This window comes from Heptranchias perlo, chromosome 34 (assembly GCF_035084215.1).
Source record: "Heptranchias perlo isolate sHepPer1 chromosome 34, sHepPer1.hap1, whole genome shotgun sequence".
Lineage (NCBI taxonomy): Eukaryota > Metazoa > Chordata > Chondrichthyes > Hexanchiformes > Hexanchidae > Heptranchias > Heptranchias perlo.
Genome location: NC_090358.1, coordinates 31,163,204 through 31,235,292, shown reverse-complemented (window position 1 = coordinate 31,235,292; position 72,089 = coordinate 31,163,204). Strand labels below are relative to the sequence as shown.

The 72,089-nt window shown below is 46.7% G+C and overlaps 1 protein-coding gene across 1 annotated transcript; it reads right to left on the bottom strand.

The window, feature by feature from the left end:
* Nucleotides 1–16,839: 16,839 nt before the first annotated feature.
* Nucleotides 16,840–48,537, bottom strand: slc39a1 (solute carrier family 39 member 1). The gene is made up of 3 exons (XM_067971186.1): nt 48,401–48,537; nt 26,867–26,997; nt 16,840–19,489 (listed from the first exon to the last, which is right to left on the bottom strand). Exons 1-3 carry the CDS (start codon nt 48,513–48,515, stop codon nt 18,806–18,808), a joined length of 930 nt encoding a protein of 309 aa, XP_067827287.1. The 5' UTR covers nt 48,516–48,537; the 3' UTR covers nt 16,840–18,805.
* Nucleotides 48,538–72,089: the final 23,552 nt, after the last annotated feature.

The following is a 72,089-nucleotide window of genomic DNA, read 5'->3' as shown; positions in this document are numbered from 1 at the left end:
CCACAATCTCAGTCTTCTACTCTCAGGTCCACGACCGCTCTGCAGGAAAAGTTAGGAAAAGCAAGGCAAAGCAGCACCTCCTTCCCCCACTTCACCAAACTCCCACACTTACCGAACTCTCAGCACACTGTGTAATATCCACACACCGGATACAAAGAAAGTGGTAAGATTTGCAAAATGGGAATACAAGAAAAAACTTGCAAGTGATAACAAAGACAACACTAAAGGTTTTTACAAGTATACCAAGAGAACGAGGGCGGCTAAGAGTATTGTGGGCCCCTTAAAGACAGACGCAGGTGATATTGTAATTGAAAATCAGGAAATGGCAGACTTGCTAAATACTTAGTTTGAGGATGAGGATAAAGTACCAGCGATTTGAGGAAAACTAAAAAAGAATTAAAGGGAGGAACTTACTAGATTTAACACAAGTAAAAATTTGGTAATGAAGAAAATAATGAGACTAAAGATAGACAAATCTCCAGGTCCTGATGGTTTCCACCCCCCAGGTATTAAAAGGAGTAGGTGAGGAAATTGTAGATCTCTTCCAAAACTCTCGATTCAGCATGGATTTGTAAAAAGTAAGTCATGTCTAACGAACTTAGTTGAATTTTTGAGGAGGCAACAAATGTGGTAAATAAGGGAATGTCTATGGATATATGGGCTTCCAGAAGGCTTAGGTTGCACATAAGAGACTGTTAACAAAAATTAGCACATGGAATTGGAGGTATCCTATTGACATGGGTAGGGAATTGCTTCGGAGGTTAGGAGACAGAGGGTAGGGATAATGGGTATGTACTCAAATTAGCAGTGTCTCCCAGGGGCCTCAGCTTTTCACTATATTTATAAATGACTTAGACGAAAGAATAAATTTGCTGGTGACACTAAGTTAGGTGGCACAGTAAATAGTGCAGGTGGGAACAGATAGTTGCAAAGAGACATTGATAGATTAAGTGAGTGGGCAAAATTGTGGCAGATGGAGTTCAATGTGGGGAAATGTGAGGTCATCCACTTTAGGCCCGAGAAAGATTGATCAGAGTATTTTCTAAATAGCGAGAAGCTGGAACTGTGGAGGAGCAGAGATTTAGGGGTCTAAGTATAGAAATCACAGAGCCAGTGGACAGGTTCAAAAAATAATTAGAACGGCTAATGGAATGTTATCCTTTATCACAAGGGAGTTGGAGTTCAAAGGGTGGAAGTTATGTTACAGTTATGTAAAGCTCTGTTAAATCCCATTTAGAGCGTTCGAAAGTACGGCGTTCAATTCTGGGCATTGCACCTCAGGAAGGATATATTGTATTGAAAGGAGTGCAGCGCAGATTCAACAACTTCCATGCCTTTAACGTAGTGAAATGTCCCACCGTGCTGTACAGGAGTGATTATCAGACAAATTTTGACACTGAGCCACATGAGGAGATATTAGGACAGGTGACCAAAAACTTGGTCAAAGAGGTAGGTTTTAAGGAGGGTCTTAAAAGAGGAGAGAGAGGCGGAGAGGTTTAGGGAGGGAATTCCAGAGCTTCGGGCTTAGGCAGCTGAACGCACGGCCGCCAACGGTAGAGTGATTAAAATCGGGCATGCGCAAGAGGCAAGAATTGGAGGAGTGCAGAGATCTTGGAGAGTTACAGAGATAGGGATGGGCGAAGCCATGGAGGGATTTGAAATCAAGGATGAGAATTTTAAAATTGAAGCGTTCCCGGACCAGAAGCCAATGTAAGTCAGCGAGCACAGGGGTGATGGGAGAACCGGACTTGGTGCAAGTTAGGGCAGCAGAGTTTTGGATGAGCTCATGTTTATGTAGGGTGGAAGAGGGAAGCCGGCCAGGAGAGCATTGAAATAGTCCAGTCTAGAGGTAACAAAGGCGTGGATGAGGGTTTCAGCAGCAGATGAGCTGAGGCAGAGACGGAGACGGGCGATGGTACGGAGGTGGAAATAGGCTCATCCAGTACCGGATGTCGGACAAGCAATGTGACAAATGAGAGACAGTGGAGGGGTCGAGGGAGGTGGTGGCGAGGTCGAGCTGGGTGTCATCAGCGTACATGTGGAATCTGATGTGTTTTTGGATGATGTCGCCGAGGGGTAGCATGTAGATGAGAAATAGGAGGGGGCCCAAGGATAGATCCTTGGGGGACTCCAGAGGCAATGGTGTGGAAGTGGGAAGAGAAGCCTTTGCAGGTTATTCTCTGGCTATGACTGGATAAAAAAGAATGGAACCAGGCGAGCGCAGTCCCACCCAGCTGGATGACGGAGGAGAGATGTTGGAGGATGGTGTGGTCAACCATGTCAAATGCTGCAGACAGGTCAAGAAGAATGAGGAGGGAAAGTTTACCATCATCACAGTCACATAGGATGTCATTTGTGACTTAAATAAGGGCCGTTTCAGTACTGTGGCAGGAGCGGAAACCTGATCGAAGGGATTCAAACATGGAGTTGCGGGAAAGATGGCACAGAATTGGGAGGGTGAAGGGTTCTCAAAATTCCCACATTTTTCATATCATCAACGAGGATATGACTTTTGGACCTTTATGGCAGAGGACCCAACTGCTGGGTTAAATATGGATCCCTGCAGACAGGAGATTCGGCCCATGAGGGCCTGGGACTGGACATGCCTGGGCTTGTTGGCTGCAGTGTGGATTGTTCCTGAAAACCAGACAATGAGAGAAGACAGAATACGCATTCTTCCCTTTAAAACAATCAACCCAGAGAAAGACTTCAGCTTACACGAAACTAAAGCCCATCAAAACCTAACTACTAAAAGCAGGAAGGTAGCAATCAATGCAATTATGCAAACCCATCAATAAAATGGCTTTCAGTTCAAGCCTAGTTACGGGGACAGGAAGCCAACAATCACCGGAAGAAGCCCACCATAATCAGACAAAGAACTAACCTTGTTTTGGAATCAGATAAGAAATTCGAAAAACAGTATAACTGGGTCACCAGTTATGAAGCACAGGAAGTTGGTTTTGGAGCAAGTTCTAAGCAGTTCAGTTTTAAACAGCAGTTTTGGAGCAGCAACAAGGCAGCCGCAGCCCTACACGAAGATCGCCCACCCACAACTGCGCCTTACCGCACCAACAGACTCCATCCAACTGAAGAACCTTCGCAGATTCCTCAGACCAGGACCACGTGGGGACGGCAGGGCCCAGAGGACACAAAGAGCGTACCCCAAAACTGCAACCGGCTTACCTGGCTGGATTTCGAACTGTCAAGGAGCCCTGGTTTGGTGAGCATGATCCCTGACCTCTCCTAGTTCAATTTAGTTAGGTTTTGGGGGTGGGACAAGGGTAAGGGGATTAGTAGGGTGATTTTCCCTCGTTATGCCGTGTGTTCCCCATTCTTAACTAAGTGTACTTTGTATGTCTGTATAATCCCAGTGTTATACTAATGTTATAAGTTCATTTGTGACTTCAATAAACCCAGTTTCTTTTCTTGTTAGGAAGGGAGTTCCAGGATTTTGACCCAGCGACGATGAAGGAACGCCGATATATTTCCAAGTCAGAATGGTGTGTGACTTGGAGGGGAACGTGCAGGTGGTGTTGTTCCCATGTACCTGCTGCTCTTGTCCTTCTAGGTGGTAGAGGTCACGGGCTTGGGAGGTGCTGTCGAAGAAGGCTTGGCGAGTTGCTGCAGTGCATCCTGTGGATGGCACACACTGCAGCCAGTGTGCCGGTGGTGAAGGGAGTGAATGTTTAGGGTGGTGGATGGGGTGCCAATCAAGCGGGCTGCTTTGTCCTGGATGGTGTGGAGCTTCGAGTGTTGTTGCAGCTGCACTCATCCAGGCAAGTGGAGAGTATTCCATCACACTCCTGACTTGTGTCTTGTAGATGGTGGAAAGGCTTTGGGAGTCAGGAGGTGAGTCACTCGCCACAGAATGCAAAGCCTCTTACCTGCTCTTGTAGCCACAGTATTTATGTGGTTGGCCCAGTTAAGTTTCTGGTCAATGGTGATCCCCAGAATGTTGATGGTGGGGGATTCGGCGATGGTAATGCTGTTGAATGTCAAGGGGAGGTGGTTAGACTCTCTCTTGTTAGAGATGGTCATTGCCTGGCACTTACCTGGCATGAATGTTACTTGCCACTTATCAGCCCAAGCCTGGATGTTGTCCAGGTCTTGCTGCATGCGGGCACAGACTGCTTCATTATCTGAGGGGTTGTGAATGGAACTGAACACTGTGCAATCATCAGTGAACATCCCCACCTTATAATGGAGGGAAGGTTATTGATGAAGCAGCTGAAGGTGGTTGGGCCTAGGACACTGCCCTGAGGAACTACTGCAGCGATATCCTGGGGCTGAGATGATTGGCCTCCATCAACCACTACCATCTTCCTTTGTGCTCGATATGACTCCAGCCACTGGAGAGTTTTCCCCGATTCCCATTGACTTCAATTTTACTGGGGTTCCTTGCTGCCACACTCGGTCAAATGCTGCCTTGATGTCAAGGGCAGTCACTCCCACCTCACCTCTGGAATTAAGTTCTCCTGGAGGAACCCAAACTGAGCATCAGTGAGCAGGTTATTGGTGAGTAAGTGCTGCTTGATAGCACTGTCAATGACACCTTCCATCACTTTGCTGGTGATTGAGAGTAGACTGATGGGGCGGTAATTGGCCGGATTGGATTTGCCATGTTTTTTTGTGGACAGGACATACCTGGGCAATTTTCCACAATGTTGGGTAGATGCCAGTGTTGTAGCTGTACTGGAACAGCTTGGCTAGAGGCGCAGCTAGTTCTGGAACACAAGTCTTCAGCACTACAGCCGGGATGTTGTCCGGGCCCATAGCCTCGATAAACACGTTAGATTAACACATAGTTAATGTAGGCATAAACCTTTAGTACAAATTAAATCCATCTCCTGCTCCAGGCATTAAACAAAATTTCCCGTTAGTGGGGGAGCATAAGACCCAGCAGGAATATTTACAGTGTCAGGTCACTGAGGCCAAGAACAACGAGCTGAGGTTGCGGGAAAAGAATGTCCGCCTGGATAGTCAAGTAAGAGAGCAGGAGGAAAAAGTAAAAGGCTTACAGTCAGCCTATAAGATAGTGAGCGCACAGGGGTTTGAGGATGCAGACCATGGCCCATGCCAGAAGCAGATAGAGAGTCTGAACCTTGCTCTAAGGACGGCAAAAGGCATGGTGTGCCTCATAAGCCCGAGTGCAGCCCAAGTCGACTTCACAGGGAACCTGGGGAGAACGGTTCAGACACCACAGGTAGTGCCAAGGGACGACCCGGTTGAGGAGCAGGAGGGCCCACGACCACCACCCGTAGCGCCAAGCTTTAGCAAAATCTGGCAGGAGAGGGGGGTGGAATTAGGGGCAGAAGCTGAGGAGGAAAACCCCCAGCAAGAGAGGCTGAGACCGGGGCTGATGTGCCTGGCCCGGCAGCAAAGGTTCGGCCCGCCCGCTGATAACAGGGATGAGGGACCCCTCCAAAACCAGTTCGTAGTTCCCCACGGCACCCAACAGCTTAGGGCCATGGTAAGCCATTTAACTAAACTTGGGGCAAATGGGGATCCCTCGGTCCACTTCAGGGAAGTGGAACAAGCAGCAAGCATCAACGAGTGCAATGATGCTGAACAGGCCAAAATGCTGCTATTCTCCCTGGAGAGGAAGCTCTTCCAGTCCCTCACTGACCAATGTAAGATGGGACAGTGTGATTATGGGGAGCTCAAGGAGGAAGTTCTTGAGGCCATGGGGATGAATGAGGGAAGTCCTTTCTCCCGGGTGGAAAAAACAGTGCAGCTCGTAGGAGAAACCCCGCAGGCTTTTGCAGACAGATTGTGGCCGGTGTATAGGAGCGCATGCAGTGGGACGCCTAACCGAGCTAACCTGGACCAGGATCAGCGGGCCCACTGGCTCCGTTGCCTGGTGGCAAACAGCTTGCCACAGGTCAGGGCCGCGGCAGGAATGTGGTTTGACCCAAAGAATCCCCTGACGACCGAACTCACAGTGGTCAGACAATTGACCATAGCTTACCGTAATGGTAAAGGAACCAATGCACACCCACCTAAAGGGAAAGTGCATGAAATGAAACCCGGCCAGGGTAGGAAGGAGTGGCATCAGGAAGGGAATAACCCTTCCAGCACAAAGCTCAACTGTTATGGGTGTGGGAAGGATGGACACTGGAGGAAGGAGTGTAAGAATCCTTGGAAAGATAACAAGGGAAAGAATTCCTTAACCCCAGCCCAAAAGGCAGAGACAGGAATCCCTCCCGCCACGGTCGAGTCATTTTTGGACGCCATGAGAACCCTATTGACTGGCCCAGGGAAGGTAGCAGCCACCACCGGCGCTCTGACCCCATCAGCCCCATCAAACCCACAACCCTGACTAGAGCCCGCGCAGCCTGTTTACCTGTGTTCCCTTACCTACGACTTATGGAAGAGACCCCTCGTTGAGATGGAGGTAGAAGAGGTAAAGGGGACCTATCTGTTGGACACGGGAGCATCATGTACTGTGATCCATTCAGCTCACCCCACCACCTCACCTCTATCTAACGGGGTCCCATACAGTCTGTCGGGATTCACAGGTAAAGAACAGGCTCATTTTCCATCCCGCTGAACATTCGTTTAGGAACACTCCGCTCTAAGTGGACCTGTGTCCTAATGAAGTGGGAAGTGGAGGGTGGAAAAGGGATCCTGGGAGCCGACTTTATTGTAGGCCACGGGATCCTAGTGGATTTGAGGAATCACTGCCTGTGGGGGGTAAATACAGGAAAGGAAGGCGGAGTAGTCGTCATCCCAGGGAAACTGGGGAAGGGGACCCTGTGCACCATGAAGCCTAAAGAGGGTTACAACCTCGAACTCATGGTCAGCAATACCCCAAGGGAGTTCCAGGCATTTGTGCGAGCCCACCTCGCCACATTTGCCACACACAAACACGACTGTGGGAGGGTCAACGGGTTCGAGGTCAGTGTAGACGGGGACCCTATGGCCCGACCACAAAAGCAATATAACTTCCCCAGGGAAGCGGAGCCAGACATGGAAGCAGCCATGTCCTCTTTAGTGCAACAGGGGGTCCTGAGACCGATAGCCACCCACGTGAACTCTCCACTGTGGCCAGTTAGAAAACCGGACAACACCTGGAGGGCCACAGTGGACTATCGGGTGCTCAACAGTAACATCCCAGCCTGTGCACCCACGGTAGCAGCAGTTGCCGACCTGATAGGAAGTATCCCAGCATCCACGACCACTTTCACGGTGCTGGATATCTCCAACGGGTTTTGGTCCATCCCTTTAAGGAGAGAGGATCAGTACAAGTTTGCCTTTACCTTTAAAGGGCAACAGGACACCTGGAACTGTCTGCCTCAGGGCTTCCACAATAGCCCCAGGATTTTCCACCAATGCATGGCAAACAGTTTAAAGGGCTTCAGCCAGCCCAGGCAGCTGGTACAATACGTGGATGACCTGCTCCTATTCACCGATTCGAGAGAGGAGCATGGCCCACTTCTGGCCGAACTGCTGGAACTGCTCGGGCAGGAAGGTTTTAAAGTGAACCCAAAGAAAGCACAGATTGGCCAGCAGGAGGTGAAATTCCTGGGCCTGACAATACGTGCTGGGGAAAGGGCCATAGATAAAGCTAGAAGGGAAGCAGTACAGGAGTTACCAGTCCCCAACACTGTCATGGTAGTGAGATCGTTTCTAGGGCTGACCGGGTACTGCAGAGACTTCATTGAGGACTATGCGGCCACAGCAGCCCCTCTGCTCCGACTCCTGCATAAGGGAGTGGAGTGGGTTTGGGATGAGGGTTGCCAGGCAGCATTTGTCAGGCTCAAGAAAGATCTGCAGACCGCACCAGCTCTCGGGGCCATAAATGGAGGGAAAGAGTTCTTCCTGGAGGTAGCAGCCAGCGGGGACAGCCTGAGTGCTGTGCTGCTCCAAGAGCGGCATGGCAAGCTGAGACCGGTGGTCTACTCCTCCAGGATACTCACAGATGTGGAGAAGAGTTACTCCAATTGTGAAAGGCACCTCTTGGCCACATATTGGGCTGTGAAAAGATCGCTGATCTTCACAGGCACCTCTCCCATCACCCTCCTCACCCATCACACGCCCATCCAGATGCTCCTGGACGGGAGAATCAAGGATGGGACAGTGAGCAGTGCCCGCATTGCTCGCTGGACCCTGCTTCTCTCACAGATGGACCTGAAAGTAAAAGGGCTCTGCGAGCCAAAGCTCGCAGCTAACCTGGTATATCCTGGAACAGCCCACCAGTGTTCCATAGAAGGGGTTTGGGAAGTAAACATAGGTTTACGGGCCAGGATACACCCCACAGGCCGTGAAATCTATGTGGATGGCTCCAGCACAGTATCTGCTGGTGAGCGACTCACGGGGTGTGGAGTTTATGACCCAGCGGCAGACCTTGCCCTGGCAATTAAGCTCCCCAGCACCATGAGCGCCCAGCAGGCTGAACTGTCCGCGATAGTGTACGTGGTCACACACCCCAAGATCTTCCCCACCCCGTACACGATTTGCTCGGACAGTATGTTCACATGCAATTCGTGTATGGAGTACCTGGCCATCTGGTCCCGCCGCGGATACACCTCCGCTGATGGGAGACCCCTCACAGTGAAACCCTTGCTGGAGAAAATCTTAGCAGCGGTGGGGGAGGAAGGGGAGGTTTTCATCCATAAGGTGAAAGCCCATTCCTCCGCAGAACCCCGGAGCGAGGGCAACCGGCAGGCCGACGTGCTAGCTAAGGAGGGTGGCCGCACAGGCACTTTCTGGGACCCATTTGGGTCCCGTCCTATAGCAGCAGTCACTGGTAGGAATGGGACACAGGGGAGTGCAGGGGTAGCTTTAACCCCGGACCTTAAGACGGTCCAAACCCAAGACCCCGTCCTCAAGGCAGTCCTCAGTGCAGTGGCAGAAGGGAAAAGGGTAGAGGGCCCTTACAGCACAGCAGCCCTCTCTGTAAAGGAGGGCATGCTGTTTAAGGGAGAGCAATGGGTAGTACCGCAGCAGCACAGGAGGGAATTCCTCCAACTGGCCCATGAGGGTCCAGGAGCAGGGCATCCCGGGCCTGAGACCACCTGGCAGCGGGTGGAACAGGCAGGATGGTGGCCAGGACTCAGGGAAGATGTCCGCGAGTTCTGTGCCAGCTGTCTGGTGTGTGCTGCTAACAACCCCGACCCCCACAAAAGGAAAGTACCTATGGGACACATCAGGAGGGTAGAGGGACCATGGCAGTCGATCCAGGTCGACTACATCGGGCCCCTACCCACCGCCCAGGGAGGCTATAAGTACTGCCTCATCCTGGTGGATGTGTTCACAAAGTGGGTAGAAGCCTTCCCCTGTCGAACAGCCACGGCTATGAGTACAGCCAGGATCCTGGTCAGGGAGGTGTTCTCACGATGGGGGCTACCACAGTACGTGGAGTCCGACCAAGGGAGTCACTTTACCGGGCAGGTCATGCAGAATACCCTTATGGTACTTGGCATAGAGGGGAAATGGCACGTTGCACACAACCCACAGTCCTCAGGGATTGTAGAGAGGATGAACAGAACCTTGAAAGAAAGGCTGAGGAAAGAGACGGGAGACTCACCTAGAAAGTGGGTAGAAGTCTTACCGTTGGTCCTAATGGGGATCCGAGCCAGCCAGTCAAAAGGCACGGGGTATTCCCCACACGAGCTCATGGCTGGTAGGGTGATGCGGACCCCCACCCATGTGCTAGCCCCGGTGCTCACGGAGGGTCAGCTCAGAGAGGTGAACCGGGACAGCTTCGTCAGGAATCTGTTTGAACACCTTAAACGGGTTCACTGGCAGGCTGCTAGCAACATGGGAAAACAGCATTGGAGTAACCGACTGCTGTTAGAACCCCGTACGCACCACGAGTGGGAGATAGGGGATCAGGTTATGGTTAGGAATTTTGCTCGGGTAGGCAGTCTAGAACCATTATACATGGGGCCCTACAGCATTGTAGATAAGGCAAGCCCCATGGTATACGCCATAAAGCTGCCCAGGCGCACCAAATGGTTCCACATTAACCAATGTAAGTTGTTTAAATCCGAGAGAAGGGAACAGCCAGTTGGGGCAAGGTCTGAGGATAAAAGTCCTCAGCCTGCAGCAGGAGCAAACTCACAGACTGCACAAGCAGGTGCAGTGGCTTGTTTTAAGGGAAGGGCCATCCCACTCACCGTTTGGGACACTCCCCCGCTCATCTGGGACTCAGACGAGGTGGGACCTGAGGGCAGAGAGTTACCTGCCCCTGACATAGGTTTAGAAGAGGTACAGCCTGAGGATAGAAATCCCCAGCCAGCGGCAGTGGAGATTCCACAGACCGCACAAGAGGGGACAATGGCTCGGGTTAAAGACCCACCAGCCAGAAAACCCCCACCAGCCAGAGTCCCTAGAAGGCCCCCACGAACGCCACGGCCAAAGAAACCGTGCTCCCCAGTTTAAAAGGGCAGCCCCTCAAGTCAGGGATCGATCTGAGGACAGAGGTCCCCAGCCAGCAGCCGCAGGCTGCGAGGGACCAAAGGTACAGGACAGGGCGGCCACACCGAAGGGAGTCGTGTGCTGTAACCCGAACAGGGATTAGCCTGGCCGCCCGGGGACGGGCGGCGGATGTACATAGCTTCTGTTATTTAATTTTGAGATTGTTAAGTTTGGGTGTTTTAGTTAAATTTTAAATAAGGTGATTGGTAGTTTAAGTATTATTGTTTAAGAGTGTTTGTATTGAGTCGGGGTCGCAAGACTCGACTATGCTTCACCCAAGCCAGCGAATCTGTTCGGGACCTGGCTATATGCTCTTATGTCTCCCCACAGAAGAGATTTCGATAGGATGGGGGGCATACTCCTACTCACCCTGATAGGAATGGCCGCTGGGAGACGAGGTGACGTGGAGGACTCCCACATTTTTGGGTGCTCAGGGGAGAGAGCACCGGTTGTGACTGCGGGGGGGCAGCGAAGGTAACGTGGAGGAGATCACCACCTATTCCCATGTGGGAAGATGGGCAGGGTGGCTGGGATCTAACTCCACCCGATACTCCAGTCAGACCGGGTTCACCTACGGGGAGGCCTCCCTCCCCTGCCCCAGTGTACAGGTTGTGGCCTCACAGGTCGGGGTCACTGAGGGGAAACGTGTGTGCCTGACCTGCAGAGGACAGATTCCCCTGGGAAGGTGGTGGTGGCTCAGGAAGCTGAGCAGAGACATGGGGGACCGTACAGCTGACTGGGAGCGACTGGGGAACGACACCCATCGAACCATTACAGGGAACCATGGGGGGGGTAAGCGTGTGCTGGGACAAGTGGTGGAAATCGGAACAGGGAATCTATGTCTGCATGTGGGGGTCGCGGAAGGCCTGCCCCATGGGCGTATCCGTTATCTTTTCCGCAGCATGGCTGGACAAGGGGAAGGGGGTGGAATGGGATTCCCACCTACACACTTGCATAACCCCATCCTCTCCAGCCTCAGTTAAGGCCATTGAACTCGTGGCACGCGCCCGAAAGGCCCTGCCCACGGCTCCGACAGTAAGGACACATATGGAGAAGTGCCCTGCCACCACCAAGGGACCAGGGAATGGGCTGGTACTGGTGCCGACCGAAAAGGTGCTATACCAGGGGGTACACTACACGGTAGCTTCCGTGATTCTAAACCTCACAGAGGTACATTTACCTGAGTGGTACCCCAAGGAGACAGAACAGCTTTACCAGGCCCTGTTAAGAGAAATGTTCAGGAAATTCTACGAGTTCGATTTTGCCAATGTGGACAAAACAGAACTGTACACTACCTACACTGAGTACTTCAGCAATGCGGGGAGACAAAGAAGGGGAACCTGGAATGATGTTTTCACAGCGTATAATACAGGATCCTCTGTGATAAACAGTCTGGATGACATAGAATTGCAGACACAAATAAACGGTTTAAAAACACAATTACGAAAAATCTTAACAGAGGAAAACATAGTGGTCGGCTCAGAGCTACACGAGGACCAGGCCATGACGGTCCATTTAAAGGAGATTATTGCTGAGTTGGAAAGGCACGCCAATACAGTGAATGCACTCATTCGAGAGGATAGGAATGCATCAGACCAGGCTGCACAGAATGAGGTGTGCGTGCTGTACGGGGCATGGTTGCTGGGCGAGGGCCGCAGCAACCTGGAGGATTTAAAGCAGGATCAGCAACAAGCACCTCGCAGCCCTCCACCCATTTGAGAATTCACTAAGCCCGTGTCAGTTCCGCCTAGCCTCTGAAGCATACCCTGTCCCAGTAGATTGTGGGCGCTCCAACCACACCATCATGGGTATCGTAGTGAGGATGCCGGTCATGGGTGGGACAGCCCGACCTGCACCGATATATAGGGTGGAGAACGTTGGAGTCATTCAAGGGGGTGCACACGTCCGTTTCACAGCGGTCCCACCTTACGTCATAAAGTGGGAGCACATGATGACAGGTCCAGACCTCTCTGGGTGCCGGAGCTGGGGTTCACACGTCGTACTGTGTCCCCAGCACTTGAACGCCTATTCTAGACCACAGTGTGGGTTTAAAACTGCTGGTGCACGACCTATAAACTGTACCATGGAGGTAATGGCACAAGGCCACGTTCCCCCACAGGTAGCATATATAGGGGGTGGGACATATTGTGTCACCACAAGTGCGCCCCACTACCAGCTTGGACAGCACACCTGGTGTCCGGTGAGTGACAGCAGTTTTTGTTTTAAACCCGAGGCAGAAGCTCAAGTGGCCCAGGAACGGACTGTCCCCATTCCTGAACCCTCCACTGTTCACCTCACTGTCAGGGAAAACATTACCAACCTGCAGAGCTATGTCACACATTTTGTTACGAAATTCCCCCTCGACCAGAACATCTTACTAAACTACTAAAAGCTGTAGAGTTATCACAAAAGCATTTCTATACTTTGGAACAGAAAACACACGAGATAGAGGGAGAGATTCAAGGTATCACAGTCCCGCCCTGGTGGGACATTTTCAAAAACATAGAGGTCCCTTCATGGGTCAGAATGGCTTCCCACATCCTCGTGGTTTGCCAGCTGGGAATAGTGTTGTACTTGTTGTGCTCTCAGTGCAAGGGAAAAGGCAAAATCCGAGAGTTCCAAAACGAAAGGACCTGGAAGAAGCATTATGCTAAGGTGGAGAGAGACACACCTGTTTGAACCTTTGATATTTTTTATGTCACTGAATAAAGATTGTTGTTTTTTTGTGTTCAGTTATTTTTAAGAAAGACTTTTACGTGTTGTTTTCTTTTAATAAAGATGTATGTGCACCAAGTGGAGTGTTGGACCCCCTCCATGTTTGGATGTATGTAAATAACTGTATTTTGCCTTTGCATGCTTACATACACCACATTTTCATAGAATGGGGAATGTATGTGTCATGAGATCTTAGATAGGTAATTACAGGGGAAGATTGACTATGGAGTATCAGGAATTTTGCTCACCTTTTTCCAGTATGATACTTGAAGCAAGGTTTAAGTATCACAGGGGGGACTGAAGGGTTCTCAAAATTCCCACATTTTTCATATCATCAACGAGGATATGACTTTTGGACTTTTATTGCAGAGGACCCAACTGCTGGGTTAAATATGGATCCCTGCAGACAGGAGATTAGGCCCATGAGGGCCTGGGACTGGACATGCCCGGGCTTGTTGGCTGCAGTGTGGATTGTTCCTGAAAACCAGACAATGAGAGAAGACAGAATACGCATTCTTCCCTTTAAAACAATCAACCCAGAGAAAGACTTCAGCTTACACGAAACTAAAGCCCATCAAAACCTTGCATAAATTATCGCTACTAACTACTAAAAGCAGGAAGGTAGCAATCAATGCAATTATGCAAACCCATCAATACAATGGCTTTCAGTTCAAGCCTAGTTATGGGGACAGGAAACCAACAATCACCGGAAGAAGCCCACCATAATCAGACAAAGAACTAACCTTGTTTTGGAATCAGATAAGAAATTCGAAAAACAGTATAACTGGGTCACCAGTTATGAAGCACAGGAAGTTGGTTTTGGAGCAGGTTCGAAGCAGTTCAGTTTTAAACAGCAGTTTTGGAGCAGCAACAAGGCAACCGCAGCCCTCCACGAAGATCGCCCACCCACAACTGCGCCTTACCGCACCAACAGACTCTATCCAACTGAAGAACCTTCGCAGATTCCACAGACCAGGACCACGTGGGGACGGCAGGGCCCAGAGGACACAAAGAGCGTACCCCAAAACTGCAACCGGCTTACCTGGCTGGATTTCGAACCGTCAAGGAACCCTGGTTTGGTGAGCATGATTCCTGACCTCTCCTAGTTCAATTTAGTTAGGTTTTGGGGGTGGGACAAGGGTAAGGGGATTAGTAGGGTGATTTTCCCTCGTTATGCCGTGTGTTTCCCATTCTTAACTAAGTGTACTTTGTATGTCTGTATAATCCCAGTGTTATCCTAATGTTATAAGTTCATTTGTGACTTCAATAAACCCAGTTTCTTTTCTTGTACCAAAACCAGTTGTCTGCTGCACTTTTTGTCACAACCCCCAAATAAGTCCAAGGTCTGGAACCCAGGGAGTGGGAGCGATTCGGACCGCTCAGAAGTCAGAGGTGAAGCTGACGCACACCACCACCCCCTACAAGGGTACAAATCGTTCAAGGACTAATACCGGGGCTAAAAGGGTTAAATTATAAGGACAGGTTGCATGGACTAGGTTTGTATTCCCTTGAGTATAGAAGATTAGGGGTGGTGTTTAAGATTATTAAAGAAGTTGATAAGAGTGAAATTATTTCCTCTGGTGGGGGAGTCAAAAACAAGGGGGCATAACCTTAAAATTAGACCTTGACTTTTCAGGGGTGATGTCAGGAATGCTCTGTCCCCAAAAAGCAATTGAGGCTGGGGATCAATTGAAAATGTCAAAACTGAGATTGATCAATTTTAGTTAGGCAAGGGTATTAAGGGTTACGGAACCAAGGTGGGTAGATGGGAATTAAGACACAGATTAGCCATGGTCTAATTGAGTGGTGGAACAGGCTCGAAGGGCTGAATGGCCTCCTCCTGTTCCTATGTTCCTAAAGTGTTCATGGACTGTGGTTTGGTGGCCAAATTTCCCCTTTTCTCATTCCATACTTTCGTGTTCTTAAATGTGCAAGCTGGCTTTTTTATATTCATTGATGGGATGTGGGCGTCGCTATCAAGGCCAGCATTTATTGCCCATCACTAATTCACCTTGAGAAGGTGGTGGTGAGCTGCCTTAAACCGCTGCAGTCGTGTGGTGAAGGTTCACCACAGTGCTGTTAGGAAGGGAGTTCCAGGATTTTGACCCAGCGACGATGAAGGAATGGCGATATATTTCCAAGTCAGAATGGTGTGTGACTTGGAGGGGAACGTGCAGGTGGTGTTGTTCCCATGTACCTGCTGCTCGTGTCCTTCTAGGTGGTAGAGGTCACGGGTTTGGGAGGTGCTGTCGAAGAAGGCTTGGCGAGTTGCTGCAGTGCATCCTGTGGATGGTACACACTGCAGCCAGTGTGCCGGTGGTGAAGGGAGTGAATGTTTAGGGTGGTGGATGGGGTGCCAATCAAGCGGGCTGCTTTGTCCTGGATGGTGTTGAGCTTCGAGTGTTGTTGGAGCTGCACTCATCCAGGCAAGTGGAGAGTATTCCATCACACTCCTGACTTGTGTCTTGTAGATGGTGGAAAGGCTTTGGGGAGTCAGGAGGTGAGTCACTTGCCACAGAATGCAAAGCCTCTGACCTGCTCTTGTAGCCACAGTATTTATGTGGTTGGCCCAGTTAAGTTTCTGGTCAATGGTGATCCCCAGAATGTTGATGGTGGTGGATTCGATGATGGTAATGCCGTTGAATGTCAAGGGGAGGTGGTTAGACACTCTCTTGTTGGAGATGGTCATTGCCTGGCACTTATCTGGCATGAATGTTACTTGCCACTTATCAGCCCAAGCCTGGATGTTGTCCAGGTCTTGCTGCATGCGGGCACAGACTGCTTCATTATCTGAGGGGTTGTGAATGGAACTGAACACTGTGCAATCATCAGTGAACATCCCCACTTCTAACCTTATAATGGAGGGAAGGTTATTGATGAAGCAGCTGAAGGTGGTTGGGCCTAGGACACTGCCCTGAGGAACTACTGCAGCGATATCCTGGGGCTGAGATGATTGGCCTCCATCAACCACTACCATCTTCCTTTGTGCTCGATATGACTCCAGCCACTGGAGAGTTTTCCCCGATTCCCAATGACTTCAATTTTACTGGGGTTCCTTGCTGCCACACTCGGTCAAATGCTGCCTTGATGTCAAGGGCAGTCACTCCCACCTCACCTCTGGAATTAAGTTCTCCTGGAGGAACCCAAACTGAGCATCAGTGAGCAGGTTATTGGTGAGTAAGTGCTGCTTGATAGCACTGTCAATGACACCTTCCATCACTTTGCTGGTGATTGAGAGTAGACTGATGGGGCGGTAATTGGCCGGATTGGATTTGCCGTGTTTTTTTGTGGACAGGACATACCTGGGCAATTTTCCACAATGTTGGGTAGATGCCAGTGTTGTAGCTGTACTGGAACAGCTTGGCTCGAGGCGCAGCTGGTTCTGGAACACAAGACTTCAGCATTACAGCCGGGATGTTGTCCGGGCCCATAGCCTCGATAAACACGTTAGATTAACACATAGTTAATGTAGGCATAAACCTTTAGTACAAATTAAATCCAAGTCCTTGCCCCGTGCCCATCTCCTGCTCCAGGCATTAAACAAAATTTCCCGTGATCAGGCTTCCACTTACTGACTGTGCACTGAAAGCTGTGCTGCAAAAGTTGTAAACTGACCAGCTTTTTTGAGTGTATAGAAATCAAAGTCCAAACACCACTCTGATCTGAGCATAAAATTGATTGGTAAATTATTAGAATCCAGCATATTGAAGGTTTTTTTAATAATGCATCAACAGAATTTACAAAAGAGTACAAGCAATATTAAACAAAATCAGCAATGAGTTAAAATTCATCTTGCCCATCAATTATGGAAAATGGACAGTAAACACACCATTTAATTACTCAAAAGATTCAATTACTTTCATGTCCTTTAAAATATTATGAGGAATAAAAAGCACAAGGTGAATTTTTTTTAAAATGGAACTAAAGTGCATCTGCTGAGCAGATCAAACTGTTATCCTGTTGAATTCCCCCCTCCCTCACAATCTGTTCCTTCGTATGGAGCAGTGTGAATAAAAATACTTTAAACTCTGGGCAAGCTGGCACAGAAAAACTAGTGACAGTGGCGCACTTGGAGTGTTGGGTTAGGCTTTGGCTTGGGCCTAAATAAGCACCAGATAAAATGCACACCTGTCACAGAAGCTGTGCTACCTAAAGTGCAGCTGTCAAACAAAATTCAGAAACAGATAGCACTTTGAAATCTCCAGGCAGACAGACAGGACGTTCTTTGCTTTATTCAGAAGAATTGCACCTCACAACAGGATTTCTCTGAAGACTATGAAAAGTGGCTATCTTCATACAGAGTGCCTATGTAAATGGTGCAACATGCTGCACTTTGTCAAATGCATTTTCGGGTCTCTTGCGTGTGATGTCATTAAACAAAATTGGCCCTCAGCTGTTCACCCACCACTCCTGGTAGAATCCAACGTCTCTTTCACACATTGCTACATTTGATTTGGTCCCCACATTGCATGTGTAGTCACAGGTGTTTGATATGAACAGGCTGCTTGCTTATTCCATCTTTATATTTATAATGGGACAATTTAAACTTTGATGTTCAATTCAAAAATGTGTCTGTGTGTTAGGGAGCTGGGGGGAGGAGATTTTTTATCATCCAGAGACCTGATAAAAATAAAGAACAGAACATCTAATAGTTAAAATGATGGTGCAATTAGCTGCTGAGGAAAGCATGTTTAAGGATCTGAAGTTAATGCCATGATCAATGGAAGATTTAGAAGAACACGCTGCCCCAAGTTGTAGGACTAAAGCCCAACTACAGAACTACATGATCACAAATTCAACTTATCTGACCCACATAATTTAAAAATTACAATCTTTTTAAATGTATTTTTCATTGGAAATAAAAGTGTTGAATTTGCATTTTACTCAGCGCCGCTCACTGTAGAATTGCTACAAACATCATTGGTTGGTAAAAACGTGACAAGATCACCTTGCACACGCAGCATTCCACCTCACAATCCACACTAGCACTGACAGTGCAATCTTATGCTGCTCTTATTTCTAATACTGATTTTGGTTATTTATCCTGTGCTGACATTTCTCTCACTCCTGTTCCTAATTACTCCTTGTTTCTTTGGCAATATTTCACCTTGTTATTTTCATTATAGAGATAATTATATTTATACACAAAAGTGCCCAGAAATGATGATCAGTGTAAACCAGACTACACAAACTGAATAAAAAGTTTTTTTTTTAAAACTCACTGAGAAAATAAACTGCCAAAAGGGACATGGAAAGAAAAAAGAAAACTGCTATTCTGTAGCATTGATTGTTCCATGTTGACCAACATTAGAGAGCAGATTTTCCTGGACCCCCTCTGCCCTGGCACTAGGAGAGGCCAAAAATCCTGCAGCGTCATATTGGCTCCTCCTACCTTGCCCTGGTTTCTTTGACCCATCACAGGATCCAGGGGCAGGTCATATCCCAGGTTCCACTGGGCACCCTGGCACTGGGGAAGACAGTGAGCATTCTCCTAGGAAAATGAGCCCCCCCACCCCAATAGCATGTCTGTGATGAGCCAGCAATAGGTGCAGTTCATAAACGAGACACAAATCTCCCCTCAGATGTTTAAAGATTAGCTAAAAATTAACAAGTGAAATCAATAAAAACATTTAAAAACTATCACTAACATGTTTAAACATGAAGTGTTTTAAGCTATGAAGGAGAGCGCGGTCATGATAGAGAAACCGAAGATAATGCCCAGGAGCTTCAGCAGTCGTCCATTGTTGGAATTTAGTTCATGAGGCAAAATTTCTAAAAAGGTGATGTAAATAAATGTTCCTGCAGTGATCCCTTCCAGCAGACTCTGTACCAGGACAGTGGTGGCTGTCTTCACCTGTGAGATTATAACGCCAATCAAAATCCCCAGAGGGGACATCATTGCAAACACTATAATGTATAACATCACACGGCCTCGCTGCACATTGCTCTGTATGAGTTTCAGTGCCAGGCTGAAAACAATTATACATTTATGAAATAAAATGGCAATGAAGATCTGCAAAACCTTTGACTCTGTCTGCTGTAGACCAATGGGCAATCCCTCAAATAGAGAGTGTAAGGATAGAGAAAGGAAGAGAATAAAAGAACGGAAAGCAGAATAGGCATTGACATCAACATGGACGTGGTGATCTCTGGTTTCCTCATCATTGGTGTCTATCTGTACACAGTGGTTAATGTTGCCATCAGTGCAATGGGTTGCTGCTAGAGTACGGTGTGCAATAAGAGGGGTGGTCTCACTCAAACTGTTTCTATGGCACTCCAGAACTATTCGCTCGATGATGAGAACCAGGAAAAAACCAACTGCTATGATAAACTCTGGAAATGGAAAGTTCGTCTGCAAATATACAAATACAAACTGCTGTTAAGGGCTATAGTGTTAAAATTGCTGTAGTTTTTGTTTTGTGTTCTATAAACTTCAGAAAGCAAATCAGCTGAGAGACAATGTTAATTTTAGCTAACCTTTCAAAAATAACTGGTTGAATTTTAAGCCAACAGAAAGCCTCTAATTAACTTACCTGTGTTTTGTTGACAGTTCAAAATTAATTAATTCTAATTGCTAACAACTGAGAGAAAGCCACATAGAATCATAGAAATTTACAGTGCAGAAGGAGGCCATTCAGCCCATCATGTCCGTGCCAGCCAAAAAAGAGCCATCCAGCCTAATCCCTCTTTCCAGCACTTGGTCCATAGCCCTGTAGGTTATGGCACTTCAAGTGCACGTCCAAGCACCTTTTAAACACGATAAGGGTTTCTGCCTCTACCACCCTTCCAGGCAGTGAGTTCCAAACCTTTACCACCCTCTGGGTGAAAATTGTTTTCCTCAGACGGATGGAAAGAGACAAGCTTACATGCAAATAGAGAGAGGGAGAGACAGTGTCTTTCCTTATTCTAATTTTAATTTATAAAAGCACAAGTAAGTTGAATTTTGACAGCAAACAAAGCACCTGAGGGGAATGGATAAGAGGGAATGGGAGGAGAGGGGAGGGGAGAGAGATAACAGCAACACAAAGATGTATTCAGGAGGGGTAGGGAAGGAAAAAAGGGGGGGGGTGGCAGTATTGATCAAGGATAATATTATCGTTCTACAGAGGGATGGAATACTACAGGGTTCAAAGACTGAATCTATTTGGTTAGAGTTAAGGAATTGAAAAGGAGCTGTTTCATTGCTGGGTGTTTACTTTAGACCCCCAAATAGTGAGAAGGAGATAGAGGAGCAAATCTATAGGCAAATTTCAGAGAAATGTAAAAATATTTAAGCAGTAATAGTTGGGGTCTTCAATTACCCGAATATAGACTGGGGGAAAAAAAGAGTGTAAAGGGCAAGGAGGGTGAAGAATTCCTAAAATGTGTACAGGAGAACTTTCTAAATCAGTATGTTTCTAGCCCAACAAGGAAGGAAGCAGTGTTGGATCTAGTTCTGGGGAATGAAGTAGGGCAAGTGGAGTGTGTTTCAGTGGGAAAGCATCTAGGTAATAGTGATCATAATATAATTGGGTTTAAAGTAATTATGGAAAGGGACAAAGAAAAATCAAAGTTGAAAATACCCAACTGGAAAAGAGCCAATTTCAGTGATTTGAGAAGGGATCTAGCACAGGTGGACTGGAAACAAAAATTGGCCAGGAAAACAGTAAATGAGCAATGGCAGGCCTTCAAGGTGGAGATAGTACAAACGAAGCATGATCCCATAAGGAGGAAAGATGGGACATCCAAAGCTAGAGCTCCCTGGATGATAAAGTGACAAAGGAAATGGAGGTTAAAATAAAACAGAAAAAGGTTTATGACAAACGTAACATACAGAATATAGTCAAAAACCAGGCAGAATACAGAGATTGCAAGGGGAAATTGAAAAAGGATATAAGAGGGGCAAAGAGAGGATGAGAGAAAAGATTAGTGGGTAATATAAAAGGGAAACCAAAAATCTTTTATAAACATAAAAACAAGTAAAAGAATAGTTAAAGGAATGGTGGGGCTGATTAGGGACCAAATAGGAAATCATCTTATGGAGGCAGAGGGCATGACAGAGGTACTGAATGAGGACTTTGAATCTATCTTCACAAAAGAAGATGAAGTTAATGTTGCAGCAGAGAAGAGAGTAGAGATATTGGATAGGATGAAAATAGATAGAAAGGTGTTAAATAGGTTGACACCACTCAAAGTTAACAAGTCACCAGTCCAGATGGGATGCATCCTAGATTGCTGAGGGGAGTAAGGGTGGAGATAGAAGCTCTGACCACACTCTTTCAATCCTCCTTGGATGAGTATTGCCATAGAACTAGAGGACTGAAAATGTTACACTCCTGTTCAAAAAAGGGGAGAGGGATAAACCTGGTAACTACAGGCCAATCAGCCTAATGTCTGTGGTGGGAAAACTACCAGAGACCACTGTCAAGGACAAAATTAATTCTTGGAGAAGCATGGGTGAATAAAGGACAGCCAGCACGGCTGTCCCTTTTAAAGGCAAATCGTGTCTGACGAACCTGAGTTCTTTTGATCAAGTAACAGAGAGGGTTGATGAGGGTAGTGCAGTAGATGTTGTATCTATGGACACTCAAAAGATATTTGATAAAGTACCACATAACAGACTTATTCGGAAAATAGAAGCACATGGGATTAAAGGGACGGTGGTAACTTGGGTGCGTAATTGGCTCTGGGATAAGAGGCAGAGAGTAGTGGTGAACGGATGTTTTTCTGACTGGAGAGAAGTTTGCAGTGGGGTCCCCCAGGGTCGGTATTAGGACCATTGCTTCTCTTGTTATATAAATGACCTGGACATGGGTATAGGGAGTACAATTTCAAAGTTTGCAGATGATACAAAACTTGGCAACGTAGTAAATAGTGAGGAGGAGAGTCGGAGACTTCAGGAGGACAGAGACAGACTGGTGAAATGGGCAGACACATGGCAGATAAAATTTAATGTGGATAAGTGTGAAGTGATGCACATTGGGAGGAACAACATGGAGAGGCTGTATAATCTAAATGGTAATATTTTAAGTTTATGGTTATATTTTGCAAGAGCAGAGGGACCTGGGGTGCATACTCACAAATCTTTAAAAGGTGGCAGGGCAAGGTGATAAGGCCGTTAAGAAAGTGTATGGCTATATAAATAGGGGAATTGAATACAAAAACAAGGAAGTCCATGCTAAACTATTACAAATCACTGGTTAGGCCTCAGCTGGAGAGAAATGAGGAGAAATGTTTTTCACACAGAGGGTTGTTAAGATCTGGAACACACTTCCTGAAAGGGCGGTGGGAGCAGATTCCATAGGAACTTTCAGAAGGTAATCGGACATGTACTTGAAGAGGATTAATTTACAGGGTTATGGGGAAAAAGCTGGGGTGCGGGACTAAATTGGAAAACTTTCAAAGAGCCGGTGCAGGTACGATGGGCCGAATATGTGCGACTTAAAAATGGGGACTAAATTATATCTGCACACCTTGGTTTTCTAATCTTACTTCACCTGAAAGCTACATTTATATAGAATTACATTGAATCCACAGCATAGAAACAGGCTATTCAGCCCAACTGGTCTATGCCGGTGTTTATGCTCATGAGCCTCCTCCCACCCCTCTTTATCTATCCTATCAGCATATACTCCTATTCCTTTGTCCCTTGTGCTCATGTGGGCAAAACTGTGGCAGATGGAGTTCAATGTGAGAAAGTGTCAGGTCATCCACTTTGGACCAAAAAAAGATAGATCAGAGTATTTTCTAATTGATAAGAAGCCAGGAACTGTGGATGAGCAGAGCGATTTATGGGTCCAAGTACAGAAATCACGAAGTTAGTGGACAGGTACAAAAAATTATTAAAAAGGCTAATGAAATGTTGGCCTTTATCTCAGGGGCTGGAATACAAAGGGGAGGAAGTTATGTTACAGCTGTTCAGAGCTCTGGTCAGACCCCATCTGGAGATACAGCGTTCAGTTCTGGGCACCGCACCTCAGGAAGGATATATTGGCCTTGGAGGGGGTGCAGCGCAGATTCACCAGAATAAGAACATAAGAAACAGGAGCAGGAGTAGGCCAATCGGCCCCTCGAGCCTGCTCCGCCATTCAATAAGATCATGGCTGATCTGATCCTAACCTCAAATCTAAATTCATGTCCAATTTCCTGCCCGCTCCCCATAACCCCTAATTCCCTTTACTTCTAGGAAACTGTCTATTTCTGTTTTAAATTTATTTAATGATGTAGCTTCCACAGCTTCCTGGGGCAGCAAATTCCACAGACTTACTACCCTCTGAGTGAAGAAGTTTCTCCTCATCTCAGTTTTGAAAGAGCAGCCCCTTATTCTAAGATTATGCCCCCTAGTTCTAGTTTCACCCATCCTTGGGAACATCCTTACCACATCCACCCGATCAAGCCCCTTCACAATCTTATATGTTTCAATAAGATCGCCTCTCATTCTTCTGAACTCCAATGAGTAGAGTCCCAATCTACTCAACCTCTCCTCATATGTCCGCCCCCTCATCCCCGGGATTAACCGAGTGAACCTTCTTTGTACTGCCTCGAGAGCAAGTATGTCTTTTCTTAAGTATGGACACCAAAACTGTATGCAGTATTCCAGGTGCGGTCTCACCAATACCTTATATAACTGCAGCAATACCTCCCTGTATTTATATCCGATCCCCCGAGCAATAAAAGCCAACATTCCGTTGGCCTTCTTGATCACCTGCTGCACCTGCATACTAACTTTTTGATTTTCTTGCACTAGGACCCCCAGATCCCTTTGTACTGCAGTACTTTCCAGTTTCTTGCCATTAAGATAATAATTTGCTCTCTGATTTTTCCTGCCAAAGTGCATAACCTCACATTTTCCAATATTGTATTGCATCTGCCAAATCTCCGCCCACTCACCCAGCCTGTCTATATCCCTCTGTAGGTTTTTATGTCCTCCTCACTCTCTACTTTCCCTCCTATCTTTGTATCATCTGCAAACTTTGATATGTTACACTCGGTCCCCTCCTCCAAATCGTTAATATAGATTGTAAAGAGTTGGGGACCCAGCACCGACCCCTGCGGAACACAGGTTGCCAGTCCGAGAATGAACCATTTATCCCAACTCTCTGCTTCCTGTTAGATAACCAATCCTCCACCCATGCCAGAATATTACCCCCAATCCAGTGATTCTTTATCTTGAGCAATAATCTTTTATGTGGCACCTTGTCGAATGCCTTCTGGAAGTCTAAATACACTACGTCCACTGGTTCCCCTTTATCCACCCTGTACGTTATGTCCTCAAAGAACTCAAGCAAATTTGTCAGACATGACTTCCCCTTCGTAAAGCCATGCTGACTTTGTCCTATTAAATTATGTTTATCCAAATGTTCCGCTACTGTCTCCTTAATAATAGACTCCAAAATTTTACCCACCACAGATGTTAGGCTAACTGGTCTATAATTTCCAGCCTTCTGCCTACTACCCTTTTTAAATAAGGGTGTTACATGAGCAGTTTTCCAATCTGCCGGGACCTTTGCAGAGTCCAGAGAATTTTGGAAAATTATTACCAAAGCATCCACAATCCCGACTGCCACTTCCCTCAAGACCCTCGGATGTAAGCCATCAGGTCCAGGGGATTTATCCGCCTTGAGTCCCATTAATTTACTGAGTACCAATTCCTTAGTGATTTTAATCGTATTTAGCTCCTCCCCCGCTAGAGCCCCCTGTTTGTCCAGTGTTGGGATATTCTTAGTGTCCTCTACCGTAAAGACTGAAACAAAATATTTGTTCAGCATTTTTGTCATCTCCATGTTTCCCACCATTAATTTCCCGGTCTCATCCTCTAAGGGACCTACGTTTGCCTTAGCCACCCTTTTTATATAACTGTAGAAACTCTTGCTATCTGTTTTTATATTTTTTGCTAATTTATTTTCATAATCTATCTTCCCTTTCTTAATCAATCCTTTAGTTACTTTTTGCTGATACTAGGACTCCAATGGTTAGATTATGAGGAGAGTTTACATAAACTAGGCTTGTATTCCCTGGAATATAGAAGGTTAAGGGGTGATTTGATTGAGGTTTTCAGGGTTTTGAAAGGAATTGATAGGGTAGATGGAGAGAAACTTTTTCCACTGGTGGGGGAGTCTTGGGACAAGAGCCAGGCCATTCAGGAGAGAAGTTGGGAAACGCTTCTTCACACATGGGATGATAGAAGTGTGGCACTCTCTCTCACAAAAAGCAGTAGATGCTCGCTCAATTAATAATTTTAAATGAGATCAATAGATTTTTGCTAGCCAAGGGTATTAAGGGATATGGATCCAAAGGGGTTTAGGAACATAAGACCATTTGGCTAACAACCTTGGTTTGATTGAACCTTCTTGCCTTCTCATTATATCCCTCAAGCCCCTCTTTTTTTATGACAATTTGCTTCAATAATGGTTCATTAGTGGGCTTTCCCATTCACTTGTTCCATGTATGGATGTCTCTTTGTGTGAAATACTCTGCCTAGTTTTTGAATCCTTTGTCAGTGTGAATGTCTGGATCAACTTCATAATTTTGAAAAGTTGTACTATATTATTTTGCAATCTCTGTGCATTATTTCCTTGTACTGTCACTATGGTATCAACGACACAAACTCTTAGCCTTTTCCAAAGAAAAAAGTTTAAAGACATTAATGACTTGGATATGAATGTAAAAGGTATGATCAGTAAGTTCGCTGATGATACAAAAATTGGTAGGGTGGTAAATAGCGAGGAGGATAGCCTCAGTCTGCAGGACGATATAGATGGGTTGGTCAGATGGGCGGAACAGTGGCAAATGGAATTTAACCCGGAAAAGTGCGAGGTGATGCACTTTGGAGGGACTAACAAGGCAAGGGAATACACAATGAATGGGAGGACCCTAGGCAAGACAGAGGGTCAGAGGGATCTTGGTGTGCAAGTTCACAGATCCCTGAAGGCGGCGGAACAGGTAGATAAGGTGGTAAAGAAGGCATATGGGATACTTGCCTTTATTAGCCGAGGCATAGAATATAAGAGCAAGGAGGTTATGATGGAGCTGTATAAAACACTGGTTAGGCCACAGCTGGAGTACTGTGTGCAGTTCTGGTCGCCACACAACAGGAAGGATGTGATCGCTTTGGAGAGGGTGCAGAGGAGATTCACCAGGATGTTACCAGGGCTGGAGCGCTTCAGCTATGAAGAGAGACTGGGAAGATTGGGTTTGTTTTCCTTGGAGCAGAGGAGGCTGAGGGGGGACATGATTGAGGTGTACAAAATTATGAGGGGCACAGATAGGATGGATACTAAGGAGCTTTTTCCCTTCGTTGAGGGTTCTATAACAAGGGGACATAGATTCAAGGTAAAAGGCGGGAGGTTTAGAGGGGATTTTAGAAAGAACTTTTTCACCCAGAGGGTGGTTGGAGTCTGGAACTCACTGTCTGAAAGGGTTGTGGAGGCAGGAACCCTCACAACATTCAAGAAGCATTTGGATGAGCACTTGAAATGCCATAGCATACAAGGCTACGGACCAAATGCTGGAATATGGGATTAGAGTAGACAGGGCTGATGGCCGGCGCGGACACGATGGGCCGAAGGGCCTCTATCCGTGCTGTATAACTCTATGACTCTAACTGTTTTTACAAACTTAGCAACTGCAGCAACAAAGATGTTCCCAGTGGATCGAGAACTGCCTTAATGATGACAAGACCCCTTTAAAGGACAAATGTTCATCCACCCTCTCAAAAAGCTTTGACCACAAAGATAAAATAAAGCCATACGTCAACTTGCAATTTCTCCAGCTCCTCATTAATATGAGAAAAATAATCTGGTATCACATCCAATAGGCAAGCAGCAAGAAAAACTCCTCCAGCAACACAGCTGCACAAGCTCAGCATCAACTGACGGCTTCCTGCAACAAGGGAAACAGGCCGGCATTAATGCAAGGTGCAAATATTAGTTCACAGACGCATCGTAACAGGAGATCTGAGCAGTTACGGAATGGAGTGCATGACATACAAGAGATCAGAAATCGGCTCACTAATGAAGAGATTTATCAAATGCAGCCTCTTCCAAATTACTGGACCATATTTAAAGCATTTGATTTAAAGCCATCTGAGCCCGTTAGTGATGGTGCTGCTATTATGGATCTCCTGAAGGAGAAATCAGGTAAACTCCACAATAACCTCAAAAACCCAATACTTAGCTCTACGTAAAACCCGTAAATACCCACTATCACTTAAAAGTTAGCCCTACGTACAACCCTTAAATCCGCACTATCCCTCAAAACACCCAATATTTAGCCTTACGTACTACCCTTAAATCCCCACTAATTCCCAAACCACCGAATAGGTAGCTGCCCGCATTACCCTTAAATCTCAACTATACCCCAAAGCACACAATAGCCCTACGTACCACCCTTAAAATCCTACAATCACCCAACAGTTTGCCCTACGCACTACCCTTAAATCCCCAGTATCACCTCAAACAGCCAATAGTTTGCCTTACGTACTACCCTTAAATCCCCAGTGTCACCCTAATCGCCTAATAGTTAGCTCTACGCACTACCCTTAAATCCCCACTACAAACACCGAATAGTTAGCTCTACGTACTAGCCTTAAATGCCCTCTATCACCTCAAAAACCCAATAGTTAGCCCTACGCACTACCCTTAAATCCACACTACAAACACCCAATAGTTAGCTCTACGCACTACCCTTAAATCCCCACTACAAACACCAAATAGTTAGGTCTACGTACTAGCCTTAAATGCCCTCTATCACCTCAAAGACCCAATAGTTAGCCCTACGCCGTACCCTTAAATCCACACTATCATACAAAAACACCTTAAAGTTAGCCCTATGTACCAGAGGTCCTACACCTCTTGGTGCCAAAGGACTGGAGAATTGCAAATGTTACACCCTCTTTTGAACAAGGGTGGAAGGATAAACCCGGCAACTAAAGGCCAGTCAGTTTAACCTCGGTCATGGGGAAGCTTTTAGAAACGATAATCCGGGCAAAATTGATAGTCACTTGGACAAGTGTGGATTAATCAAGGAAAGTCAGCATGGATTTGTTAAAAGCAAATAGTGTTTAATTGAGTTTTTTGATGAGGTAACAGGGAGGGTCAATGAGGGCATTGCGGTTGATGTGGTGTATATGGAATTCCAAAAGGCGTTTGATAAAGTGCCACATAATAGGCTTGTCAGCAAAGTTGAAGCCCATGGAATAAAAGGGGGCAGTGGCAGCATGGATACGAAATTGGCTAAGTGACAGGAAACAGATAGTAGTGGTGAACGGTTGTTTTTCGGACTGGAGGAAGATGTACAGTGATGTTCCCCGGGGGTCGGTACTAGGACCACTGCTTTTCTTGATCTATATTAATGATTTGGATTTGGGTGCACAGGGCACAATTTCAAAATTTGCAGATGACACAAAACTTGGAAGTGTAGTGAACAGTGAGGAGGATAGTGATAGACTTCAAGAGGAGATAGACAGGCTGGTGGAATGGGCGGACACATGGCAGATGAAATTTAACGCAAAGAAGTGCGAAGTCATATATTTTGGTAGGAAGAATGAGGAGATGCAACATAAACTAAATGGCACAATTCTAATGGGGATGCAGGAACAGAGAGACCTGGGGGTATATGTGCACAAATCTTTGAAGGTGCAGGACAAGTTGAGAAGGCTGTTAAAAAAGCATATGGGATCCTGGGCTTTATTAATAGAGGCATAGGCCACGATAATAGCGGGGAGGAGGGATGGCAGCGCGGTGGGCGATTGGGCGCGTGGGTAACCCACCCAATAAAATCTGTCCGTTCCCCATGCAATCACGGGCAAATTGGAGCCAATTAACATGGCTTCCAGGTTTCCCTTCGGAAGGCTGCGCAGTGGGCGGACTGCGCACCCGCATCACGGGCTGTCAGCTGGAGGTGCTCTATTTAAAGGGGCAGTCCTCCAATGGCTGCTGCTGGAGCAAACACCCAAATAGCACAAAGGAGCAGCCCAGGGGAAAGGCTGCTCCAAGATTCAGTGATTTCTCACTCCAGGTGCTACTGGGTGGGGTGAAGAGGAGAAGGGATGTGTTCTACCCGGCGGATTGGAGGAAGTGCCCTGCCTCTGCCACCAAGAAGGCCCGGCTCGAGGTGGCAGAGGAGGTCACCAGCAGCAGCAACATCTCTCACACCTGGATCCAGTGCAGGAAGCGCTTCAATGACCTAACTAGGTCAGTCAAAGTGAGTACACTTACTCATTCTCCAACATTCCATCTTCCAAATCACCGCTCCCAACTCATTCTGCACTGCCAACACTATATCACATCACTCCTCACACCCACTCAAAGCTCATCCTCAACTTACCTGCACTTCCTCACCTCCACATTACTCACCCCACCACTACCACTCAACACAGTCTTCAAACAACGTCATGGCTCTGTCTCATACTCACCCTCTGATGCATCTCTTTCACGGTCAGCCTCACCCAAACCAATGCATTCATCGGTTGGCCATGTCACCATCACTCACTCACGTGTCTGTACTTTCTCCCCTTATAGGAGAAGAGAGCCCAGATTGCACGGGAGAGGGCGAGGAACGGAGGGGGTCCACAACAGATAGTCGTCCTCTCGGACGTGGAGCAGGAGGCGCTGGAGCTGAGCCACACCCTCGAGTGCCTGTCCATCGAGGACGCCGAGACTAGCACCTGACAAACGTCTGATGACAGAACTTTAACATTCAGCACACACAATATGAATTGATGTTAACATGCCTTGCCATCTTCAGCACCTCAACATCTGTGATCATGCTTAATATTGCCTTCTGTTCTCTTACAGGGCCTTCAGCGACTGCCGTGACGGCGGAGGGTGATTCCTCAGAGGACCTGCTGGTCCCAGTCCGCAGTTCGTTGGGGTCGCACATGATAAGTCACCACACATGTGAGCAGGAGCAGACACTGGTGGCAGGGTCAGCTGTGGAGAGTCCGCGTCAGTGGGAGCACTCCTCTCCAGTCTCTGCTCAGCTGGACACAGATGCTGAACCCTGGGGGCCCATCCTTTAAAAGGAGAATGATCGAGGGGCAGCAGCACATTTGCGAGGTGCTGGAACAGGTGCTGTTGCCCCTCGATCATTCTCCACACTCTCCACAATCGCGGAGAGGATGGAGGAGTCCAACTCCTGCATCAGGGGAATGATGGCACAGGTACAGGAGGGAATCTCACAATCGCGGAGAGGATGGAGGAGTCTAACTCCTGCATCAGGGGAATGATGGCACAGGTACAGGAGGGAATCTCTGAGATAATGTCACAGGAACGTGAGGGCATCTCTGAGATAGTGTCGCGGGTAAGTGCGGGAATGTCTGCGATGGAGAGAAGGCTAGCCTCCATCGAGCTTCAAGCATGGCTCACAAATGAGTCCATTCAGGCCCTGACAACAGCCGTTCGGGCTCAGGGCGAGTAACATTCTGCCGCCTTAAACAGTCTGGCAGATACACTAGCAGTGGCCTCACAAGGCTTCACACATGTCCTCCAAACTGTCGTCCAGGAGAGTGGCAGGAGTGATGTGAGCCTGGCCCAGGGGAGGGATGATGGCGAAAGGGGACATGGAAATGGGGACGCCACTCAAAGCCTATGGTTCCCTGTTTTCTCTCTCCCTCCTTTCTTGAATAGCGGAGTTACATTTTCTACCTTCCAATCCACTGGTACTGTTCTAGAATCTAGGAAATTCTGGAAGATCAAAACCAATACATCCACTATCTTCGCAGCCACCTCTGTTAAAACGCTACCTACGCATCACCCTTAAATCCCCACTGTCCCCCAGAGCACTCATTAGTTAGCCCTACACAGTACCTGTAAATCCCCACTGTCCCCCAGAGCACTCAATAGTTAGCCCTACACAGTACCTGTAAATCCCCACTGTTACCCAAAACGCCCAATAGTTAGTTCTATGTACTACCCTTGAATCCCCACTATCCCTTAAAACACCCAAAATTTTGACAAAGAAATAGCAGTGGGTAATATTTAAAATGGTGATAATAGAGTCCAGGAGAAATACATTCCTATAAGAAGCAAGACAAACTAGCCAGTAATGAATCATGGATGAATAAAGAGGTAAGGATAAAATTGAAACTAAAGAAAAAGATATTCTCCAAGTACATAGACAAATAAAGCAGAGGATGACAAAAGGGAATACGGGGAGGTTAGGAAAGAAGTAAAAAAAAATTAGGAAAGCAAAGAGGAACTATGAGATTAATCAAGGAATATAAAAAGAAATAGTGAAGTATTCTACTGACACATAAATAACAAAAGAAAAATCAGTATACTGATAGGGCCACTAAGGGATGCACAAGATAAACTCAGTGAAATGGCAGAAATATTGAATCGTTACTTTGCCTCCATATTTACCAGGGAGACTAACAAGGTGGGCAGGACATTAGAAGAAGAAATTGAAGAAGATATTAAAACATTTAAGATAGAAAATGTTTCAATCTTCCAATCCTCCTTAGATATGGGGATGGTGCCGCAGGACTGGAGGATGACAAACGTCACACCCCTGTTCAAAAAAGGGGAGAGGGATAAACCCGACAATTACAGGCCAGTCAGCCTAACAGGTGGGGAAACTTTTAGAGACAATAGGCCGGAAATTGCTCCGACCGACGTGGCAAAGTCCGCAGCAGCCCCACGAAGAAAATGAACAAATTTAATTTATTCCATGTCCGTGGCGTGGAACTGTTTGAATTTAGAAGCTGGAAATAAATCGTGAGATCAGGCCAGCCTTGGAACAGCGTGGGCTGCTGTGCAGGGCAAACGGCTGTGAGAATGGAAGCCACCCCTCATTGAATAAAACTCATTCATTTAAAGTGACATTCTCTATGTTAGTGTAAATAATATACCTAATTATAAAAAGCCAAGCAAATGATTTAATTTACTGAAACTTACAGAAGTTAAAAGTAACTTTTTTTATTTTAAAATTTGGGCTGTAACGTTTGTCATCCTCCAGTCCCCATATCTAAGGAGGATTGGAAGATTGAAACATTTTCTATCTTAAATGTTTTAATATCCTCTTCGATCTCTTCTTCTAATGTCCTTTTATTTTTTTTTAAATGATAAAATATTCAAATGAGAGTAATTCCACATTTTTAAAATTTAATTTTTTGTTGTTTCGCAGTCATTAACAGTCACTGCGCTTTTAAAAAGTAGTGTTGGGCTGGTAGTTTCAAGCCTACCTTCTCATGGCGTAAGTATCTTCATTCCAGCTGGGCAGTTTCGGAATGTTTCCTGATTGTAGCGTAGTGTGGTCCTTTAAACCGTGACCACCAAAACGCAGCTGAACCAATCGGAGCAAGTTCATGATTTCGGGGTTTTACTGCGCGTTCGGAACTTGCTCTGATGAATTTGCCGGCGGTTGGAGAGGACGCCTTAACAGAGGAGCGTCCAAGGTAAGCAATTTCTGGTCCAATAATCAGGGACAAAATAAATTGGCACTTGGAAAAAATGGGCTAATAAATGAAAGTCAGCATGGATTTGCTAAAGGAATCATGTTTGACTAACTTGTTTGAGTTCTTTGATGAAGTAACAGAGTGGGTTAGGGTTGATGAGGGTAGTGCAGCTGATGTTGTGTACATGGACTTTCAAAAGGCATTTAATAAAGAATCACCTAATAGACTTGTTAGCAAAATTAAAGCCCATGGGATTAAAGGGACAGTAACAGCATGGATACAAAATTGGCTAAGGGACAGAAAGCAGAGAGTAGTGGTGAATGGTTGTTTTTCAGACTGGAGGGAAGTATACAGTGGTGTTCCCCAGGGGTCAGTATGGGGATCACTGCTCTTTTTGATATATATTAATGACCTGGACTTGGGCATAGAGGGTGTGATTTCAAAGTTTGTAGATGACACGAGGTGTATAGGAAAGATAGGGAAGGAAAGAAAGGAGGGGGTGGCAGTATTAATTAAGGAGGATATTGCAGTGAAGGAGAGAGAGAATGTCCTGGAGGGGTTATTTGATTAGAGTTAAGAAACAATAGAGGTGCCATTACACTACTGGGTGTATTGTATCGGGCACCAACTAGGGGGAAAGATACAGAGGAGCAAATTTGCAGGGAAATTACAGAGAGGCGCAAAAGCTAAAGAGTAGTGATAACTGGGGACTTCAACTATCCTAATATAGACTGGGTTAGTAATAATATAAGGGGCAAAGAGGGGGAGGAATTTTTTAAATGTGTTCAGGAGAACTTTCTTGACCAGTACGTTCCCAGCCATTGCTGGATTTGGTTCTAGGGAATGAGACGGGCCAAGTGGAGCAAGTGTCAGTGGGGGAACATTTAGAGAGCAGTGATCGTAGTATCATAAGGTTCAGAATAGCTATGGAAAAGGACTCTGTCCACTCTAAAATAAAAATACTAATTGGAGGAGGGCCAATTTGAATGGGATGAGAACAGATCTGGCCCTGGTAAATTGGAATCAAAGATTGGCAGGCAAAACTGTAATTGAACAGTGGGCAGGCTTTAAGGAGGAGATGGTTCGGATACAGTCTAGGCACATTCCAACGAGGGAGAAAGGGCAACTAAAGCCAGAGCTCCCTGGATGACAAGAGATAGAGAGTAAGATGAAACAAAAAAAAAGGGGGCATATGACAGATGTCAGGTTGATAACACAAGTGAGAACCAGGCAGAATATAGAAAGTTCAGAGTGGAAGTGAAAAAAGAAATAAGAGGGGCAAAGAGAGAGTATGAGAATAGACTGGCGGCCAACATAAAAGGGAATCCAAAAGTCTTCTATAGGCATGCAAACAGTAAATGGGTAGTAAGAGGAGGGGTGGGGCTGATTAAGGATCAAAAAGGAGATCTACTCATGGAGGCAGAGGGCATGGCCGAGGTACTAAATGAGTATTTTGCATCTGTCTTTACCAAGGAAGAAGATGCTGCCAGAGTCTCAGTAAAGGAAGGTGTAGTTGAGATACTAGATGGGCTAAAAATTGATAAAGAACAGGTGCAAGAAAGGCTGACTGTACTTAAAATAGATAAGTCACCCGTCTGGATGGGATGCGTCCTAGGTTGCTGAGGGAAATAAGAGTGGAAATTGCAGAGGTTCTGGCCATAATCTTCCAAACATCCTTAGATACGGGGGTGGTGCCAGAGGACTGGAGAATTGCCAATGTTACACCCTTGTTCAAAAAAGGGTGTAAGGATAAACCCAGCAAATACAGGCCAGTCAGTTTAACCTGAGTGATGGGGAAACTTTTAGAAACGATAATCCAGGACAGAATTAACAGTCACTTAGACAAGTGTGGGTTAATTTGGGAAAGCCAGCAGGGATTTGTTCAAGGCAAATCGTGCTTAACCAACTTTTTTTTTTATTGGTTAATGGGTTGTGGTCGTCGCTGGCAAGGCCAGCATTTATTGCCCATCCCTAATTGCCCTTGAGAAGGTGGTGGTGAGCCACCTTCTTTAACCGCTGAAGTCCGTGCTGTGAAAGTTCTCCCACAGTGCTGTTAGGAAGGGAGTTGCAGGATTTTGACCCAGCGACCATGAAAGAACGGTGATATATTTCCAAGTCAGGATGGTGTGTGACTTGGAGGGGAATGTGCAGGTGGTGTTGTTCCCATGTGTCTGCTGCCCTTGTCCTTCTAGGTGGTAGAGATCGTGGGTTTGGAAGGTGCTGTCGAAGAAGCCTTGGCGAGTTGCTGCAGTGCATCCTGAGATGGTACACACTGCAGCCATGGTGCACCAGTGGTGAAAGGAGTGAATGTTTGAGGTGGCGGATGGGGTGCCATATGTGGGAGCTACTGGACAGTTTTGTCCAGGGCGATTGCAACTGAAGTTAAGTGTCTGCAGCTCGAGGAACTTCGGCTCCGAGTTGAGGAGCTGGAGTCCGAGCTGCAGACATTGCGAGGCATCAGGGAGGGAGAAAGTTACCTGGACACTTTGATCCAGGAGGCAGTCACGTCCCTTAGACTAAATACTGTAGAATGGCACGTGGTCAGGGACAGGAGGGTGTGACTGCGAGTGAGGCAGGTACGGGGATCCAGGAGGGAGCATTGCAGGAGCCTCAGCCTCTGCACTTGTCCAATAGATACGAGGTTCTTGCAGCCCTTGTGGACGAGTGCAGGGACTGCAGGGAGTACGAGCAAACTGGCCACGGCACCATTGTTCAGGGGGCCATTCAAGTGGGGGGAGTAAAAAGGAAGATGGTTGTAGTAGGCGACAGTATAGTTAGAGGGATAGACACTGTTCTCTGCAGCCAAGAGAGAGAGTCCTGAAGGCTGTGTTGCCTTCCCGGTGCCAGGGTTAAGGACATCTCCTCAGGGCTGGAGTGAAACTTGGAGTGGGAAGGGGAGGATCCAGTTGTCATGGTCCATGTAGGTACCAACGACATAGGTAGGACTAAGAGGTTCTGCTGAGGGAATTTGAGCAGCTAGGGACTAAATTAAAAAGCAGAACCACAAAGGTGATAACCTCCGGATTATTACCTGAGCAAGAGCAAATTGGCACAGGGTAAATCAGATCAGAGAGATGAATGCGTGGCTCAAAGATTGGTGTGGGAGAAGTGGGTTTCGATTCATGGGGCACTGGCACCAGTACTGGGGAAAGAGAGAGCTGTTCCGTTGGGACGGGCTTCACCTGAACCATGCTGGGACCAGTGTTCTGGCAAACCGAATAACTAGGGCGGTAGAGAAGGCTTTAAACTAAATGGGGGGGGGGGGGGGCGGGGGGAGGACTCAGGTGGGGCGAAGTTTAGATTGATAAAGAGAAAAGACAATGAAGTAGTACAGGAAAGTGATGGGGGTAATGATAAGCAGAGTGTGTCAGGAAGGGACAGAGCGTACAAACATAAAAGAGTGCGCTAGCAAATGGGGCCGGGGTAGGAAAGAATGGTAAAAAGACAAAATTGAAGGTTCTTTATCTGAATGCGCGCAGCATTCATAAGATAGGTGAATTGACGGCACAAATAGAAACAAATGGGTATGATCTCGTGGCCATTACAGAGACCTGGTTGCAAGGTTGGGAGCTAAATATTCAGGGTTATTTAACTATAACCTAACTATAATCTTTCAACGTTCTCTAGATTCAGGAACTGTCCCTCTAGATTGGAAAATTGCACATGTCACTCCGCTTTTTAAGAAAGGAGAGAGAGGGAAACCGGGGAATTATAGACCAGTTAGCCTAACATCTGTTGTGGGGAAAATGCTGGCGTCTATAATTAAGGATAGGGTGACTGAACGCCTCGAGAATTTTCAGTTAATCAGGGAGAGCCAGCATGGATTTGTGAAAGGTAGGTCGTGCCTGACAAACCTGATTGCATTTTTTGAAAAGGTGACTAAAGTAGTGGACAGGGGAATGTCAATGGATGTTATTTATATGGACTTCGAGAAGGCATTTGATAAGGCCCCACATAAGAGACTGTTAGCTAAGATAGAAGCCCATGGAATCGAGGGAAAAGTACGGACTTGGTTAGGAAATTGGCTGAGCGAAAGGTGACAGAGAGTAGGGATAATGGGTAAGTATTCACATTGGCAGGATGTGACTAGTGGAGTCCCGCAGGGATCTGTCTTGGGGCCTCAATTATTCACAATATTTATTAACGAATTAGATGACGGCATAGAAAGTCTCATATCTAAGTTTGCCGATGACACAAAGATTGGTGGCATTGTAAGCAGTGTAGATGAAAACATAAAATTACAAAGGGCTATTGATAGATTAGGTGAATGGGCAAAATTGTGGCAAATGGAATTCAGTGTAGACAAATGTGAGGTCATCCACTTTGGATCAAAAAAGGATAGAACAGGGTACTTTCTAAATCATAGAATCATAGAATCATAGAAGTTACAACATGGAAACAGGCCCTTCGGCCCAACATGTCCATGTCGCCCAGTTTATACCACTAAGCTAGTCCCAATTGCCTGCACTTGGCCCATATCCCTCTATACCCATCTTACCCATGTAACTGTCCAAATGCTTTTTAAAAGACAAAATTGTACCCGCCTCTACTACCGCCTCTGGCAGTTCGTTCCAGACACTCACCACCCTTTGAGTGAAAAAATTGCCCCTCTGGACCCTTTTGTATCTCTCCCCTCTCACCTTAAATCTATGCCCCCTCGTTATAGACTCCCCTACCTTTGGGAAAAGATTTTGACTATCGACCTTATCTATGCCCCTCATTATTTTATAGACTTCTATAAGATCACCCCTTAACCTCCTACTCTCCAGGGAAAAAAGTCCCAGTCTGTCTAACCTCTCCCTGTAAGTCAAACCATCAAGTCCCGGTAGCATCCTAGTAAATCTTTTCTGCATTCTTTCTAGTTTAATAATATCCTTTCTATAATAGGGTGACCAGAACTGTACACAGTACTCCAAGTGTGGCCTCACCAATGCCCTGTACAAATTCAACAAGACATCCCAACTCCTGCATTCAATGTTCTGACCAATGAAACCAAGCATGCTGAATGCCTTCTTCACCACCCTATCCACCTGTGACTCCACTTTCAAGGAGCTATGAATCTGTACTCCCAGATCTCTTTGTTCTATAACTCTCCCCAACGCCCTACCATTAACGGAGTAGGTCCTGGCCCGATTCGATCTACCAAAATGCATCACCTCACATTTATCTAAATTAAACTCCATCTGCCATTCATCGGCCCACTGGCCCAATTTATCAAGATCCCGTTGCAATCCTAGATAACCTTCTTCACTGTCCACAATGCCACCAATCTTAGTGTCATCTGCAAACTTACTAACCATGCCTCCTAAATTCTCATCCAAATCATTAATATAAATAACAAATAACAGTGGATGTCCAAAGGGACTTAGGGGTTCAGGTACATAGATCATTGAAGTGTCATGAACAGGTGCAGAAAATAATCAAGAAAGCTAATGGAATGCTGGCCTTTATATCTAGAGGACTGGAGTACAAGGGGGCAGAAGTTATGCTGCAGCTATACAAAACCCTGGTTAGACCGCACCTGGAGTACTGTGAGCAGTTCTGGGCACCGCACCTTCGGAAGGACATATTGGCCTTGGAGGGAGTGCAGCGTAGGTTTACTAGAATGATACCCGGACTTCAAAGGTTAAGTTACGAGGAGAGATTACACAAATTGGGGTTGTATTCTCCAGAGTTTAGAAGGTTAGGGGGTGATCTGATCGAAGTTTATAAGATATTAAGGGGAACGGATAGGGTGGATAGAGAGAAACTATTTCCGCTGGTTGGGGATTCTAGGAGTAGGGGGCACAGTCTAAAAATTAGAGCCAGACCTTTCAGGAGCGAGATTAGAAAACATTTCTACACACAAAGGGTGGTACAAGTTTGGAACTCTCTTCCGCAAACGGCAAATGATACTAGCTCAATTGCTAAATTTAAATGTGAGATAGATAGCTTTTTGGCAAGCAAAGGTATTAAGGGATATGGGCCAAAGGCAGGTATATGGAGCTAGATCACAGATCAGCCATGATCTTATCAAATGGCGGAGCAGGCACGAGGGGCTGAATGGCCTACTCCTGTTCCTATGTTTCTATTTCGGAAGGATAGGAAAAAAGGTAAAGGTGATGGGGTAGCTCTGTTAATAAAGGATGAAATTGGTATAATAGTGAGAAATGATCTTGGCTCAAAAGATCAAGATGTCGAATCAATTTGGGTGGAGGTAAGAAATAGCAAGGGAAAGAAATCACTGGTGGGAGTAGTATAGTGGCCCCCTAACAATAATATTTTGCCCTACAGTGTTGCTAATCAGGAAATAAGGGTGGGGGGGGGGCTTGTAAAAAAGGTAATGCAACAATCATGGGCGATTTTAACTTTCACATAGATTGGACAAATCAAATTGGCAAAAATAGCCCTGAGGAGGAGTTCATACAGTGTATTAGGGACTGTTTTAGACCAATACGTCAGAGAACCAACCAGGGAACAGGCCATTTTGGATCTGGTAATGGGAAACGAAACAGGATTAATTAATGATCTCAAAGTAAAGGATCCCTTGGGAAGCAGTGATCATAACATGATAGAATTTCACATCCAGTTTGACAGCGAGGATCTTGGGTCTGAAACTACTGTATTAAACTTAAATAAGGGCAATTATAAAGGAATGAGGGTGGAATTGGCTAAAGTGGACTGGGTAAACAGATTAGATGGTATGATGGTGGATAAGCAGTGACAAACATTTAAAAAGATATTTCATGACTCACAACAAAAATATATCCCTGTGAGGAGGAAAGACTCCACAAAAAGGGTGAACCAACCATGGCTAACTGAGGAAGTAAAGGGTGGTATCAGGTTAACAGGTTAATACAACATGGCAAAGATTATTGGTAAGCCCGAAGATTGGGAAAACTTTAAAAACCAGCAAAGGATGACTAAAAGAATAATAAAGTGGGAGAAAATAAATTATGAGAGTAAACTAGCAAGAAATATAAAAACTGACAGTAAAAGCTTCTACAAGTATATAAAAAGAGGGTAGCTAAAGTAAACATTGGTCCCTTAGAGGATGAGACTGGGGAAATAATAATGGAAAACAAGGAAATGGCAGAGGAATTGAACAGATATTTTGTATCTGTCTTCACAGTAGAAGACACTAATAATATCCCAATAATAGTAGATAATCAAGGGGCAAAGGGGAGGGAGGAACTAAAAACAATCACTATCACTGGAGAAAAAGTACTAGATAAACTAATGGGTCTAAAGGCTGACAAGTCCCCTGGACCTGATGACTTGCATCCGAGGGTCTTAAAGGAAGTGGCTACAGAGATAGTGGATACATTGGTTGTAATCTTCCAGAATTCACTAGATTCTGGAAAGGTCCCAGCGGATTGGAAAACCGCAAACGTAACACCCCTATTCAAGAAGGGAGTGAGACAGAAAGCAGGTAACTATAGACCAGTTAGCCTAACATCTGTCATTGGGAAAATGCTAGAATCAATTAAGGAAGTAATAGCAGGACATTTGGAGACCCATAATAAAACCATGTTGACTCTCCTTGATTGTATGAAGAGGAAATCGTGTCTGACAAATTTATTAGAGTTCTTTGAGGAAGTAACGGGCAGGGTGGATAAAGGGGAACGAATGGATGCAGTATATTCGGATTTCCAAAAGGCATTCGATAAGGTGCCACATAAAAGATTACTGCACAAGATAAGAGCTCATGGTGTTGGGGGTAATATACTGGCATGGATAGAGGATTGGCTAACTAACAGAAAACAAAAGGGTCATTTTCAAAATGGCAATCTGTAACTAGTGGGCTGCCGCAGGGCTCAGTACTGGGGCCTCAACTATTTACAATATATATCAATGACTTGGATAAAGGAACAGAGTGTCTTGTGGCCAAATTTGCTGATGATACAAAGATAGGTGGGAAAGCAAGTTGCAATGAGGACACAAAGGGATACTGACAGGTTAAGCGAATGGGTGAAAATTTGGCAGATGGAATATAATGTGGGAAAATGTGAAGTCATCCACTTTGGGAGGAAAAATAAAAAAGCAAAATATTATTTGAATGGAGAAATACTACAAAATGCTGTGGTACAGAGGGATCTGGGTGTCCTCATACATGAAACACAAAAAGTCAACGTGCAGGTGTAGCAGGTAATCCGGAAGGCAAACCGAATATTGGCCTTTATTTCTAGGGTGCTGGTGAGACCACACCTGGAGTACTGCGTACAGTTCTGGTGCCCTTATTTAAGAAAGGACATACTTGCATTGGATGCAGTTCAGAGAAGGTTCACTAGGTTGATTCCAGGTATGGAAGGGTTGTCTTATGAGGAAATATTGAACAGGTTGGGTCTATACTCATTGGAGTTTAGAAGAATGAGAGGAGATCTTATTGAAACATACAAGATTCTGAGGGGACTCGATAGGGTAGATGCTGAGAGGATGTTACCCCTCATGGGGGAATCTAAAACTAGGGGGCATAGTCTCAGAATAAGGGGTCGCCCGTTTAAGACGGAAATGAGGAGGAATTTCTTCTCACAGAGGGTCGTGAATCTTTGGAATTCTTTACCCCAAAAAGCTGTGGAGGCTGAGTCATTGAATACATTCAAGGCTGAGTTAGACAAATTTTATCAGCAAGGGAGACAAAGGATATGGGGAAAAAGCAGGAAAGTGAAGTTGAGGTAAAAATCAGATCAGCCATGATCTCATTGAATGGCGGAGCAGGCTCGAGGGGCCGAAAGGCCTACTCCTGCTCCTATCTCTTTTGGTCTATTACTTGCCACTTATCAGTCCAAGCCTGGATGTTGTCCAGGTCTTGCTGCATGCGGACACAGACTGCTTCATTATCCGAGAGGTTGCGAATGGAACTGAACACTCTGCAAACATCAGGGAACATCCCCATTTCTGACCTTATGATGGAGGGAAGGTCATTGATGAAGCAGCTGAAGATGGTTGAGGCTTGGACACTGCCCTGAGGAATTCCTGCAGCAATGCCCTGGGGCTGAGATGATTGGCCTCCAACAACCACTACCATCTTCCTTTGTGCTAGGTATGACTCCAGCCACTGGAGAGTTTTCCCCTGATTCCCATTGACTTCAATTTTACTGGGGCTCCTTGATGCCACACCTGGTCAAATGCTGCCTTGATGTCAAGGGCAGTTCCTCTCACCTCACCTCTAGAAATAAGCTCTTTTGTCCATGTTTGGACCAAGGCTGTAAAGCAGTCTGGAGCCAAGTGGTTCTGGCAGAACCCAAACTGAGCATCGGTGAGCAGGTTAGTGGTGCGTAAGTGCCGCTTGATAGAACTGTCGACGACCCCTTCCATCACTTTGCTGATGATTGAGAGTAGATTGATGGGGCAGTAATTGGCCGGTTTAGATTTGTCCTGCTTTTTGTGGACAGGACATACCTGGGCAATTTTCCACATTGTCAGGTAGATGCCAGTGTTGTAGCTGTACTGGAACAGTTTGGCTAGAGACGTGGCTAGTTCTGGAGCACAAGGCTTCAGCACTACAGCCAGGATGTTGTCAGGGCCCATAGCCTTTGCTGTATCCAGTGCACTCAGCTGTTTCTTGATATCACGTGGAGTGAATCAAATTGATAGAGTTTTTTGATGAGGTAACAGAGTCGATGAGGGCAATGCAGTTGATGTGGTGTATATGGACTTCCAAAAGGCGTTTTAATAAAGTGCCGCATCATAGGCTTGTCATCAAGATTGCGGCCCATGGAATAAAGGGGGCAGTAGCAGCATGGATACAGAATTGGCTAAGTAACAGGAAACAGAGAATAGTGGTCAATGGTTGTTTTTCGGACTGGAGGGAGCTGTATAGTGGTGTACCCCAGGGGTCAGTACTAGGACCACTGATTTCTTGATCTTTATTAATGACTTGGACTTGGGTGTACATGGCACAATTTCCAAATTTGCAGATCACACAAACCTTGAAATGGGTAGTGAACATCGGGGAGGATAGTGATAGACTTCAAGAGGACATAGACAGGCTGGTGGCATGGGCGGACACATGGCAGATGAGATTTAACGCAGAAAAACGCGAAGTGATACATTTCAATAGGAAGAATGAGGAGAGGCAATATAAACTAAAGGGCACAATTCTATAAGGGGTACAGGAACAGAGAGATCTGGGGGTATACGTACACAAATTGTTGAAGGTGGCAGGGCAGGTTGAGAAAGCAGTTAAAAAAGCAGACGAGATCCTGGGCTTTACAAATAGAGGCATAGAGTACAAAAGCAGGGAAGTCATAATGAACCTTTATAAAACACTGGTTCAGCCATAACTGAAGTATTGTGTCCAGTTCTGGGCACTGCACTTCAGGAAAGATGTGAAGGCTTTAGAGAGGGTGCAGAAGAGATTTACTAAAATGATTTCAGGAATGAGGGACTTTAGTTACATGGATAGAATGGAGAAGCTGGGGTTGTCCTCCTTGGAAAAGAGAAGGTTGAGTGGAGATTTGATGGAGGTATTTAAAATCATGAAGGGTCTAGACTGAGTAGATAGAGAGAAACTGTTCCCATTGGCGGAAGGGTCAAGAACCAGAGGACATAGATTTAAGGTCTTTGGCAAAAGAACTAAAGGTGACATGAGGAAAAACTTTTTTTTTAAACACAGCAAGTGGTTAGGATCTGGAATGCATTGCATGAGGGGTGGTGGAGGCAGATTCAATCATGGCTTTCAAAAGGGAAATGGATAAGTACTTGAAGGGAAAAGATTTGCAGGGCTACGGGGAAAGGACCGGGGAGTGGGACTAGATGGATTGCTCTTGCAGTGAGCCAGTGGATATAATTTCAAAGTTTACAGATGATACGAAATCAGAAATGTAGTAAACAATGTGGAGGATAGTAACAGACTTCAGGAGGACAGAGACAGACTGGTGAAACGGGCAGACACATGGCAGATGAAATTTGACGCAGAGAAGTGTAAAGTGATACGTTTTGGTAGGAAGAATGAGGAGAGGCAATATAAACTAAATGGTACAATTTTAGAGGGGGTGCAGGAACAGAGATACCTGGAGATGTACATACACAAATCTTTGAAGGTAGCAGGACAAGTTGAGAAGGCTGTTAAAAAGCATATGGGATCCTGGGCTTTATTAATAGAGGCATAGAGTACAAAAACAAGGAAGTTATGCTAAACATTTATATTACATTGGTTAGGCCTCAGCTGGAGTATTGTGACCAATTTTGGGCACCACAATTTAGGAAGGAAGTCAAGGCCTTAGAGAGGGTGCAGAGGAGATTTACCAGAATGGTTACGTGGAGAGACTGGAGAAGCTGGGGTTGTTCTCCTTAGGACAGAGGTGGTTAAGGTGAGACTTGACAGAAATGTTCAAAATTATGATTTTTTTTTTACAGTAAATAAGGAGAAATGTTTCCAGTGGCAGAAGGGTCGGTAACCAGAGGACACAGATTTAAAGTGATCGGCAAAAGAGCCAGAGGCGACATGAGGAACCAATTTTTTTTTAAGGCAGCGAGTTGTAGAGATCTGGTACACACGGCCTGAAAGGGCGGTGGAAGCGGATTCAATGGTAACTTTCAGAAGGGAATTGGATAAATATTTGAAGGGAAAAAATTTACATGGCAATGGGGAAAGAGCAAGGAAATGAGACTAATTGGATAGCTCTTTCAAAGAGCCAGCCAACATAAAAGGGGATCCAAAAGTCTTCTTTTGGCATGCAAACAGTAAACGGGTAGTAAGAGGGGAGGTGGCACCCATCAGCAACTAAAAAGGAGACCTACTCATGGAGGCAGAGGGCATGGCCGAGATACCAAATGAGTACTTTGCATCTGCCTTTACCAAGGAAGACGATAGTGTCAGAGTCTTAGTAAAGGAAGATGTAGTTGAGATACTGGATAGGCTACAAATTGATAAAGAGGAAGTACTAGAAAGGCTGACTACTTGAAGTAGATAAGTCACCCGGTCCAGATGGGATGCATCCTAGGCTGTTGAGGGAAGTAAGGGTGGAAATTGCAGAGGTTCTGGCCATAATCTTCCAAACATCCATAGATACGGGGGTGGTGCCAGAGGATGGAGAATTGCAAATGTTACACCCTTGTTTAAAAAAGGGTGTAAGGATAAACCCAGCAACTACAGGCCAGTCAGTTTAACCTCAGTGGTGGGGAAACTTTTAGAAACAATAATCCAGGACAGAATTAACAGTCGCTTGGACAAGTGGACTGGGACTGGGCGACATGGACATGTTGGGCCGAAGGGCCTGTTTCCATGTTGTAAACTTCTATGATTCTATTAGGGAAAGCCAGCACGGATTTGTTAAAGGCAAATCGTGTTTAACTAACTTAACTGAGTTTTTTGATGAGGTAACAGAGAGGGTTGAGGAGGGCAATGTGGTTGATTTGGTGTATATGGACTTTCAAAAGGCATTTGATAAGGTTCCGCATAATAGGCTTGTCATCAAGATTGAAGCCCATGGAATAAAGGAGGCAGTAACAACATGGATATAAAATTGACTAAGGGACAGGAAACAGAGAGTAGTGGTGAACGGTTGTTTTTCGGACTGGAGGGAGGTGTACAGTGGTGTTCCCCAAGGGTCAGTGCTGGGACCACTGCTTTTCTTGATATATATTAATGGACTTGGACTTGGATGTACAGGGCACAACTTCCAAATTTGCAGATGACACAAAACTTGGAAGTGTAGTGAACAGTGAGGAGGATATAGACAGGCTGGTGGAATGGGCGGATACATGGCAGATGAAATATAACGCAGAAAGATGCGAGGTGATACACTTCGGTGGGAAGAACGGGGAGAGGCAATATAAACTAGAAGGCACAACTCTAAAAGGGTTACAGGAAGAGAGAGATCTGGGGGTATATGTGCACAAATCGTTGAAAGTGGCAGGGCAAGTTGAGAAAGCGGTTAAAAAAGCATCCGGGATCCTGGGCTTTATAAATAGAGGCATAGAGTACAATAGCAAGGAAGTCATGATGAACCTTTATAAAACACTGGTTTTATTGTAGTATTGCGTCCAGTTCTGGGCACCACAATTTAGGAAAGATGTGAAGGCCTGAGAGAGGGTGCAGAAAAGATTTACTCGAATGATTCCAGGGATGAGGGACTTCAGTTACGTGGATAGACTGGAGAAGCTGGGGTTGTTCTCCTTGGACAGAGACGGTTGAGAGGAGATTTGATCGAGGTATTCAAAATCATGACGGGTCTAGACAGAATAGATAGAGGAAAAACTGTTCCCATTGGCAGAATGGTCAAGAACCAGAAGACATAGATTTAAGGTGATTGGCAAAAGAACCAAAGGTGACGTGAGGAAAAACTGTTTTACCCAGTGAGTGGTTCGGATCTGGAATGCACTGCCCGAGGGGGTGGTGGAGGCAGATTCAATCATGGCCTTCAAAAGGGAACTGGATAAGTACTTGAAAGGAAAAAATTTACAGGGCTATGGGGATAGGGCAGGGGAGTGAGACTAGCTGGATTGCTTTTGCATAGAGCCGGCATGGACTCGATGGGCCGAATGACCTCCTTCCATGCTGTAACCTTTCTCTGATTCTATGAGCCGACACAGGCATGATGGGCTGAATGGCCTCCTCCTGTGCTGTACCTACTTTGATACTATGAAAGGGGGGAGAAAATTGATAAACTAATCAAACACGGGGAGGATAACACCCTGGTCTGGATGGATTGCATCTGTGTATATTCAAAGTAGTTTGGGTTCAGATAACAGAGGCACTATTACATATATATAAAAATTCACTAGAAAAGGGAATAGTGCCAGAGGGCTGGTGGACAGCTAATGTGATTCCTATATTTAAAAAGGGAGAAAGAACAAGTCCAGAGAACTATAGACCAGTTAGCTTAATCTCACTGGTAGGAAAGATAATGAGCCAGAAATTGCTCCCGAAATAACAGAGGAGCTCAACAGCACTCTTCGTTTTCTATGGCGAATCGAAGGAGCAAGTTCCCATGTTTGCACGTGTGCAGAGAAACGCGGAAATCGTGAACTTGCTCCTATTGGTTCGCCGGCGATTTGACAGTTTTGAATTAAAGGGCCATCGCACGCTGCAATCAGAGAAATCACTGAAAAAAGCGCCAACTTGTTCATCTGCCTAGCTGGAAAGTAACTAATTTTGCCACCAAACAAGCACGCTTAAAAATACCAGGTCTAAACTAAGTTTCAAAAGAACGTTTAGTCTTAATGACTACTAAAGAACTAAAAGTTTAATTTTTTACAATGTCCAGTCTTATATTACTCCTAATTTTAATAGTTTTTGGTCATTTAAAAAAAATTAAAATTAAAAAATTATTTTTTTTTACTTTTCCCTTCTATCTCTTTAATTTAATTCAATTATTTCTTTGCCACAGAGCCCGCAGTTAAGTACATTTGTTAATTTAATTCGCAGGAGCTGCGGTGAGCATTGCCATGCTGCTCTGCGCAAGTTCTGGCCCAATGGAATCTTTACTGAAAGATGTACCATCTAGAGAACAAAAATATAATAATGGTCAGCACGGATTTCAGAAGGGAAAGTCATTGGTGACCAACCTTATTGAATTTTGAAGAAGTAACAGAAAGAGTAGACAAGGGTAATGTAGTAGATGTAATATATTTGGATTTTCAAAAGGCCATTGTGGACTCATGACTGAGGTCAGAGCATTTGGAGTCAGGGGACAGGTAACAGAACGGATAGCAAGCTGGCTACAAAACAGAAAAGAGAGTCGGGGTTAAGGGTAGCTACTCAGACTGGCAAAAGGTGGAAAGTGGTGTTCCACAGGGATCGGAGCTGGGACCACTGTCGTTCACCGTTTATGTAATCGATTTGGATTTGGGAATCGTTAGTATTTCAAAATTTCAGACGACACCAAATTGTGGGTATAGTTAATAGAAAGGAAGAATGCGTCAAAATGCAACAAGATATTAATAAACTTGCAGAATGGGTATGCAATTGGCTAATGAATTTCAATATAGATAAGTGTGAGGTGGTGCATTTTGGTAGGAAGAAGGTGGAGGCCACATACCGCTTGGATAATAAGAGTCTAAATGGGATAGAGGAGCAGAGGGATCTCGGAGCACAGAGACACAAATCACAAAGTAGTGATGCAGGTTAATAAGGTCATCAAAAAGGCAAATCAAGCACTAGGGTTCATTTCTAGAGGGATAGAATTGAAAAGCAAAGAAGTTATGTTAAACTTGTATAGAACCTTGGTTAGTCCACACTTGGAGTACAGTGCACAGTTCTGGTCTGCATATTATAAAAAGGACGCAGATGCACTGGAAAAGGTGCAAAAAAGATTTACAAGGATAATACCAGAACTGAGAGGTTATACCTATCAGGAAAGGCTGAACAGGCTGGGGCTCGACCTGATAGAGGTCTTTAAGATAATGAAAAAGTTTGATAGGGTGGACATAGAGAAAATGTTTCCACTTGTGGGGAAGTCCAAAACCAGAGATCAATAAATATAAAATAGTCGCTAATAAATCCAACAGAGAATTCAGGAGAAATTTCTTTACCCAGAGAGTGGTTAGAATGTGGAACTCACTACCACAAGGAGTGGTTGAGGCAAATAACAGAGATGCATTTAAGGGGAAACCAGATAAACACGAGGGAGAAAGGAATAGAAGGATATGCTGATAGGGTGAGATGAAGAGTGGGAAGGAGGAGGCTCGTGTGGAGCATAAATGCCGGCATAGACCAGTCGGGTAGAATTGCCTGTTTCTGTGCTGGAGTTTCAATGTAATAGTTAGTCCGAGGAACTACCCTTAAATCCCCACCCCCCGCCCCTGACCACGGGGTCACTTCCCCCCCCACCCCGCCCCTGACCACGGGGTCACTTCCCCCCCCACCCCCCACCCCCCACCGACCACGGGGTCACTTCCCCTCTCACTGACCACTGACCACGGGGTCACTCCCGGACACTATCCGCGGGCCGGGCCAATTACCTGTTGCTGCCGTCTCCCTGAGGCTGCGGGCTGTGGCCGGGATCAGTCCGCACAGCGCGGTGAGCAGCGTCAGTCCCGCCAGGCAACCGAGCTTCAACAGCAGCAGCCGATCCATGTCCGTCCGCGGCCGCCAACCGTCAGCGGAGAGCGAGACTGGGACAACCCGGGCCCCGCCCACAGCCTAGGCCCCGCCCACACACACCCGGGCCCCGCCCACCGCACTCCCCGCCCACATCCCCGGGCCCCGCCCACCGCACTCCCCGCCCACATCCCCGGGCCCCGCCCACCGCACTCCCCGCCCACAGCCCAGAGTCCCGCCCACCGCACTCCCCGCCCACCCCCCCGGGCCCCGCCCACCGCACTCCCCGCCCACCCCCGGGCCCCGCCCACCGCACTCCCCGCCCACACCCTCTGGCCCCGCCCACCGCACTCCCCGCCCACATCCCCTGGCCCCGCCCACCGCACTCCCCGCCCACACCCTCTGGCCCCGCCCACCGCACTCCCCGCCCACACCCTCTGGCCCCGCCCACCGCACTCCCCGCCCACACCCCCGAGCTCCGCCCATAACCCCGAGGCCCGCCCACCGCACTCCCAGTTCACACCTCCGGGCCCCGCCCACAGCCCAGAGCCCCGCCCACCAGCCGGTTGGGCACTGCACATGATGAGAAACCAGGCAGAGATTGAATATTGAGCATTGCGGGATATTGGTCGGATGGTCGGGCAGTGCAGTTGGTCAGATATCAGACAGGGTTTGGCTGTTGCACATTGTTAGATATCAGACAGGTAGTTGGATACTTGAAATTGCTAGAAATTAGGCAGGGTGTTGAGCACTGCACATTAATAGACAGCAACACCAACAACTTGCATTTATATAGCGCTTTTAACATAGTAAAACATGTTACTCAAGCTGTGGCCTAATCAAAGCACTTCACAGGAGCGTTATCAAACAAAATTTTGACACGGAGCCACATAATGTAAGGGCCATGATTAAGAACTTTGCAGAAGATACAGAAATTGGCCGTGTGGTTGATAGTGAGGAGGAAAGCTGTAGACTGCAGGAAGATATCAATGGACTGGTCAGGTGGGCAGAAAAGTGGCAAATGGAATTCAATCCAGAGAAGTGTGAGGTGATGCATTTGGGGAGGGCAAACAAGGCAAGGGAGCACACAATAAATGGGAGGATACTGAGAGGTGTAGAGGAACAAAGGGACCTTGGAGTGCATGTCCACAGATCCCTGAAGGTAGCAGGACAGGTAGATAAGGTGTTCAAAAAGGCATACGGGATACTTTCATTTATTAGCCGAGGCATAAAATATAAGAGCAGGGAGGTTATGCTAGAACTGTATAAAACACGAGTGAGGCCACAGCTGGAGTACTGCGCACAGTTCTGGTCACCACATTACAGGAAGGATGTAATTGCACTTCAAAGGTTACAGAGGAGATTTACGAGGATGTTGCCAGGACCCGGTTGAGGAAAGTTTTTTTTCACCCAGAGGGTGGTGAGGGTCTGGAACTCACTGCCTGAAAGGGTGGTAGAGGCAGAAACCCTCAACTCATTTAAAAAGTACTTGGATGTGCACTTGAAGTGCCGTGACCTACAAGGCTATGGACCAAGTGCTGGAGAGTGGGATTAGCCTGGGTGGCTCATTTTTGGCTGGCGTGGACATGATGGGCCGAATGGCCTCCTTCTGTGCCGTAAATTTTCTATGATTCTATGATTCTATAAGGAGGTATAGAACAGGTAAACTTAAGATAAAAAATCACGGGATTGGGGGTAATATTCTGGCATGGGTGGAGGATTGGTTATCAAACAGGAAGCAGAGAGTTGGGATAAATGGTTCATTTTCGGACTGGCAACCAGTAACCAGTGGTGTTCCACAGGGGTCGGTGCTGGGTCCCCAACTCTTTACAATCTATATTAACGATTTGGAGGAGGGGACCGAGTGCAACATATCAAAATTTGCAGATGATACAAAGATGGGAGGGAAAGTAGAGAGTGAGGAGGACATAAAAAACCTGCAAGGGGATATAGACAGGCTGGGTGAGTGGGCGGAGATTTGGCAGATGCAATATAATATTGGAAAATGTGAGGTTATGCACTTTGGCAGGAAAAATCAGAGAGCAAGTTATTTTCTTAATGGCGAGAGACTGGAAAGTACTGCAGTACAAAGGGATCTGGGGGTCCTAGTGCAAGAAAATCAAAAAGTTGGTATGCAGGTGCAGCAGGTGATCAAGAAAGCCAACGGAATGTTGGCTTTTATTGCTAGGGGGATAGAATATAAAAACAAGGAGGTATTGCTGCAGTTATATAAGGTATTGGTGAGACCGCACCTGGAATACTGCATACAGTTTTGGTCTCCATACTTAAGAAAAGACATACTTGCTCTCGAGGCAGTACAAAGAAGGTTCACGCGGTTAATCCCGGGGATGAGGGGGCGGACATATGAGGAGAGGTTGAGTAGATTGGGACTCTACTCATTGGAGTTCAGAAGAATGAGAGGCGATCTTATTGAAACATATAAGATTGTGAGGGGTCTTGATCGGGTGGATGCAGTAAGGATGTTCCCAAAGATGGGTGAAACTAGAACTAGGGGGCATAATCTTAGAATAAGGGGCTGCTCTTTCAAAACTGAGATGAGGAGAAACTTCTTCACTCAGAGGGTGGTAGGTCTGTGGAATTTGCTGCCCCAGGAAGCTGTGGAAGCTACATCATTAGATAAATTTAAAACAGAAATAGACAGTTTCCTAGAAGTAAAGGGAATTAGGGGTTATGGGGAGCGGGCAGGAAATTGGACATGAAGCTGAGTTCGGATCAGTCAATGCCCTGTGGGTGGCGGAGAGGGCCCAGGGGCTATGTGGCCGGGTCCTGCTCCGACTTCTTGTGTTCTTTAGATTTGTGGTTGGGATCAGATCAGCCATGATCTTATTGAATGGCGGAGCAGGCTCGAGGGGCCGATTGGCCTACTCCTGCTCCAATTTCTTATGTTCTTATGTTCTTATGTAAACAAAAGCTTGGTCAAAGAGATTGGTTTGAAGGAGCGTCTTAAAGGAGGAGAGAGAGGTGGAGAGGTTTAGGGAGGAAATTCCAGAGCTTAGGGCCCAGGCAGCTGAAGGCACGGCCACCAGTGGTGGAGCGATTAAAATCGGGGACGTGCAAGAGGTAAGAATTGGGGGAGTGCAGAGATCTCAGTGGGTTTTAGGGCTGGAGGAGATAGGGAGAGGCGAGGCCATGGAGGGATTTGAAAACAAAGATGGGAATTTTAAGATCTCATTGATTGGCTACAGCACATTGCTAGATATCAGGCAGAGTTTTGGGTGCTGCTCACTAGTTGATATTAGACAGGTATCTGGGTACTGCATATCGTGAGATATCAGACAGGGCGTTGGGCACTGCTCATCGTGAGATATCAGCCAGGTATCTGGGTACTGCACATCGTGAGATATCAGCCAGGTATGTGGGTACTGCGCATCGTGAGATATCAGCCAGGTATCTGGGCACTGCACATCGTGAGATATCAGCCAGGCATCTGGGTACTGCACATCTTGAGATTTCAGCCAGGTATATGGGCACTGCAAATCGTGAGATATCAGCCAGGTATCTCGGCACTGCACATAACGTGATATCAGCCAGGTATCTGGGTACTGCACATCGGGAGATATCAGCCAGGTGTGTGGGCACTGCACATCGTGAGATATCAGCCAGGTATGTGGGTACTGCACATACTGAGATATCAGCGAGGTATGTGCACACTGCACATCATGAGATATCAGCCAGGTATGTGGGTACTGCACATCGTGAGATATCAGCCAGGTATGTGGGTACTGCACATCGTGAGATATCAGCCAGGTATCTGGGTACTGCACATCGTGAGATATCAGCCAGGAATCTGGGTACTGCGCATCGTGAGATATCAGCCAGGCATCTGGGTACTGCACATTGTGACATATCAGCCATTTATGCGGGTACTGCACATCGTGAGATATCAGCCAGTTATGCGGGTAATGCACATCATGAGATATCAGTCACGTGTCTGGGTACTTAACATAATGAGATATCAGCCAGGTATGTGTTGCACTGCACATCATGAGATATCAGCCAGGTATCTGGGTAATGCACATCGTGAGATATCAGCCAGGTATTTGGGTACTGCGCATCGTGAGATATCAGACAGGTATGTGGTTACTGCACATCGTGAGATATTAGCCAGGTATGTGGGCACTGCACATCGTGAGATATCAGCCAGTTATCTGTATACTGCACGTCATGAGAAATCAGCCAGATATCTGGGTACTGCACATCGTGATATTTCAGCCAGTTATGTGGGTACTGCACATCGTGAGATATCAGCCGGTAATTTGGGTAATGCACGTCGTGGGATATCAGCCAGCAATGTGGGTACTGCACATTGTGAGATATCAGCCAGTTATGTGAGTAATGCACATCTTTAGATTTCAGCCAGGGAGTTGGGCACTGCACATCGTGAGATATCAGCCAGGTATGTGGGCACTGCACATCGTGAGATATCAGCCATGTCTGTGGGCACTGCACATCACGAGATATCAGCCAGGTATGCGGGTACTGCACATCGTGAGATATCAGCCAGGTATGTGGGCACTGTACATCGTGAGATATCAGCCAGGTATCTGGGTACTGAAAATAATGAGATATCAGGCAGTTATGTGGGCACTGCGCATCATGAGATATCAGCCAGGTAACTAGGTACTGCACATCGTGAGATATCAGCCAGTTATCTGGGTACTGCACATCGTGAGATATCAGCCAGGCATCTGCAAACAGCACATAGTGAGATATCAGCCAGGTATCTGGGTACTGCGCATCGTGAGATATCAGCCAAGGAATTGGATACACCACATCAGGAGATATCAGCCAGGTATGTGGGTAATGCACATCGTGAGATATCAGCCAGGAATCTGGGTACTGCACATCTTGAGATTTCAACCAGGTATGTTGGAACTGCTCATCGTGAGATATCAGCCAGGTATGTGGGCACTGCACATCCTGAGATATCAGCCAGGTATGTGGGTACTGCACATTGTGAGATATCAGCCAGGTATCTGGGTACTGCACATCGTGAGATATCAGCCAGGTATCTGGGTACTGCACATCGTGAGATACCAGCTAGGAATCTGGGTACTGCGCATCGTGAGATATCAGCCAGGTATCTGGGCACTGCACATCGTGATATTTCAGCCAGGTATGTGGGCAATGCACATCGTGAGATATCAGCCAGGAATCTGGGGACTGCACATCGTGAGATATTAGCCAGGTATGTGGATACTGTACATCGTGAGATATCAGCCAGGTATGTGGGCACTGCACATCGTGAGATATCAGCCAGGTATCTTGGTACTGAACATAATGAGGTATCAGGCAGTTATGTGGGCACTGCACATCATGAGATATCAGCCAGGTATCTAGGTACCGCACATCGTGAGATATCAGCCATTTATGCGGGTACTGCACATCATGAGAAATCAGCCAGATATCTGCGTACTGCACATCGTGATATTCCAGCCAGTTATGTGGGTACTGCACATCGTGAGATATCAGCCGGTAATTTGGGTAATGCACATCGTGGGATATCAGCCAGGAATGTGGGCACTGCACATCGTGAGATATCGGCCAGTTATGTGAGTACTGCACATCTTTAGATTTCAGCCAGGTCTTTGGGCACTGCACACAATGGGATATCGGCCAGTTACGTGGGTACTTCACATCGTGAGATATCAGAAAGGGAGTTGGTCACTGCACATCGTGAGATATCAGCCAGGTATGTGGGCACTGCACATCGTGAGATATCAGCCAGGTATGTGGGTACTGCACATAATGAGATATCAGCCAGGTATTTGCGCACTGCACATCATGAGATATCAGCCAGGTATGCGGGTACTGCACATCGTGAGATATCAGCCAGGTATGTGGGTACTGCACATCGTGAGATATCAGCCAGGTATCTGGGTACTGCACATCGTGAGATATCAGCCAGGAATCTGGGTACTGCGCATCGTGAGATATCAGCCAGGCATCTGGGTACTGCACATTGTGACATATCAGCCATTTATGCGGGTACTGCACATCGTGAGATATCAGCCAGTTATGCGGGTAATGCACATCATGAGATATCAGTCACGTGTCTGGGTACTTAACATAATGAGATATCAGCCAGGTATGTGTTGCACTGCACATCATGAGATATCAGCCAGGTATCTGGGTAATGCACATCGTGAGATATCAGCCAGGTATTTGGGTACTGCGCATCGTGAGATATCAGACAGGTATGTGGTTACTGCACATCGTGAGATATTAGCCAGGTATGTGGGCACTGCACATCGTGAGATATCAGCCAGTTATCTGTATACTGCACGTCATGAGAAATCAGCCAGATATCTGGGTACTGCACATCGTGATATTTCAGCCAGTTATGTGGGTACTGCACATCGTGAGATATCAGCCGGTAATTTGGGTAATGCACGTCGTGGGATATCAGCCAGCAATGTGGGTACTGCACATTGTGAGATATCAGCCAGTTATGTGAGTAATGCACATCTTTAGATTTCAGCCAGGGAGTTGGGCACTGCACATCGTGAGATATCAGCCAGGTATGTGGGCACTGCACATCGTGAGATATCAGCCATGTCTGTGGGCACTGCACATCACGAGATATCAGCCAGGTATGCGGGTACTGCACATCGTGAGATATCAGCCAGGTATGTGGGCACTGTACATCGTGAGATATCAGCCAGGTATCTGGGTACTGAAAATAATGAGATATCAGGCAGTTATGTGGGCACTGCGCATCATGAGATATCAGCCAGGTAACTAGGTACTGCACATCGTGAGATATCAGCCAGTTATCTGGGTACTGCACATCGTGAGATATCAGCCAGGCATCTGCAAACAGCACATAGTGAGATATCAGCCAGGTATCTGGGTACTGCGCATCGTGAGATATCAGCCAAGGAATTGGATACACCACATCAGGAGATATCAGCCAGGTATGTGGGTAATGCACATCGTGAGATATCAGCCAGGAATCTGGGTACTGCACATCTTGAGATTTCAACCAGGTATGTTGGAACTGCTCATCGTGAGATATCAGCCAGGTATGTGGGCACTGCACATCCTGAGATATCAGCCAGGTATGTGGGTACTGCACATTGTGAGATATCAGCCAGGTATCTGGGTACTGCACATCGTGAGATATCAGCCAGGTATCTGGGTACTGCACATCGTGAGATACCAGCTAGGAATCTGGGTACTGCGCATCGTGAGATATCAGCCAGGTATCTGGGCACTGCACATCGTGATATTTCAGCCAGGTATGTGGGCAATGCACATCGTGAGATATCAGCCAGGAATCTGGGGACTGCACATCGTGAGATATTAGCCAGGTATGTGGATACTGTACATCGTGAGATATCAGCCAGGTATGTGGGCACTGCACATCGTGAGATATCAGCCAGGTATCTTGGTACTGAACATAATGAGGTATCAGGCAGTTATGTGGGCACTGCACATCATGAGATATCAGCCAGGTATCTAGGTACCGCACATCGTGAGATATCAGCCATTTATGCGGGTACTGCACATCATGAGAAATCAGCCAGATATCTGCGTACTGCACATCGTGATATTCCAGCCAGTTATGTGGGTACTGCACATCGTGAGATATCAGCCGGTAATTTGGGTAATGCACATCGTGGGATATCAGCCAGGAATGTGGGTAATGCACATTGTGAGATATCGGCCAGTTATGTGAGTACTGCACATCTTTAGATTTCAGCCAGGTCTTTGGGCACTGCACACAATGGGATATCGGCCAGTTACGTGGGTACTTCACATCGTGAGATATCAGAAAGGGAGTTGGTCACTGCACATCGTGAGATATCAGCCAGGTATGTGGGCACTGCACATCGTGAGATATCAGCCAGGTATGTGGGTACTGCACATAATGAGATATCAGCCAGGTATGTGCGCACTGCACATCATGAGATATCAGCCAGGTATGCGGGTACTGCACATCGTGAGATATCAGTCAGTTATCTGGGTAATGCACATCGTGAGATATCAGCCAGGCATCTGCATACAGCACATAGTGAGATATCAGCCAGGTATCTGGGTACTGCACATCGTGAGATATCAGTCAAGGAATTGGATACACCACGTCATGAGATATCAGCCAGGTATGTGGGTAATGAACATCGTGAGATATCAGCCAGGAATCTGGGTACTGCACATCTTGAGATTTCAGCCAGTTATGTTGGTACTGCACACCGTGAGATATCTGCCAGGTATATGGGCACTGCACATCGTGAGATATCAGCCAGGTATCTCGGCACTGCACATAATGAGATATCAGCCAGGTATTTGGGCAGTGCACATTGTGAGATATCAGCCAGGTATCTGGGTACTGCACATAAGGAGATATCAGCCAGGTGTGTGGGTACTGCACATCGTGAGATATCAGCCAGGTATGTGGGTTCTGCACATCGTGAGATATCAGCCAGGTATGTGGGTACTGCACATTGTGAGATATCAGCCAGGTATCTGGGTACTGCACATAATGAGATATCAGCCAGGTATTTGGGCACTGCACATAGTGAGATATCAGCCAGGTATCTGGGTACTGCACATCCTGAGATATCAGCCAGGTATGTGGGTACTGCTCATCGTGAGATGTCAGCCAGGTATGTGGGAACTGCACGCAATGAGATATCAGCCAGGAATGTGGGTACTGCACATCGTGAGATATCAGCCAGGTATGTGGGTACTGCACATCGTGAGATATCAGCCAGGTATCTCGGCACTGCACATAATGAGATATCAGCCAGGTATTTGGGCACTGCACATAGTGAGATATCAGCCAGGTATCTGCATACTGCACATAAGGAGATATCAGCCAGGTGTGTGGGTACTGCTCATCGTGAGATGTCAGCCAGGTATGTGGGAACTGCACGCAATGAGATATCAGCCAGGAATGTGGGTACTGCACATCGTGAGATATCAGCCAGGTATGTGGGTACTGCACATCGTGAGATATCAGCCAGGTATCTCGGCACTGCACATAATGAGATATCAGCCAGGTATTTGGGCACTGCACATAGTGAGATATCAGCCAGGTATCTGCATACTGCACATAAGGAGATATCAGCCAGGTGTGTGGGTACTGCACATCGTGAGATATCAGCCAGGTGTGTGGGTACTGCACATCGTGAGATATCAGCCAGGTATGTGGGTACTGCACATCGTGAGATATCAGCCAGGTATCTCGGCACTGCACATAATGAGATATCAGCCAGGTATTTGGGCACTGCACATTGTGAGATATCAGCCAGGTATCTGGGTACTGCACATAAGGAGATATCAGCCAGGTGTGTGGGTACTGCACATCGTGAGATATCAGCCAGGTATGTGGGTACTGCACATCGTGAGATATCAGCCAGGTACATAAGAACATAAGAAATTGGAGCAGGAGTAGGCCAATCGGCCCCTCGAGCCTGCTCCGCCATTCAATAAGATCATGGCTGATCTGATCCCAACCACAAATCTAAAGAACACAAGAAGTAGGAGCAGGACCCGGCCACACAGCCCCTGGGCCCTCTCCGCCACCCACAGGGCATTGACCGATCAGAACAAGGTATGTGGGTACTGCACATCGTGAGATATCAGCCAGGTATGTGGTACTGCACATCCTGAGATATCAGCCAGGTATGTGGGTACTGCACATTGTGAGATATCAGCCAGGTATGTGGGCACTGCACGCAATGAGATATCAGCCAGGTATGTGGGTACTGCACATCCTGAGATATCAGCCAGGTATCTGGGTACTGCACATCGTGAGATATCAGCCAGGTATGTGGGTACTGCTCATCGTGAGATATCAGCCAGGTATGTGGGCACTGCACACAATGAGATATCAGCCAGGTATGTGGGCACTGCACGCAATGAGATATCAGCCAGGTATGTGGGTACTGCACATCGTGAGATATCAGCCAGGTATCTCGGCACTGCACATAATGAGATATCAGCCAGGTATTTGGGCATGCACATAGTGAGATATCAGCCAGGTATCTGCGTACTGCACATAAGGAAATATCAGCCAGGTGTGTGGGTACTGCACATCGTGAGATATCAGCCAGGTATGTGGGTACTGCACATCGTGAGATATCAGCCAGGTATGTTGGTACTGCACATCGTGAGATATCAGCCAGGTATGTGGGTACTGCACATCCTGAGATATCAGCCAGGTATGTGGGTACTGCACATTGTGAGATATCAGCCAGGTATCTGGGTACTGCACATAATGAGATATCAGACAGGTATTTGGGCACTGCACATAGTGAGATATCAGCCAGGTATGTGGATACTGTACATCGTGCAATATCAGCCAGGTATGTGGCTACTGCACATTATGAGATATCAGCCAGTTATGTGGGTACTGCACATCATTAGATTTCAGCCAGGTATTTGGGTACTGCACACAATGGGACATCAGCCAGTTACGTGGGGACTGCACATCGTGAGATATCAGACAGGGAGTTGGGCACTGCACATCGTGAGATATCAGCCAGGGATGTGGGCACTGCACATCGTGAGATATCAGCCAGGTATGTGGGTACTGCACATAATGAGATATCAGCCAGGGATGTGGGCATTGTACATCGTGAGATATCAGCCAGGTATCATGGTACTGAACATAAAGAGATATCAGGCAGTTATTTGGGCACTGCACATCATGAGATATCAGCCAGGCATCTGCGTACTGCACATAGTGAGATATCAGCCAGGTATCTGGGTACTGGACATCGTGAGATATCAGCCAGGGAATTGGATACTGCACATCATGAGATATCAGCCAGGTATGTGGGTAATGCACATCGTCAGATATCAGCCAGGAATCTGGGTACTGCACATCTTGAGGTTTCAGCCAGGTATGTTGGCACTGCTCATCGTGAGATATCAGCCAGGTATGTTGGTACTGCACACCGTGAGATATCAGCCAGGTATATGGGCACTGCACATCGTGAGATATCAGCCAAGTATCTCGGCACTGCTCATAATGAGATATCAGCCAGGTATTTGGGCACTGCACATAGTGAGATATCAGCCAGGTATCTGGGTACTGCACATAATGAGATATCAGTGAGGTGTGTGGGTAATGCACATCGTGACATATCAGCCATTTTTTAAAATTATTTTTTTATTCGTTCACGGGATGTGGGCGTCGCTGGCGAGGCCAGCATTTATTGCCCATCCCTAATTACCCTTGAGAAGGTGATGGTGAGCCGCCTTCTTGAACCGCTGCAGTCCGTGTGGTGAAGGTTCTCCCACAGTGCTGTTTGGAAGGGAGTTCCAGGAATTTGACCCAGCGACAATGAAGGAACGGCGATATATTTCCAAGTCGGGATGGTGTGTGACTTGGAGGGGAACATGCAGGTGGTGTTGTTCCCATGTGCCTGCTGCTCTTGTCCTTCTAGGTGGTAGAGGTCGCGGGTTTGGGAGGTGCTGTCGAAGAAGCCTTGGCGAGTTGCTGCAGTGCATCCTGTGGATGGTGCACACTGCAGCCACGGTGCGCCGGTGGTGAAGGGAGTGAATGTTCAGGGTGGTGGATGGGGTGCCAATCAAGCGGGCTGCTTTATCGTGGATGGTGTCGAGCTTTTTGAGTGTTGTTGGAGCTGCACTCATCCAGGCGAGTGGAGAGTATTCCATCACACTCCTGACTTGTGCCTTGTAGATGGTGGAAAGGCTTTGGGGAGTCAGGAGGTGAGTCACTCGCCGCAGAATACCCAGCCTCTGACCTGCTGTAGTTGCCACAGTATTTATATGGCTGGTCCAGTTAAGTTCCTGGTCAATGGTGACCCCCAGGATGTTGATGGTGGGGGATTCGGCGATGGTAATGCCGTTGAATGTCAGGGGGAGGTGGTTAGACTCTCTCTTGTTGGAGATGGTCATTTCCTGGCACTTATCTGGTGCGAATGTTACTTGCCACTTGTGAGCCCAAGCCTGGATGTTGTCCAGGTCTTGCTGCATGCGGGCTCGGACTGCTTCATTATTTGAGGGGTTGCGAATGGAACTGAACACTGTGCAGTCATCAGTGAACATCCCCATTTCTGACCTTATGATGGAGGGAAGGTCATTGATGAAGCAGCTGAAGATGGTTGGGCCTGCCCTGAGGAACTCCTGCAGCAATGTCCTGGGGCTGAGATGATTGGCCTCCAACAACCACTACCATCTTCCTTTGTGCTAGGTATGACTCCAGCCACTGCAGAGTTTTTCCCCTGATTCCCATTGACTTCAATTTTACTAGGGCTCCTTTGTGCCATACTCGGTCAAATGTTGCCTTGACGTCAAGGGCAGTCACTCTCACCTCACCTCTGGAATTCAGCTCTTTTGTCCATGTTTGGACCAGGGCTGGAATGAGGTCTGGGTACTGCACATCGTGAGACATCAGCCAGGTATCTGGGTGCTGCACACAATGAGATATCAGCCACGTATATGGGCACTGCACATCATGAGATATCAGCCAGGTATCTCGGCATGCACATAATGATATATCAGCCAGGTATTAGGGTACTGCACATCGTGACATATCAGTCACGTGTCTGGGTACTTAAGATAATGAGATATCAGCCAGGTATGTGTTGCACTGCACATCATGAGAAATCAGCCAGATATCTGGGTACTGCACATCATGAGATATCACACAGTTATGTGGGTACTGCACATCGTGAGATATCAGCCAGATATCTGTATACTGCACATCATGAGAAATCAGACAGTTATGTGGATACTGCACATCGTGAGATATCAGCCAGGTATGTGCGTACTGCACATCGAGAGATATCAGCCAGGGAATTGGATACTGCACATCGTGAGATATCAGCCAGGTATCTGGGTACTGCGCATCGTCAGATATCAGCCAGGGAATTGGATACTGCACATCGTGAGATATCAGCCAGGTATCTGGGTAGTGCACATCGTGAGAAATCAGCCAGGTATGTGGGTACTGTTCATCGTGAGATATCAGCCAGGAATCTGGGTACTGCACATCGTGAGATATCAGCCAGGGAATTGGATACTGCACATCGTGAGATATCAGCCAGGTATCTGGGTAGTGCACATCGTGAGAAATCAGTCAGGTATGTGGGTACTGTTCATCGTGAGATATCAGCCAGGAATCTGGGTACTGCACATCGTGAGATATCAGAGAGGTATGTGGGTCCTGCACATCGTGAGATATCAGCCAGCTTTGTGGGTGCTGCACATCGTGAGATATCAGCCAGGCATGTGGGCACTGCATGCAATGAGATATCAGCCAGGTATGTGGGTACTGCACATCGTGAGATATCAGCCAGGCATGTGGACACTGCACATCGTGAGATTTCAGCCAGGGAGTTGGGCACTGCACATCGTGAGGTATCAGCCTGGTAGCTGGGTACTGCACATAATGAGATTTCAGCCTGAAATGTGGGCAATGCACATCGTGAGATGTCAGCCAGGTATGTGGGGACTGCACATTGTGAGATATCAACCAGTTATGTGGATACGGTACATCATGAAATGTCAGCCAGGTATGTGGGTACTGCACATTGTGAGATATCAGCCAGGCATGTGGGCACTGTACATCGTGAGATATCAGCCAGGCATCTGGGTACTGAACATAATGAGATATCAGGCAATTATGTGGGCACTGCACATCATGTGATATCAGACAGGTATGTGGGCACTGCACATCGTGAGATATCAGCTAGGCATCTGTGTACTGCACATCGTGAGATATCAGCCAGGTATCTGGGTACTGTGCATCGTGAGATATCAGGCAGGGAATTGGATACTGCACATCATGAGATATCAGCCAGGTATGTGGGTAATGCACATCGTGAGATACAGCCAGTAATCTGGGTACTGCACGTCTTGAGATTTCAGCCAGGTATGTTGGCACTGCTCATTGTGAGATATCAGCCAGGTATGTTGATACTGCACACCGTGAGATATTAGCCAGGTATCTCGGCACTGCACATCATAAGATATCAGCCATTTATGTGGGCACTGCACATCGTGAGATATCAGCCAGGTATCTGGGTACTGCACATAAGGAGATATCAGCCAGGTGTGTGGATACTGCACATCGTGATATATCAGCCATTTATGCGGTTACTACACATCGTGAGATATCAGCCAGTTATGTGGATAATGCACATCATGAGATATCAGTCACGTGTCTGGGTACTTAAGATAATGAGATATCAGCCAGGTATGTGTTGCACTGCACATCATGAGATATCAGCCAGGTATCTGGGTACTGCACATCGTGAGATATCAGCCAGGTATTTGGGTACTTCGCATCGTGAGATATTAGCCAGGTATGTGGGTAATGCACATCGTGAGATGTCAGCCAGGAATGTGGGTACTGCACATCGAGAGATATCAGCCAGGGAATTGGATACTGCACATCGTGAGATATCAGCCAGATATCTGGGTACTGCGCATCGTCAGATATCAGCCAGGGAATTGGATACTGCACATCGTGAGATATCAGCCAGGTATCTGGGTAGTGCACATCGTGAGAAATCAGCCAGGTGTGTGGGTACTGTTCATCGTGAGATATCAGCCAGGAATCTGGGTACTGCACATCGTGAGATATCAGCCAGGGAATTGGATACTGCACATCGTGAGATATCAGCCAGGTATCTGGGTAGTGCACATCGTGAGAAATCAGCCAGGTATGTGGGTACTGTACATCGTGAGATATCAGCCAGGAATCTGGGTACTGCACATCGTGAGATATCAGAGAGGTATGTGGGTCCTGCACATCGTGAGATATCAGCCAGCTTTGTGGGTACTGCACATCGTGAGATATCAGCCAGGCATGTGGGCAGTGTACATCGTGAGATATGAGCCAGGCATCTGGGTACTGAACATAATGAGATATCAGGCAATTATGTGGGCACTGCACATCATGTGATATCAGCCAGGTATCTAGGTACTGCACATCGTGAGATATCAGCCAGTTATCTGGGTACTGCACATCGTGAGATATCAGACAGTTATGTGGGCACTGCACATCGTGAGATATCAGCTAGGCATCTGTGTACTGCACATCGTGAGATATCAGCCAGGTATCTGGGTACTGTGCATCGTGAGATATCAGGCAGGGAATTGGATACTGCACATCATGAGATATCAGCCAGGTATGTGGGTAATGCACATCGTGAGATACAGCCAGTAATCTGGGTACTGCACGACTTGAGATTTCAGCCAGATATGTTGGCACTGCTCATTGTGAGATATCAGCCAGGTATGTTGATACTGCACACCGTGAGATATTAGCCAGGTATCTCGGCACTGCACATCATAAGATATCAGCCATTTATGTGGGCACTGCACATCGTGAGATATCAGCCAGGTATCTGGGTACTGCACATAAGGAGATATCAGCCAGGTGTGTGGATACTGCACATCGTGACATATCAGCCATTTATGCGGGTACTACACATCGTGAGATATCAGCCAGTTATGTGGATAATGCACATCATGAGATATCAGTCACGTGTCTGGGTACTTAAGATAATGAGATATCAGCCAGGTATGTTTTGCACTGCACATCATGAGATATCAGCCAGGTATCTGGGTACTGCACATCGTGAGATATCAGCCAGGTATTTGGGTACTTCGCATCGTGAGATATTAGCCAGGTATGTGGGTAATGCACATCGTGAGATGTCAGCCAGGAATGTGGGTACTGCACATCGAGAGATATCAGCCAGGGAATTGGATACTGCACATCGTGAGATATCAGCCAGGTATCTGGGTACTGCGCATCGTGAGATATCAGCCAGGGAATTGGATACTGCACATCGTGAGATATCAGCCAGGTATCTGGGTAGTGCACATCGTGAGAAATCAGCCAGGTATGTGGGTACTGTACATCGTGAGATATCAGCCAGGAATCTGGGTACTGCACATCGTGAGATATCAGAGAGGTATGTGGGTCCTGCACATCGTGAGATATCAGCCAGCTTTGTGGGTGCTGCACATCGTGAGATATCAGAGAGGTATGTGGGTACTGCACATATTGAGATATCAGCCTGAAATGTGGGCAATGCACATCGTGAGATGTCAGCCAGGTATGTGGGTACTGCACATTGTGAGATATCAACCAGTTATGTGGATACGGTACATCATGAAATGTCAGCCAGGTATGTGGGTACTGCACATTGTGAGATATCAGCCAGGCATGTGGGCACTGTACATCGTGAGATATGAGCCAGGCATCTGGGTACTGAACATAATGAGATATCAGGCAATTATGTGGGCACTGCACATCATGTGATATCAGCCAGGTATCTAGGTACTGCACATCGTGAGATATCAGCCAGTTATCTGGGTACTGCACATCGTGAGATATCAGACAGGTATGTGGGCACTGCACATCGTGAGATATCAGCTAGGCATCTGTGTACTGCACATCGTGAGATATCAGCCAGGTATCTGGGTACTGTGCATCGTGAGATATCAGGCAGGGAATTGGATACTGCACATCATGAGATATCAGCCAGGTATGTGGGTAATGCACATCGTGAGATACAGCCAGTAATCTGGGTACTGCACGTCTTGAGATTTCAGCCAGGTATGTTGGCACTGCTCATTGTGAGATATCAGCCAGGTATGTTGATACTGCACACCGTGAGATATTAGGCAGGTATCTCGGCACTGCACATCATAAGATATCAGCCATTTATGTGGGCACTGCACATCGTGAGATATCAGCCAGGTATCTGGGTACTGCACATAAGGAGATATCAGCCAGGTGTGTGGATACTGCACATCGTGATATATCAGCCATTTATGCGGGTACTACACATCGTGAGATATCAGCCAGTTATGTGGATAATGCACATCATGAGATATCAGTCACGTGTCTGGGTACTTAAGATAATGAGATATCAGCCAGGTATGTGTTGCACTGCACATCATGAGATATCAGCCAGGTATTTGGGTACTGCACATCGTGAGATATCAGCCAGGTATTTCGGTACTTCGCATCGTGAGATATTAGCCAGGTATGTGGGTAATGCACATCGTGAGATGTCAGCCAGGAATGTGGGTACTGCACATCGAGAGATATCAGCCAGGGAATTGGATACTGCACATCGTGAGATATCAGCCAGGTATCTGGGTACTGCGCATCGTCAGATATCAGCCAGGGAATTGGATACTGCACATCGTGAGATATCAGCCAGGTATCTGGGTAGTGCACATCGTGAGAAATCAGCCAGGTATGTGGGTACTGTTCATCGTGAGATATCAGCCAGGAATCTGGGTACTGCACATCGTGAGATATCAGCCAGGGAATTGGATACTGCACATCGTGAGATATCAGCCAGGTATCTGGGTAGTGCACATCGTGAGAAATCTGCCAGGTATGTGGGTACTGTACATCGTGAGATATCAGCCAGGAATCTGGGTACTGCACATCGTGAGATATCAGAGAGGTATGTGGGTCCTGCACATCGTGAGATATCAGCCAGCTTTGTGGGTACTGCACATCGTGAGATATCAGCCAGGCATGTGGATACTGCACATCGTGAGATTTCAGCCAGGGAGTTGGGGACTGCACATCGTGAGGTATCAGCCTGGTAGCTGGGTACTGCACATAATGAGATTTCAGCCTGAAATGTGGGCAATGCACATCGTGAGATGTCAGCCAGGTATGTGGGGACTGCACATTGTGAGATATCAACCAGTTATGTGGATACGGTACATCATGAAATGTCAGCCAGATATGTGGGTACTGCACATTGTGAGATATCAGCCAGGCATGTGGGCACTGGAAATCGTGAGATATCAGCCAGGCATCTGGGTACTGAACATAATGAGATATCAGGCAATTATGTGGGCACTGCACATCATGTGATATCAGCCAGGTATCTAGGTACTGCACATCGTGAGATATCAGCCAGTTATCTGGGTACTGCACATCGTGAGATATCAGACAGGTATGTGGGCACTGCACATCGTGAGATATCAGCTAGGCATCTGTGTACTGCACATCGTGAGATATCAGCCAGGTATCTGGGTACTGTGCATCGTGAGATATCAGGCAGGGAATTGGATACTGCACATCATGAGATATCAGCCAGGTATGTGGGTAATGCACATCGTGAGATACAGCCAGTAATCTGGGTACTGCACGTCTTGAGATTTCAGCCAGGTATGTTGGCACTGCTCATTGTGAGATATCAGCCAGGTATGTTGATACTGCACACCGTGAGATATTAGCCAGGTATCTCGGCACTGCACATCATAAGATATCAGCCATTTATGTGGGCACTGCACATCGTGAGATATCAGCCAGGTATCTGGGTACTGCACATAAGGAGATATCAGCCAGGTGTGTGGATACTGCACATCGTGACATATCAGCCATTTATGCGGGTACTTCGCATCGTGAGATATTAGCCAGGTATGTGGGTACTGCACATCATGAGATATCAGCCAGGAATCTGGGTACTGCACATCGTGAGACATCAGCCAGGTATCTGGGTGCTGCACACAATGAGATATCAGCCACGTATATGGGCACTGCACATCATGAGATATCAGCCAGGTATCTCGGCATGCACATAATGAGATATCAGCCAGGTATTAGGGTACTGCACATCGTGACATATCAGCCATTTATGCGGGGACTGCACATCGTGAGATGTCAGACAGTTGTGCGGGTACTGCACATCACGAGATATCAGTCACGTGTCTGGGTACTTAAGATAATGAGATATCAGCCAGGTATGTGTTGCACTGCACATCATGAGAAATCAGCCAGATATCTGGGTACTGCACATCATGAGATATCACACAGTTATGTGGGTACTGCACATCGTGAGATATCAGCCAGATATCTGTATACTGCACATCATGAGAAATCAGACAGTTATGTGGATACTGCACATCGTGAGACATCAGCCAGGTATGTGGGTACTGCACATCGAGAGATATCAGCCAGGGAATTGGATACTGCACATCGTGAGATATCAGCCAGGTATCTGGGTACTGCGCATCGTCAAATATCAGCCAGGGAATTGGATACTGCACATCGTGAGATATCAGCCAGGTATCTGGGTAGTGCACATCGTGAGAAATCAGCCAGGTATGTGGGTACTGTTCATCGTGAGATATCAGCCAGGAATCTGGGTACTGCACATCGTGAGATATCAGCCAGGGAATTGGATACTGCACATCGTGAGATATCAGCCAGGTATCTGGGTAGTGCACATCGTGAGAAATCAGCCAGGTATGTGGGTACTGTACATCGTGAGATATCAGCCAGGAATCTGGGTCCTGCACATCGTGAGATATCAGCCAGATTTGTGGGTGCTGCACATCGTGAGATATCAGCCAGCTTTGTGGGTGCTGCACATCGTGAGATATCAGCCAGGCATGTGGGCACTGCATGCAATGAGATATCAGCCAGGTATGTGGGTACTGCAAATCGTGAGATATCAGCCAGGTATGTGGGTACTGCACATATTGAGATATCAGCCAGGTATGTGGCGACAGCACATCGTGAGATATCAGCCAGGCATGTGGATACTGCACATCGTGAGATTTCAGCCAGGGAGTTGGGCACTGCACATCGTGAGGTATCAGCCAGGTAGCTTGGTACTGCACATAATGAGATTTCAGCCTGAAATGTGGGCACTGCACATCGTGAGATGTCAGACAGGTATGTGGGTACTGCACATTGTGAGATATCAACCAGTTATGTGGATACGGTACATCATGAAATGTCAGCCAGGTATGTGGGTACTGCACATTGTGAGATATCAGCCAGGTATGTGGGCACTGTACATCGTGAGATATCAGCCAGGCATCTGGGTACTGAACATAATGAGATATCAGGCAATTTTGTGGGCACTGCACATCATGTGATATCAGCCAGGTATCCAGGTACTGCACATCGTGAGATATCAGCCAGTTATCTGGGTACTGCACATCGTGAGATAACAGACAGGTATGTGGGTACTGCACATCGTGAGATATTAACCAGGTATGTGGGCACTGCACATCGTGAGATATCAGCTGGGCATCTATGTACTGCACATCGTGAGATATCAGCCAAGTATCTGGGTACTGTGCATCATGAGATATCAGGCAGGGAATTGGATACTGCACATCATGAGATATCAGCCAGGTATGTGGGCACTGCACTCAACGAGATATCAGCCAGGTATGTGGGTACTGTATGTCGTGAGATATCAGCCAGGAATCTGGGTACTGCACATCATGAGATATCAGAGAGGTATGTGGGTCCTGCACATCGTGAGATATCAGCCAGCATTATGGGTGCTGCACATCGTGAGATGTAGGCCAGGTATGTGGGCACTGCACGCAACGAGCTATCAGCCAGGAATGTGGGTACTGCACATCGTGAGATATCAGCCAGGTATGTGGGTACTGCACATATTGAGATATCAGCCAGTTACGTGGATACTGCACATCGTGAGATACAGCCAGTAATCTGGGTACTGCACATCTTGAGATTTCAGCCAGGTATGTTGGCACTGCTCATTGTGAGATATCAGCCAGGTATGTTGGTACTGCACACCGTGAGATATTAGCCAGGTATCTCGGCACTGCACATAAGGAGATATCAGCCAGGTGTGTGGATACTGCACATCGTGACATATCAGCCATTTATGCGGGTACTACACATCGTGAGATATCAGCCAGTTATGTGGATAATGCACATCATGAGATATCAGTCACGTGTCTGGGTACTTAAGATAATGAGATATCAGCCAGGTTTGTGTTGCACTGCACATCATGAGATATCAGCCAGGTATCTGGGTACTGCACATCGTGAGATATCAGACAGGTATGTGGTTGTTGCACATCGTGAGATATTAGTCAGGTATGTGGGTCATGCACATCGTGAGATGTCAGCCAGGAATGTGGGTACTGCACATCATGAGATATCAGCCAGGTATCTGGGAACTGCACATCGTGAGACATCAGCCAGGTATCTGGGTACTGCGCATATTAAGATATCAGCCATTTATGCGGGCACTGCACATCGTGAGATTTCAGCCAGGTATCTGGGTGCTGCACACAATGAGATATCAGCCACGTATATGGGCACTGTACATCATGAGATATCAGCCAGGTATCTCGGCATGCACATAATGAGATATCAGCCAGGTATTAGGGCACTGCACATGGTGAGATATCAACCAGTTATGTGGATATGGTACATCATGAAATATCAGCCAGGTATGTGGGTACTGCACATTGTGAGATATCAGCCAGGTATTTGGGTACTGCGCATCGTGAGATATCAGACAGGTATGTGGGCACTGCACATCGTGAGATATCAGCCAGGTATCTGGGTACTTAACATAATGAGATATCAGGCAGTTATGTGGGCACTGCACATCATGTGATATCAGCCAGGTATCTAGGTACTGCACATCGTGAGATATCAGCCAGTTATCAAGGTACTGCACATCGTGAGATATCAGACAGGTATGTGGGTACTGCACATCGTGAGATATTAGCCAGGTATGTGGGCACTGCACATCGTGAGATATCAGCTAGGCATCTGTGCACTGCACATAGTGAGATATCAGCCAGGTATCTGGGTACTGTGCATCATGAGATATCAGCCAAGGAATTGGATACTGCACATCATGAGATTTCAGCCAGGGATGTTGGCACTGCTCATCCTGAGATATCAGCCAGGTATGTTGGCACTGAAAATCGTGAGATATCAGCCAGGTATCTCGGCACTGCACATCATAAGATATCAGCCATTTATGTGGGCACTGCACATCGTGAGATATCAGCCAGGTATCTGGGTACTGCACATAAGGAGATATCAGCCAGGTGTGTGGGTAATGCACATCGTGACATATCAGCCATTTCTGCGGGTACTGCACATCATGAGATATCAGCCAGTTATGCGGGTACTGCACATCATGAGATATCAGTCACGTGTCTGGGTACTTAAGATAATGAGATATCAGCCAGGTATGTGGGTACTGCACATTGTGAGATATCAACCAGTTATGTGGATATGGTACATCATGAAATATCAGCCAGGTATGTGGGTACTGCACATTGTGAGATATCAGCCAGGTATGTGGGCATTGTACATCGTGAGATATCAGCCAGGTATCTGGGTACTTAACATAATGAGATATCAGGCAGTTATGTGGGCACTGCACATCATGTGATATCAGCCAGGTATCTCGGTACTGCACATCGTGAGATATCAGCCAGTTATCAAGGTACTGCACATCGTGAGATATCAGACAGGTATGTGGGTACTGCACATCGTGAGATATTAGCCAGGTATGTGGGCACTGCACATCGTGAGATATCAGCTAGGCATCTGTGCACTGCACATAGTGAGATATCAGCCAGGTATCTGGGTACTGTGCATCATGAGATATCAGCCAAGGAATTGGATACTGCACATCATGAGATATCAGCCAGGAATGTGGGTACTGCACATCGTGAGATATCAGCCAGGTATGTGGGTGCTGTACATATTGAGATATCAGCCAGTTACGTGGATACTGCACATCGTGAGATATCAGACAGGGAGTTGGGCACTGCACATAATGAGATATCAGCCAAGGAATTGGATACTGCACATCATGAGATATCAGCCAGGTATGTGGGTAATGCACATCGTGAGATATCAGCCAGTAATCTGGGTACTGCACATCTTGAGATTTCAGCCAGTAATGCGGGTACTGCACATCATGAGCTATCAGTCACGTGTCTGGGTACTTAAGATAATGAGATATCAGCCAGGTATGTGTTGCACTGCACATCATGCGATGTCAGCCAGGTATCTCGGTACTGCACATCGTGAGATATCAGCCAGGTATTTGGGTGCTGCGCATCGTGAGATATCAGACAGGTATGTGGTTATTGCACATCGTGAGATATTGGCCTGGTATGTGGGCACTGCACATCGTGAGATATCAGCCAGATACCTGGGTACTGCACATCATGAGATATCAGACAGTTATGTGGGTACTGCACATCGTGAGATATCAGCCAGGTGTCTGGCTACTGCACATCGTGAGATATCAGCCAGGGAATTGGATACTGCACATCGTGAGATATCAGCCAGGTTTCTGGGTCATGCACATCGTGAGAAATCAACCAGGTATGTGGGTACTGTACATCGTGAGATATCAGCCAGGAATCTGGGTAATGCACATCGTGAGATATCAGAGAGGTATGTGGGTCCTGCAAATCGTGAGATATCAGCCAGCTTTATGGGTGCTGAACATCGTGAGATATCAGCCAGGTATGTGGGTACTGCACGCAACGAGATATCAGCCAGGTATGTGGGTACTGCACATCGTGAGATATCAGCCAGGTATCTCGGCATGCACATAATGAGATATCAGCCAGGTATTAGGGCACTGCACATGGTGAGATATCAACCAGTTATGTGCATATGGTACATCATGAAATATCAGCCAGGTATGTGGGTACTGCACATTGTGAGATATCAGCCAGGTATGTGGGCGCTGTACATCGTGAGATATCAGCCAGGTATCTGGGTACTTAACATAATGAGATATCAGGCAGTTATGTGGGCACTGCACATCATGTGATATCAGCCAGGTATCTAGGTACTGCACA

Coding starts and splice junctions, on each gene's coding strand:
- slc39a1 (XM_067971186.1), bottom strand. CDS start 48,515: ATGGATCGGCTGCTGCTGTTGAAGCTCGGTTGCCTGGCGGGACTGACG. Junction 26,998..48,400: donor CAGGGAGACGGCAGCAACAG/GTAATTGGCCCG, acceptor CCCTTGTTGCAG/GAAGCCGTCAGTTGATGCTG. Junction 19,490..26,866: donor TGGAGAAATTGCAAGTTGAC/GTATGGCTTTAT, acceptor GTATATTTGCAG/ACGAACTTTCCATTTCCAGA.